At 32.3% G+C, this 72,089-nt stretch overlaps 5 protein-coding genes and 1 long non-coding RNA gene across 7 annotated transcripts; 2 read left to right on the top strand and 4 right to left on the bottom strand.

Annotated features, from left to right (window-relative positions):
• Positions 1 to 5,431: 5,431 nt before the first annotated feature.
• Positions 5,432 to 7,694, bottom strand: LOC132050931 (uncharacterized). The gene is made up of 3 exons (XR_009413529.1): positions 7,079 to 7,694; positions 6,891 to 6,938; positions 5,432 to 5,779 (listed from the first exon to the last, which is right to left on the bottom strand). It is a non-coding gene; the product is annotated as an uncharacterized LOC132050931 (long non-coding RNA).
• An 8,259-nt stretch (positions 7,695 to 15,953) lies between these two features.
• LOC132049675 (nicotinate N-methyltransferase 1) lies at positions 15,954 to 20,365 on the bottom strand. Its single transcript, XM_059440571.1, has 4 exons — positions 19,914 to 20,365; positions 18,515 to 18,936; positions 17,705 to 17,769; positions 15,954 to 16,450 (listed from the first exon to the last, which is right to left on the bottom strand). The coding sequence occupies exons 1-4, from the start codon at positions 20,213 to 20,215 to the stop codon at positions 16,151 to 16,153; spliced, it is 1,089 nt and encodes a 362-aa protein (XP_059296554.1). The 5' UTR covers positions 20,216 to 20,365; the 3' UTR covers positions 15,954 to 16,150.
• Positions 20,366 to 22,315: 1,950 nt separating this feature from the next.
• Positions 22,316 to 25,841, top strand: LOC132049673 (uncharacterized). The gene is made up of 3 exons (XM_059440570.1): positions 22,316 to 22,658; positions 24,413 to 24,743; positions 25,589 to 25,841. Exons 1-3 carry the CDS (start codon positions 22,411 to 22,413, stop codon positions 25,688 to 25,690), a joined length of 681 nt encoding a protein of 226 aa, XP_059296553.1. The 5' UTR covers positions 22,316 to 22,410; the 3' UTR covers positions 25,691 to 25,841.
• A 1,422-nt stretch (positions 25,842 to 27,263) lies between these two features.
• Positions 27,264 to 32,658, bottom strand: LOC132049672 (vacuolar protein-sorting-associated protein 37 homolog 1). Of its 2 annotated transcripts, none has more exons than XM_059440568.1 (7): positions 32,486 to 32,658; positions 31,356 to 31,580; positions 30,440 to 30,527; positions 29,765 to 29,804; positions 29,629 to 29,675; positions 29,385 to 29,505; positions 27,264 to 27,726 (listed from the first exon to the last, which is right to left on the bottom strand). In XM_059440568.1, exons 1-7 carry the CDS (start codon positions 32,497 to 32,499, stop codon positions 27,563 to 27,565), a joined length of 699 nt encoding a protein of 232 aa, XP_059296551.1. In that variant the 5' UTR covers positions 32,500 to 32,658; the 3' UTR covers positions 27,264 to 27,562. The 2 variants fall into 2 exon arrangements, with proteins under 2 accessions (XP_059296551.1, XP_059296552.1); XM_059440569.1 differs by having other exon boundaries at positions 32,394 to 32,501.
• A 12,982-nt stretch (positions 32,659 to 45,640) lies between these two features.
• LOC132049671 (protein RGF1 INDUCIBLE TRANSCRIPTION FACTOR 1-like) lies at positions 45,641 to 48,094 on the top strand. Its single transcript, XM_059440567.1, has 3 exons — positions 45,641 to 46,223; positions 46,653 to 46,871; positions 47,617 to 48,094. The coding sequence occupies exons 1-3, from the start codon at positions 46,044 to 46,046 to the stop codon at positions 47,827 to 47,829; spliced, it is 612 nt and encodes a 203-aa protein (XP_059296550.1). The 5' UTR covers positions 45,641 to 46,043; the 3' UTR covers positions 47,830 to 48,094.
• An 8,884-nt stretch (positions 48,095 to 56,978) lies between these two features.
• On the bottom strand, positions 56,979 to 64,058 carry LOC132049670 (DEAD-box ATP-dependent RNA helicase 38). The gene is made up of 8 exons (XM_059440565.1): positions 63,849 to 64,058; positions 62,565 to 62,858; positions 61,778 to 62,005; positions 61,397 to 61,462; positions 60,146 to 60,562; positions 59,960 to 60,071; positions 58,534 to 58,619; positions 56,979 to 57,396 (listed from the first exon to the last, which is right to left on the bottom strand). The coding sequence occupies exons 1-8, from the start codon at positions 64,038 to 64,040 to the stop codon at positions 57,334 to 57,336; spliced, it is 1,458 nt and encodes a 485-aa protein (XP_059296548.1). The 5' UTR covers positions 64,041 to 64,058; the 3' UTR covers positions 56,979 to 57,333.
• Between the last annotated feature and the right edge of the window lie 8,031 nt (positions 64,059 to 72,089).

Here is a 72,089-nt window from a genome sequence, read left to right as displayed (position 1 = left end):
TATTTTCACCAATTGTTGAAGAATACTACTAATTTTTGGAAGCCCCGAATGTTTCTTTCTGTGACAAATCAAATTTGGGAGCCGGGTGTTAAGACATTAACCTTTTTTTTTTTCTTTTTTTTTTGTTTAAATTCACGAACTAGATAATTATTAAAGGGAATTTTACATAAATGACTAACATTTAGGGGTTTTAAATTGGGTATAGCTACATTTTAGCTAATTACATTTCGTAGCTACAGTGCACGCTACAGTAGTTTGCTACAGTAGATTGTATTAAAATATCGGAGTGTATTCAAAATTCGGTTGAGTCATATTTCGCTGTATTCAATTTAAATTTCATTGTATTCAACTAAGTTGTATTCAATTAAGTTGTATTCAAATCAAATGTATTCAACTCAACTTTATTCATTTGTAGCTATTTTTACACTATATTCACTTTATTATATTTAAAACCGATTGTCTACAAAAAAAATATCCTTCAAAATACACCCCAAAACACAGAATTTTGGACTAAAAAAATTAATGAATACACTAAAAAACTAAATACAAGAAATAAATTTCACTCTATTCATTTGTATACACTTCAAAATTCACTGTATTCATTTGTATACAAGAAATAAAATTAACGAATACACTCAAAACTGAATACAAGAAATAAAATTCCGGCCAAATTCTGGCCAGATCTGGTTGTTTCCATCCAGTTATGACCGTCATGAGGCGGAGCTGTAAGTCGTCGTCGTCAAAAGAGAGAGAGATGACGAACAACAACAACAACCACGGCCAACAGCAACAACACAGAACTCAACAACAACAAAGTTAGCGTAGATTGGCCATCTGTTGAATACAAAAATCAACACAGATCCAAAAAATCAACACAGATCCATACAAATCCGAGAATAAGATCTTCAAATCAAACTGTAAATAAAACTTAACAATAGCAGCAATGGATGCGTGAGTTTAGAATTTTAGAGAGAGAAATAGAGGGAGATGAGAGAAGGAAGAGAGAGAGAGAGGCGGTCGTTTGATTGGGCTCCGGTAGAGCTCCGCCGAAAAAGATGACCGGCAGCGGCTCAAAATGTTAGAGAGAGAGAGAGAGAAGACGACGTGAGAGAGAGAGAGAGTGGAGAGCGTTAGAGAGAGAGGAGGAGAAGGAGGAGGTAGCTAATAAGTGTCATTAACATACAACTTTTAGCTATGAGGAGTAATTAATGTAAACTATAGCTATTAAATATAATTACTTACACTAGTTTGCCACACCATGTAGATTTCTCATTATTAAAAGTATTATTTGGTTCAGCGGATGTATTATTGTTGTATTATGTTGTTCATGTACTTGGAAAAGGAGAAAGTCTGAAAGCAAATTGAGGCTAGTCTTTTATTTATGTATTTATTTAATTCATGAACTAGTCTTCTTTTTCGTCTGTATAGAAGTGAATTTTGTATTGTTAATTAAGATGGAATGGACGGCGGTTTGCGGTGGTGGTGGTTATGAAAGCTTGTGGTGGTGCTTTGAAGGTGGAACGAATGTATAGCTGGTGTATGTTTAGTGTGTATATCTGGTGTATGGTTATCACTATATATCCTATGTATCACCCTGTATATACAATTGACATTCACACAACATACAAGTACGTACGACGACATACAACTGTGTATACCACAATATATTGTGTGTATGTTAATGTATATCACCATATTCCTGTGTATGTCACATGTATACATTGTCATGCAATGATATACAATGAAGAGAAGAAGTTATGGAAGCCATAGGAGGGAACTCCGTCGAAAAAGAGAACTCCGGTGAGAAGAAAAAAAAAAGTAACAAAACAAAGTCACAAACGTGATGCTATGATAAAAGGAATCATTATGAAGAAGTCTCAAACATTAATGCAGACACAATACTCATATTTGGGCCAGAGGCCTAATAGTACACTAACTTGATCACAAACTAACAAATAAACTAACAAACACACAACAATATTTAATTTATTACAAAACTCAGTAACTAAGAACTAATTAAGTACAGATAGGATTAACATAATCTGCCTTGCCCCTGAGATTGCTCTTCTTTTTAACAATCATTTCGTCGAGCTAGCCCGATAAGTAACTCTAAAGGGAATTGAAAATGCCAAAGGATAGAAGTTGCCCTTTCCAACCAGAAAACTAAACCACCACACCAAGAGAACTACTCAATGGCCATTTCCTTACTGTGAATTGTAATAATTCCAAGAAGGCACCATCTCCGGTGAATTAACGACCAGAACCACCTTTCCGCAGCCACCCTTTTGGCCTCAAAGTTGGTGGCAAAAGGGTGGCTTGCCCACTAGGAAAATCATGCAAAGGAAGCCTCACGTGAAAGGGGGGAGAGAGTTTGTTTGAGAAGGCTTGGCTTGGTGTTTATAAGGGTGGCCTCTTGGTTCCTTTGTCCTTGATCATGATGGCAATAAAAGAATAGTTTATGTTAAAGAATAGTTTGTGTCTTGCACTTGCAAATAAGAGATATACTCAGAATTTTGAATTTAAATGTTCTAAATTCTTAAAAAAAAAGTATATTGCTTTCTAGATAAACTAATGCCGTAGTATAAGATTTTAGCTAAAGCTTTTGAATTATGCGTAATCCGTAGTTAGAACTTTAGTTCTGTCTCTACTGACAGGGTGATAAATTTCTAAACGAACAAATTAAGTTAGTCTATAGCAGCAAATAGTTCTTCATATCAAGTCTTGTACAATCTGTATATAACTAATTGAGGTGTACCTATAATCATTTACATTAATAGTGTGTGAATTCATCATTAAGTGATAAGTATTCCTTCACCTTTAATCAGATGCCTCAGATTCGAACCTAAAAATGAATTCACCTTTAATAGGAAACGTTTTACCTCGCAAAATGAGGTTTTTCAGCATGAATAATCGAGGCCCAAAAACGAGCAAGAGACATTGAGAAACCAAATGAAAGAGTGAGGTGACTTGGGCATGTAGTGTATTGTCACTTTTGGGTAAAGTAAGACCAAAAAAGTAAGTAGGAAAAGAGAGTGAAATGGAATATTGGGATTGGAGGGGATCTTCCAAGGGATATGCCATTGGCGCCTCCACTGTTCCACATCACATTCTCATTTCTATTATACTTCCATTATTCTTTTAGCCCTTATTATTTAAATTGTCGTCACACTTAACTTTTTATAGCTAGTTTATTTATTTATTTTTTATTTAATACTTTCTCCATTTTTACTTGTCCTCTATAACAAAAATAGATTTTCATTTTTATTTGTCCAGTTTAGAAAATCATTGCATGATTTAGCATTTAGTACTATTTGCTATAATCACTTCTAATCAATGCATTTTCCAAAATATTGCACTTATTATATTCAAAAGGTAATGTAGTAACATTGTTATTCAATTTTTAGCTCCTTAATAGGCGTGTCAAATTAACACATCACAAGTAAGAATGGACGGAGGGAGTACACTAGTAAGAGCCTTATTTTATAGTACTAATTAATTTTAGAGGGCGAAACCATCATTCACGTGGCATATTTTAGAAGAATGTTAACAAATAAAAACCAATATGTGCTTTTTTCTTGCAAATTTTTTTTGAAATATTTTCCAAAACCATGTTTATTAGGTGGCAACTTAGAATAATCAATTATAACCCGAAGTTTAAGGTATTAGATCATGGGTTTTTTATGCATATTTAATTAAATCTTGCCACATTTAGCCTTAATCGAAAAGTAGGATGTACATAGAATATAGATAAAAACAAATTAAGTGGCATGTCTTGAATTTAACTTGTAGTGCTTTTTCACTTCTTTGTTGATTTTCTAATTAGCAAGCAACTCAGCCTAACCTAACATGTTGTGTTGCATTAATTTTTCGGTTTAATTATTCTATTTTCATAAAGGCAAAGTAAGATGGGGAAATATGCTGCATGCACTGCCGACCTCCCCAGAATATATTTCTAATTCAAATTGTGTTTGAGAAAATCTTTGTATCAAAGCTTTTTAAGCATATAGTATATTACCTGATCGTGATGCCAAACAAAAAGCACTTTCTCAAATATATATATATATATATATACACTTTGTTTTGAACTTGCGCCTAAATCATGGCATAAACAAACAGCAAACATATATTCAGCAATCAGCACCTTCAAAGGCATATTCAGTCATTTCTGTTATCTTTTTCTCGAATAATTTTCATGATCTCCTTTTTGCTCTCCCTTATTCTTGTGGGGCCAACAATGTTTTAACGCATATGATGCGATTTTTGTAAATGTTAAAAAGAAAAAGAAAAAGATTTTTATAAAAAAAATTGAAAATGAAAAACTTATATGAAACTCTAAAGGAAATATAAAATAAATAAAAATCAAATTTTTAATAAAAGCCATTTTTAACAGATTTCTTTTTAGAAAAATCAATTTTTCAAATTGCTTTTAAAAAAATTTGCCACGTAGGCACCACATAGAATAAGTTAAATGTCATGTGGCGTCCATGTCACTCAATTCCAACAACTAGACTTGTTTATGTGGAAATATGTTATCAATGAGGGGTATTGTTGAAACTTTACTAACGGTAGTGATATTTACCAACTCTCAGAATCTTGAGAGGGTATATTTGATTACTTTAAGTAAGAGAAAGCAACCTAATAAACTAAAGTAGAGGGGTATATTTGACCCTTTTCCCATAAAAGTATCTAGTCATTACTATAGGTGTGCATGACAAAATCAGGAAATCACCAAATTTAAATTATAGAGCAAGAACTTATTAAATAAAGCTAGTAAAATAGTCCGCGCTCCGCGCAGTCATTAAAAAAAATGTACATTCACTTCATTTTTAAAAAATACTGCGATTTATCTCGCATCTGAAATTAACTAATTCTCACAAGTAAAAAATACAAAAATAACTATTTGAAACTCCATATTTATAAAAAAGTATGTTATTTCTCTCACAATTAATTCTTTGGCATTTAACTTTGTTCTCAAAAAAAAAATTAGGTCTGTAACTTTCTCTTATTTTAAGATGTCACAAAAACATTTTAAAAAAGAAAGTTGCTACAACTTCATTCGCAAAATACTGTTTCAAACTCGTAAGATATTTAACATTTATGACACTACTAATTTTTTGGGAGTATCATTGAGAAGCCGTAATGATTGCCTAAAACTGTAGTACTTACAAAAAAAATCATCCGTGGTCGGAGACTTGTATGTCACAGTTAGAAGATTGAAATTTGGTATATCTAAATGCCTGATTTGACTTAATCTGTTTCTCAAAAGTTTGTTTCTTCTAATTAATGTTGTCGGGAACTATGAAAAATAAATATATTTCATTTTTTATATTGACTATACTGATTATTGTTAGTAGCAGATTTTTTTTCTTTTTCTTTATTTTGCTTTTTTTCTTTTATTACCTTGTTTTTCTTACTCCCTTTTCTCTTCTCTCTCACCCTAACTCCACAAAAAATTGAGCCATCATTGCCCAAATTTTAGCAGGAAGAGAAACAGTGTATATTATCATAGCATTAAAAAAAAAAAAGATAAGTTTTCGAGAATTCAATTAATTTTGGTGTTTCTATTATTACATGTAACAATTCCAAGTGCGAACCCAAATATTTGTGCAGAATCTAATCTTACTGCATTGCCACTGCTTCTGCCTCCACTGCAATCTCTTCGGCCCATTTCCTGACCGCACCATCATTTCATCTTTATTAAAGACTTAAAGTCATTGTTAATCAATTACATGTTTTTCTCAATCCTCCTCAGATGACGAAGTCCTTTTTGTAGTTTAGCCTGATCACGACAAAAATCTCTATCAATAATTTCAAATGAAAAATATGAGAGAAAGTTCTTTAACTCTTCTTTATTGCATTCAATACAATTCTCATAATTGAAGTTGAGAAATGGAATGAAAAACGTTAATCTTCCATTATCTGTTATTTTTATCGGTGAAGAGAGGCAGAATCTTCATTCCTTAATTTAATACTCCTTCTTTGCCTTAATTTAGTACTCGTTTATTACATTCAATTCAGTGTTGAAACTGAAATTGAGAATTGGAAAGGCAGAATTGAACTTGTGGGGTAGATGGATCCATGGGGTTGCAAATGAGTCATAAAAAATATCTAATAATTGAATATCAAAAAAAATTAATGTCATTGGTGATCAATAAGAGGTGTAATCTCAGTTATCCACCATAATTATATCATATTAATAGTATATAGTCCATCTTAAACAAACTCTCTACCTTTCATGGTGGGGTTAAAGTTTGCTTACACTTTACCCTCCTCGTAGCCCACTTGTGAGATTACACTGAGTTTGTTATTGTTATTAAAGTAGAAGATTAATGAATTTCTATGCTCTTAGTGCACTGACAAAATATTCCAAAATTGATCGTATAAAATATCTTAAATTTGCTTATATTTTGCTTATAAATATGATTAAAAATTCCCTCGCCACCACAAAACCAAAAAGAAGGCAAAAACTTGTCTGACATGATAAGCTTGTTTATCAAGATTTCATTAATCTTCTCCTAATTCTCATGATAATTCAATAAAACTTAATTGCTTATATCAGATATTTCAACAAAAACTTAATTAAAATGGATGTCACAAAAAGTTGACGAACAAAAAAAACAGAGGAAAATTAGCCATCACTCGACACCAAAGAGAAATACATATGCAACTCATTAACCATGTAATTCAAGCTCAACTTCTGCAAACTTCTTGCACGACTTTTTCTATATAGATTCTTAGCTAGCACTGCACCTTATATGGAATTGTTCATCTCAGAGACCAATTTATTTTTGTGAAAGTTGCATCTTTATATACTCCATTAAAGAACGATGCTACAGTATAATATATTAAGCAAAATGGTATTACGGCATAGAAAGAATGAATGATCATACGTTCATGAATGAGAGATGTCACAAAATATTCTGCCTCCACTGCAGAGACTAAATCAGAAACTCAATTAATATTCAGTACAATTCAAGTCATTCCAAAATCAGTTTAAACTCAAGAAACAAAAAGGGTAAAAAATAAAAGGCAAAAAACATAGAGTGAACTACACAAAACAAAAACTTTGAAAACTTACAACTTTAGATTTCTTCTTTTCCTTCGAACTATGGCTGCAAAAACTCACGTTTAGAGTTCCTCTATAAAAAGGATTGTTTGAAGGGATTCTTCGGTGCCATATTCTTTTTAACTGAAATGATAATGGTGGTCTTAAAGGTTGTTAAAGATAGGAAAACAAAATCAAATGGTAGTTAATATTGAGCAATTATTTTAAGAAGAGACTTTTCAATATTTTTTAATAGCACATAGGTGAAGAAAAATAGGAAAAATGTCAAAAAATTGAGAAAAAAAGATAAATACTATTGGAGGCCAAAGAGAAGTGCCACATCACCTTTTCTATGTAATATATATTGATGATTGATTGAATTAGTAACATAAGATGAAATGAAAAGGAACGTATATTTGAGTACTTATAAAAATGAGTACTGAGTGTATTTTAATTGGATTTTATTACAAACAAACTTAATTTAGCATTAAGGGGATGTTAGTGGGCTGGTTTGGTGTTAATTGGGGTCGCTACGTGGTCTGGCAGGTTCAGAATTAATTGATTCCATTTGATTTTTACATTTAATTGGGCTGTTATTGATAATACATTAATTAGTAGTAGAAATTAATCCCTAAAAATACAAAAAAATGAGGAAAATGCCAAAAAAAAAAAGGAGAAAAAAGATAAATACCTAATGAGAGCGCCATAGAGTATATGCTCCACATCACCTCGTTTACGTTTACCTTTAGCCTTTATATTATATTAGTTTTGTACTGCCAGCGATGCGCGCGAATAAAATTAAAGAATATTAATTACTCTATTAAATTGTGATTTGACTTGTTTAACATATTTGATCATATTGCTTTAACAAACCTCTAACTAACATATTAATTTCAATGCGATGTATCTACCAACTTGAACACTGAATTGACAACCTTAGCTAATAGAAAATGGCTTTAATCGAACTCCTCATCTATGTGGGGAACAATTCACGCCATTACGATGAAAATCGTCTAAGCTGCAACATGTTTTCGCGTTTCATTGGTAAAATAGGCAATGAATGTTTATGAGGTAACGAATTCAGTGTTCAAGTAATTCTTTATAAATAAACCTATCATGTAAAATCAAACGAACCACATCATTCTCTGAACCAATTTGCTTCTTAATGTAAGTGAGAACCAATTTTCACAGACAACTAAAAGTATCTTTTATTAAGAACAAATATATTACCTTCCTGGGTTCACCATTTGTAACTTTCACATTCAAGCCAAAAAAAAAAAAAAAAAGGATCTGAAAGGTTCCGAAATTAGATAAGAGATAAAAATTATGTCAGAAAAATTTAATTTTTTTAAAAAACAAACAAATCCTAATAAACTTAAACAAGATCCATCTTGTATTTCTTGATATCCATTCCCATACTCTCTAAAATAATCATATTCTCTATTCCATTAGCACTCCTTGCATTTTGTTATTAATTTTGTACATTGACCTCGTGTGGTACTATTTTTCTGAAAATTTACAACCTAACAACGATGAAAACTTTAATTTATCAACTTACCCGTTATTAAATCTCTTAGTGCTTTGCACATCAATTATAATTTTTTTTTATATAAATAAAACATTAACCAAACTTACTAACTTTAAACACTATGAATAATTCAAACCATTTCCGACAAATAATTTTATTCCTCCAAACAAACGTTGTGAAGTCAGCGTTCAACCGCCATTAGCTCTTACTTTGAATTAGCGATGTCCTTGAGAAAACGTCTCATCAACATGTGTGGTCGCGTACTCTATCAAAACCTGATGTTAAAAGGATAAAAATGAAAAAGATCAAGAAAGTCAATCATCTTTATATAATTCTTATGCAAAAGAACATATAATCAAGAAACTACACATGTGACACAAATTCAACACTGAAAATTTTAAGCAATGCATGTTTGGAGAATTGGTTGATGGCAGAAAGATAAGGATTCCGGACATTTATCATTCTTTGCTTAATAATTGCACAAATATAAATATACCGTAATTATGCATCATTATTTATTGATATCTATTATTTCATACCTTATTTATGTGCTCATCTTCTTCGTAACACCCTCTCAAATCTCTGAGTCCAAATCTCTGTTAATTAACTTCCTGTTATATCTCTTTTAGTTTTACGATTTGATTATTATTATTAACTGATTACTTAATTACTTCCACAAATGTCGGGAAGATTTTCTGGACTCATATAAGGCACTGGTTGATTTTTTCTGATAGTGAATATTGATTTCCTAATATAGATTGCTTGAAATTATTATATTATTTTCGGAAAAGGGTCAAATATACCCCTGAACTTTGGGAAATAGTTCATCAATAGCCTTCATTATACTATTAGGTCAATTATGTCCTTATCGTTATACTTTGGGTTCAAATATACCTTTCTTTTATATTTTAAGTCCAGATATACCTTTTCTCCGTCAAATTTGTCCAAGGTGGACATGAGATTTTCTGGACTCATATAAGGCACTGGTTGATTTTTCCTAATAGTGAATATTGGTTTCCTAATATAGATTGCTTGAAATTATTATATTATTTTCGGAAAAGGGTCAAATATACCCCTGAACTTTGGGAAATAGTTCATCAATAGCCTTCGTTATACTATTAGGTCAATTATGCCCTTATCGTTATATTTTGGGTTCAAATATACCCTTCTTTTATATTTTAAGTCCAAATATACCTTTTCTTTGTTAAAATTGTCCAAGGTGGACATTAGATCTGACGTGATACTAACAACTCGGTGAGATGGACATCACATGGCATGCCACCTCACCACCCCAACCCATTTACGCCTCTCTTCCCTCTTCTTCTTCCACCACTACCATCTCCTTTCCTCCAGAACCATTAGCATCACCACACCACCCAAATGATCAGGATTCCTCTTGATCATTGAACGACCTATCTGAACTGTCCATTTCTCAATAATTTCAAGAACTCCAAAAGATTTTATCTTTAATCCTCCGTATCAAAACTACAACTACAAAGGTATATACATTGCAACTCAAATCTTATACCACTTCAATAGACCTTCTGCAACTCCTCCTTGTTCGCCCCACAAAATATTCAATTCGCAGATATCATATATCACTGAACTCTTCAAAAAAGAAACAGTATTCCAACTTTTTTTTTATAGTACTTGAGCTCAAACAAGAAAATAAAGAACAAACAACCTTAAAGTTCCACGGTCTTTTCAGTTTCCCGACTTCCAACAATCTTAATCCACTGAAAATTGATAAGGGTCTGAGTAGAAGAGACAGAGGAGCGAAATTTATGTTTAGCTTTCTTTTTTTGTATCTTTTTTTAAAGACCTTAAAAAGTGGTGGTGTGGTGGTGCTAACTGTTGCAAAGGCCGTAGAAGGGAAGAGATGGTAATGGTGGAAGAAGAAGGGGGAAGAGAGAGGTAAATGGGTTGGGGTAGTGAGATGGCATACCATGTGGTGTCCACCTCACCGAATTGTTAGTGCTGCGTCATAACTCATGTCCACCTTGGATAATTTTAACGGGAAAAGGGTATATTTGGACTCAAAGTATAAAAGAAGGGTATATTTGAACCCAAAGTATAATGGTAAGGGCATAATTGACCCAATAGTATAACGAAGGGTATTAATAAACTATTTCCCAAAGTTCAGGGGTATATTTGACCCTTTTCCGTATTATACCACTAATTTTACTTCATGATTGTTAATCAATTATCACATTTGCCCTGTCATACGTGTGATATAAATTTTTTACCACTTATTTTATTTGATGATTGTCAATCAATTATTAAATAATCTAAAAGTACTAAATGATTGCAAATCATATTAATTGGATCTAAGGATCCGAATATTTCATTGGAATTCAATAACTTCTTCTTGAATTTATTCATGTAATATTATATGTTACCATTTAAAAGAGTATTATTGACGATAAATTAGATCCAATAATATCAATTAATTATATCTCTCCAATCAAATTCACTAAATTAGGTGAGTTTATTATTAATAATTACTACTACTATGTATTGATAATATCGTATGAGTATATTAGGTGAGTTCATCATCATCATCATCATTATTATTATTATTACTACTACTACTAACTACTCTACTACTATGTGTTGATAATATCGTATGAGTATATTAGGTGAGTTCATTATTATTTTTATTATTATTATTAACAATTACTATTATGTATTGATAATATCGTATGAGTATATTACGTGAGTTCGTTATTATTATTATTATTAGTAGTAGTAGTAGTAGTAGATTATTAAATTAGGTAATATTTTGAACTGCAATTAATAACTTCTTCTATAATTAATACAAATAGAATTTGTTACCAAGTGACTTGTTCATATTACGCCACCTGACTTAATATTAAGCTAGACTACCCTCCTTTTATATATATACATATAAATTATTATCATTATTATCATCATCATCATCATCATCATCATCTCTACTACTATGTGTTGATAATATCGTATGAGTATATTAGGTATTAGGTGAGTTAATTATTATTTTCATTATTATAATTAACAACTACTACTACTATGTGATGATAATATCATATGAGTATATTACATGAGTTCATTATTATTATTATTATTATTATTAGTAGTAGTAGTAGTAGTAGTAGTAGTAAATTATTAAATTAGGTAATATTTTAAACTACAATTAATAACTTCTTCTATAATTAATACAAATAGAATTTGTTGCCAAGTGACTTATTCATATTACGCCACCTGGCTTAATATTAAGCTAGACTACTCTTCTTTTATATATATAGATTAATATTATTATTAGTAGTAGTGGTGGTAGTAGTAGATTATTAAATTAGGTAATATTTTGAACTACAATTAATAACTTCTTTATAATTAATGCAAATAGAATTTGTTGCCAAGTGACTTGTTCATAATACGCCACTTGGCTTAATATTAAGCTAGACTACTCTCCTTTTATATATATTAGTATACGTACCCGCGCGATGCGCGGACAAAATTAAAAAAATACTAATCATATTAAAATGTGATTTATGTGGTAGCCAATTTAGTGTTCAAGTAACTCTTTATATTTACAAAGTATAATACTTCCCCTGACCTATCCTGCAAAATCAACGAACCACATCATACTCTGAATAGATTTTTTTTTTTTTTCCTTAATACAATTGGGAACCAATTTTTATAGACAAATAAAAGCATCATTTGTCAAGAAAAAATATATTAACCTTCCTAATTACATCAGTTGTAACTTTCACATTCAAGCCAAAAATAGGATCCGAAAGGTAACCTAAATTAAGAAAAAAGAGACAAAAATTGTCAGAGAAATATTTAAATTGTTCTAAAACAAATAGAACCTATTAAACTTAAGCAAGATCCATATTGTATTTCTAAATATCAGTTCCCATGATCTCTACAATAATCATATTCTCTATTCCATTAACACTCCTTGCATTTTCTTTATCGCTTCTGTATATTGACCTCGTGTGGTACTATTTTATCGATAAATTACAACCTAATGGTGATGATTTTTCTTAATTATTAACTTACCTTTTTTAAAGCTCTTATTGTCTTGCACGCCAGTTATTTCTTTCATCTTAATTTATGTGATACTTCTCACTTTTCGAGAGTTAATTTGACTAAATTTTGAAAGCTAAATTGAATTAGATTAACTCAATATTTTAAAATAAAAATTTATATATTTGAAAACTACATGAAAAGTATTATAAGTTGTAACTTTTATCATATTAATTTGGTGAGGAAAAAAAAAAAAGACATCTTAAAATGATGGTCAAAATTCATGCAGTTTGAATCTCAGAAAGCGAAAAGTATACATAAATTGTGACAAAGGTAGTATAAACTTTTCTATTCAAATAAAGCATTCACTAAACTCATCAACTTTCAACACTGTAAATAATTCAAATCGTTTCCGAACACCCCCGATATTAACTTACTACGTAATTCAATTTTGTTGTATAATGCTAATGCACCCCTTGTTGAGTAGTAGTAGTGATAGTAGTAGATTATTAAATTAGGTAATATTTTGAACTACAATTAATAACTTCTTTTATAATTAATGCAAATAGAATTTGCTGTCAAGTGGCTTGTTCATAATACGCCACTTGGCTTAATATTAAGTTAGACTACTCTCCTTTTATATAGATAAATAGATATAGATTGCTGCATGTAAAAGTTTAAAATAAAATCTAAAAAGAAATATCATGTGTTTACAAATTAAAGCAAGGTGAAAGTATGCACTTGACAAAGGTTTCACTTACTGGGGCCTTGGTCATATTAATTAGAGGTGATAAATTGCAGTTTCACATCAGAGCAAGCTTTGAGAAATGTTTCAAATTTGTAAAACGTTGAGCCCGCAAATTAAATGACCCAAAAAGTGACAGGAGATACCAAAATAACCTATTAAAAAAAAAAAGTTACAGAAGTACTTTTTACACACTAAATTAGTACGCAATAGGACTAAAGTGTAAATGTACACTTTAGTCCTATTGCGCTCTAAACGCAGTAATTTAGTGCGTAGTAGGGATATAAAAAAAATGGTCCCCTTCTTCTTCCCGACTGATCGGTCCCCCACACCATTTTTAAAAAACAATACGATCAACAACGACTTTCCAGTGGTCCCCATACTAAAAAAACATCATTTTCGTGTTATTTTTTAACCCGAAAGTCAATATTCAAGGCAAGGAATAAGTTTCAAAGCTTTGATTTCCGAATAAAGTGGCGTAGAACTCAATTTCAAAAACTAAAAACAACCTTCAATCTAGGTATTTCACTATGAAATCTCTATTACATTGTTAGATATATTATTATCCTAAGCATGATTGTTGTGTAATAGTTGTGGATTTCAAATAAAAAATATTACGCACTTCTTTTTTTTTTTTTGCGCAAATGGACAGCCCCTTTTTTGTTTTTGTATTTTGTTATTTTTTATTAATTAATTGTTAATTGTTTATTTGTTAATTTTTATGAATTAATTCTTAATTGTTTGTTAGCTAATTGTTTATTTGTTGATTATTTATTTTGTATTTCTTAATTGTCGTATTAGCTAATTGTTTATTTGTTAATTATTTATTAAATATTTGTTAATAGTTTCATTAGTTAATTGTTTATTTGTTAATTATTTGGTAACTATTTATTAATTATTTGCTAATTGTTTGCTAGCTAATTGTTAATTATATGATAATGAATTATTAACCTTTATATTTTTATTTGTGAAATATTTGTTAATTTAGGGTTGAACATCCTTAGTTTAGGTTTGAACTTCCTCAGTTAAACGTTAATATCCTTAATATTATATTTGTCAGTTAATTATATTTAATCCTTAGTTTAGGTTTGAACATCCTTAGTTTAAGATTTAAAATAGCACTAATATAATATTATTTTGTTAATTGTAGTTAGTATAATAATTAATTAGCAATTATTAATTCGCAAATTTAGATAGTTTATATAATTTCCCGTTCAAGTCTCAGTTAGTTAGTATAATTGGGCATCCTTAGTTTAGGATTGAACATCCTTAGTTATACTAACTAACTAATACTTTAACGGGAAATTATATTAACTATCTAAATTTGCGAATTAATAATTGTTAATTGATTATTATACTAATTACAATTAACTAACTAATATTATATTAATGCTATTTTAAATATTAAACTAAGGATGTTCAAACCTAAACTAAGGATTAAATACAATTAACTAACAAATATAATATTAAAAATATTAAGGTTTAACTAAGGATGTTCAAACCTAAACTAAGGATGTTCAATCCTAAAGTAACAAATATTTCACAAATAAAAATATAAAGATTAACAATTCATTGTCATATGATTAACAATTAGCTAGCAAAAAATTAATAAATAGTTAACAAATAATTAACAAATAAACAATTAACTAATGAAACTATTAACAAATATTAATAAATAATTAACAACTAAACAATTAGCTAATCCGACAATTAAGAAATACTAAATAAATAATCAACAAATAAACAATTAGCTAAAAAACAATTAAGAATTATTTAATTAAAAATTAACAAATAAAAAATTACCTAACAAATAATTAAAAATTAATTAATTAAAAAAATTAAAAAAATAACCAAAAAAATGGGGCAGTGGACAGCCCCATTTGCGCCCAAAAAAAAAAAAAAAAGTGAGTAATATTTTTTTCCGAAATCCGCAACTATTACAAAACAATGATGCATAGGATAATAATATATTTATAATAAAAAATTCGTAGTGAAATACCTAGATTGAAGGTTGTTTTAGTTTTTGAAATCGAGTTTTACACTGCTTTATTCCGAAATCAAAGCTTTGAAACTTGTTCGTTGCCTTAAATATACCAAGAATGTTGAATTTTGGGTTAAAAAAATAGCACGAAAATGATGTTTTTTTTTTTAATGTGGGGACCACTGGAAAGTCGTAGTTGATCGTGTTGTTTTCTAAAAATGGTGGGGGGATCGATCAGTGGGGAAGAAGGGGACCCCTTTTTTAATTCTCCTATTGCGCACTAATTTAGTGCGCGAAAGGTACTTCTGTAACACATTTTTAATGGGTTATTTTGATACCTCCTGTCACTTTTTGGGTCATTTAAGTTGCGGACTCGTAAAACATTATGGACAAATCTATATATTGCGGTATATCGAAAGAATTACAAATTTTCGATCTTTACTTAGTGAGGAACGAAAACGGGCTCATGCTACCTATGGATCGGAGTCAATAAATCGAACAAAGGATGGATTGTGCATGCAATGATCATAGATGATTCACCTAATTTTCTTTTTATTATTGTGATATACCATACACCTATTTTGGAACTTACAAACCAACCGAAGAATATAGATTCATAAATGGATTCACACACACATATATATAGCCAAATAGCAATTTCAGTTATGCTCGTGATTCTTCATACCGATAGATAAAATGCTTCAGTTATCCATTCTCATATGAGACTGAAACTGGCGTTTGATCTGTTTTACAATTGCAACTTCAAATATTTATCAAACATCTTAATGGTAGAACGACTTTTGTACTAGCTACTCGAAATTATCGTAATGTGACCATTCATTACTTTTGAAATTCAAGAATGGCAAAGAAGTGATCAATGTAAAAACCCCGGCAGTCGGCGAAACCGGCTAGTTGGCCGAGCTGCCGGTATTCCTCCTCAGTCCGGTGCCTACCTTTGGCACGGTAAATTGTCATGACAAATATGTCACCTTCAAGAAGAGCTCGAGTTCTCTTGCTATCATTAGTATGGTGAGGCAATACTGGTTCACAAGCAATCAATTTCCCCTTTTCTGGGAGAGCATTGTAGCAACTCTTCATTATTTGCACGCATTCATCATCGGTCCATGTTGTTATCACCCACTGCATATCACAATTTTTTAAAGGGTGTTACGTATGGATGTGTTTAGTACGAACAATTTATGTAAGTGACATTTCACGTTTATTGTCTCCTCCTTATCCCCAACGCCCCCATCCACATATTATTTGCTTAAATTATATATAAATGCATTTGTGATAATATATTTTACTTACTTACCGAATACCAAAAAATAAATAAGATATCGTTTTCCTTTTAGAACAACATTTTCTAAAAAAAATACTTTTTTGTGAAAAACATTATCGTTTGAACCAAACAAACCCCATATGAAAAATCTGACAGGATGGTGATTAGACAGGGGTGGTCTACAATTCGAAAACCCAATGCCAAAATTGTACGTCCATCATCAGTGTTCAAAATGATGAAGAAACAAATTTAGGTGGACCCTAACAAAATACATTATGATCATGTACGTACTATTTGAAAGCAACAACTCATTTACCTCTTTCACGTAGTTGGTCGATATCTAGGTCAATAATATAGTAGTACAGTAATTACTAGAACAGGAAAACAAACATTCTAAGTAGGCTTTTGGCCCCAGATTTCAAATATTTTTCATTTTCTTTAGAATTTGTGGAGTTGAAATTGAAGATGAATTAGTTGTGTTTGGTTATACTTGTTGCAAAGTATATTTGGAATGATGCTCAAGTTTAAATGTACTGATACAACTTCAAAAATGAAAGTGAGTTGAAAACAGTTAGGAGTATAAGTTATTTTTCAAAATTGGAAATACAACTTCAAGTTGGATTTGAAATTTTTATGGTCAAACATTGATTTTCAAATGTAGTGAAATATTATTCCGGAAGAACGTGATTAATTTTATGGCTAAACAGGTCCTAAATATTTCAAAGCAAGACAAGCCGAAGGAGTAGAAAAAACACCATGATAAATAGTATTGTACATGTGCATGGTTAACGAGTGAACACTGAGCAGGAATAAGTGATTTTTTTCAAGAAATAACTAGCAAATCAGCAGAGCGCTAGAGCTTGAAATTCCTATTAAGAACTTATCTTTCCTAGTGCATTTAATTAGTACTACTATATTTGGGAAATAAAATTCGGTAGGGGAAACAATTTTATTTCCTGAACCATATATTTCAATATCTCTATCTTCCGTTAAGAGTTCTTGCCTTTGTCTTACCAACTCTGATAACCTAACCTAATGGTCAATACTCAATTTTAAGTTGAAACAAACTATAGTTCACAATTACTCAGATTTTTAAAGAAAAAGAAAAGCACCTTCATGAAAATAGCGTCGCCCTTTGGTATGTATTTGAACATGTCACCACCAATGTGCTTTATACCTGCACGCCAAAACTTATCATATTTAGGATTTAGCCACATATTATGATTCAAGACATGAAAGAGATCCAAAGGTAACCAAAAAGTCGTAGTCACACACTCACACTCGTCCCAATTTTCCTGTTTGTCAATTAAAGGTGACAAAAAAAATAATCTGGAGTACGATTCCACAGAAATAAAATCATATTGATGGAAAAGAAAGATGAATGGTAAAGACCTATCTACATTTGTAAGGTCACGACTTAATCATTTTCGCTTAACCTCGTGATATTTTTTGGCTAGAGATTTATCCGTTTTCTCTCAGGTACATTTCTGACTTAATTAAGCAAAATTATCATATCCTATTTTGTTAAAACATCAAACATTTTGAAACAATCCGATTTGCCAAAACGACTAATATCTGTGACTTGAGGAAGTACATTTTAGATGACACTTTTTTCATTCTATTTTAAAAAGAATTGACATCTATTTTTTTTTTATATTAAGAAACTCCCCAATTTTAACATTCCTATTTTTAGTCTTGACATGTTCTTCCAAGAATTAAATGGTATGTTCATAACTTTGTTTTTAACTCTTCTTTCTTATCTTCCTATTTCCTCAGGTAAGCTTCATGCGATTAAGATAAGAGGGAAGACCTCATTTCTAGATTCATATCCAGTTATTTTATTCCTGCTTCGATGATTCAATTCGATAATAATTCAATTTTCATACTCGATCTCAATATATAAATAAAACCATATTACTTACGAGGAATTTGGGGGGCTTTTTCAACAACCTCAGGCAAATCAAAGTTGATTCCTAGTTGAATACTTGAGTGTTTCTCTAAAATCATCTTCAAGCAATCTCCACCACTTCCCCCAACGTCAACAAGCGTTTTCACCCCTTGAAATCCATCATATCCCTCTAAAATAGCTTTCATGAATGGCACGGAAACCCCAGACATTGCATTTAACATAAGGCTATTCATCTCCGAGTTTTTTCCGTAGTAATCGTAAGCTGGCTCGCCATTTGCCTTCACAAATGGCTCGGTCGATGAATCATTGACGGCCTCATGAACCATCGTCCATGCCCTCATTAGCGCGTCCTGGTGGTGCTGGAGCACGTACGAGCCATAGGATAGGCCATTCTCGTCCGTTACTAGGGTTTTGCCCACCTCAGTCAACGAATATCTGTAAACAATATTAATAACTACGCCTGATCAATTTCGAATAAGTTGGAATCGGCTACATGAATCCTCACTGAACAGTTTCCTGACTGAGATACTCATTGCAACATAAAATCAATTACATTGCTGAAACACATTGGATTTTAGAAGTACGGAGAGTTCTAAGATCTTGACTATTTGCTATAGAATTAAGCTGAACACTAACTATGGAGCACCTTTTTTAGAAATTAATTAATTAATATATATATATATATATATATATATATATATTTTTTTTTTATTATTATTATTAATTTTTTTTTTTTTTTGTTTTGTTGTGTGTGTGCGCGTGTGAAAACTGACTTCTATTATACCAAATACGTTTCTACTTTTGGATTTCGTTAGCAAGTGCCCAACACATATAAATATCTAGTGTGTGGACCAGAAGCACCACATGTATTAAGGCAAAAATTGAACCTCATACTAGAAATTCGGCTTGAATTTCCTCGATTAATTACCTAAGAAGAAGAAGATCGATAGGCTCTAACTAGTTAAACCAAAGTCGCCTAGAGCGGAAATGTTGTTTTGGTAGCTTAATTAGATGTGAGTTTAACGTTAACGGTGTATTTTACACAATTAAATCACTTAAAATTGATCGTGTATAAAAATATTCTTAGGTTCTTGGTTAATACTCCCGACACACATCTTGTGAATTTGACCTGTCCTTAGCGATATCTGCCTTTAACACTCATATTTGCTCCATCATTTAAGATATTAGGATTTTTCCCAAGCAATTGGAAGAGAAGAGAGTAGAATCAACAGTGGCGGATCTAGAACAGACACAACAAGTTTGATCAAAAAATAAAAATTGACATATGTGAAAAGCAAAACCATACCTACTGATTTTAAATCTTAAATTCGCCTCTGATAAAACGTCATCCAAAACAAAATGCTTAATTCCATGATAAATTAGTGTTAGCCTGCAAAAAAGGTTAAAAATACCTTCTTTGAGAGCCATCGTCAACTACGTGCTCCTCGAACACACCATAGCTCGTGAGCATGCGTAGAATTCGCTGAAGGTTCTCAGCGTCTCTGCCCCCTTGAGGGGGGCGGATTTTCTCGAGAATTTCAGCGGGAGAGAGTGGGATGTTTGATGCACCTTGCCAAATAGCATCAGCAACCTTGAGTTTAACAACGGCATTAAGGGACATAGGTACACTTATCATGTTAGCTAATTCCATTATAGCTAACCTTGCATTATTGTTGTTGTTGTTGTTGCTAGTTTCCCCATTTGCATTCTCCATGGTTTCTACACTTTGCTGCTTTGTTTTGGAAACTATAGGTTCTATCTTTCAATTTGCGGATATCATGTGTTTACGGTTGCTATTGGCAAGTGTTGGCCACTTTTATTGGGGTTAGTTGGGGCTTGTAAGTGTAACTTTGATGGCAACCTGTCCTTCAAATGTCCAAATTCCATTACTATTTTTTTTACTTGTGATGGTAAAGTCAGTTGCGTGTGTCTTGACTAATTCAACGCTAATTTCATAGTATTTCAGTGTCTCATAAAAAAAAAAAAAATTGACTAGTACTTTCGGTGGAATTTGAACCCGAGACGTCATGATTCACAACCCACTTTATTCATCACTATATCGCATCCTTGAGCTTTGGGTACTTTACTAATTATTACTCTATCCGTTTCACTTGATGTGACATAATTCGACATAGGAGGATCAAATTATTTAATTCTCGGTGTAAATTCGAACATAAAATGTTTAAGTCTTTTTAAATAAAATTTACATATATAAAAGTACTACTTATAAGTTACAAATTTAATTCATAATAGTTAAAAAGTATTTTAGAAAATTGTGGCAAAAAAAAAAAATCTTTCGACATAGTAATTAATTGTGTGACGCAAAGTGCAATGTAGTAGACTTCACTTGTACATTTTACGTATACGTTATAACTTTTGTGTTCTTCTTCTTTTTGTGATGACAACTTTAGGATGACTGATTGAGAGAGACGTTAGGCTAGGCCAAGGTGAAGAAGTAAATAAGACAGTCACAATCTTTCATCTTTGGCTTTGAAAAATTTTCCACCAATGGAAGGAGAAAATAAGTGGTGTCCAACCATAAAAGATAAAGCTCCAACTCTACTTTCCTATAACATTAGTTTGGTTAAGCAAGATTCTTTTATTTTGTTCTCCTATTATTAGTAAAAATGGATAGAATAAGAAACACAACCGTGCTCAACAGTTTCATTTACTCGAGCTGAAACTATATATTTTTTTTTTTTTAATTAGTCATGCACCTTGAGAAAGCTCACACGATGAAAGAGAACATCATATTGGGCCTTCAGGTGTTTTCTTCTGATCATTCACAACTGGTGAACAAAGCTCCACTCCTTTTATCTCTATTAGTTCAACATGAATTCACCAAGTCACACATGACACGTGTACCAAAAAAGAAAGAAGAATAGAAAGAAAAAGCTTAATACATTGATAACCCCTTAAACTTGTCACCGAGTTTCATTTAGACATTCGAACTAAACACATTTTACTGAAAGACCAACACATAAGAAAGTGTTTTATTAAGACTTTCGATTCAAATTTAGAAAAAAAAATTCGTGCGCATTCACAAGCGTCCATTATGCATATAAGTTAAACACCTGGAATATGACACCTCCTTTGATTATGTGCATTTTCCTGAATAAGTCGTAAAACCTCAGACCTATTTCAGTTAAGGCTGATGTGAGATAACATATTTTATGTGGTCAATTTAACTATCTAATAGACGTTTGAGAACACTTGCAAAAGTTTTTAAAAATATTTGAATCGAAAATGTGTAATTGAATTATTTTTTTATGCGTTAATGTGTTCAATTGAAACAAGCCTTAGTTCGAGTATTTAATAGAATATGTTGGAAAGTTTAAGGGCCGTCTATGAATTCAGCCAAAAGAAAAATAACTTAGCTTTATAGGGCGTTACGTAGATATATTGCAAGGCATCATTACAAGTGTTTTTGCATTTTAGCAGGCAAAAATTGGATCAGGATGAGGTCCAATTAAAACTGAGCTTCGGTAATGATCCACAGTAGGCCACGTATAACAAAAGAAACAACTTTGAGTCGGCCGCATAGAACCCAAATAAGATTGTCAAAAACAATCGGTAAGATTTCTCGAAAGTTCTGTCTTATAAGTCAAAATTTGGTTATACCTTAAGTCAAATTATGCCTTCTAAAGCAAAACTTAGTTATGCTTAAGGCATAAACTTTGCCTAAATTATGCCTTAAAGATATAACTTCTGCGAAATCTTTGCCTTGCGATTTTTTTTATTGAGATTGAGTCAGAATCCAGAATCTCAAAATGGGGACAAAAAGTAAAGACCAGGGACAAAAATTAAACAACACCCCAAAATGGGGACAATCGTGCGCATTGCCCAAAATCAAGAGGACCCGTTAAGCCCAAGCCCAATAGAGGCCACACAATCCCCCCTCTGACAGCCATGGCAGCTCGCTTTAGGAGGTCGATCGGAGCTTTATCGTCGTCGGCCACACATAAATGGACGGCCTGGATTGAAACTATCAGCCATGGCGTATTCAAGCGACGATGGGCTTCTTCTACTACTCCTCCAGAGAGTCAGTTTCCTAAGAGTAATAATAAGAAAATAAGTGATCGTCTCTCCGGTGTTATTGACGCCGTCAATGACCGTAACCTTCCTCCTGAACTTCGTGGTCAACGTGACGCCGTTAGGTCATTTCTCACATCCTCACATATTCTTTCTACCTAGAAATATATTGGAGGCAGTAAAATTGGCTAGTTCTGCAATGGTCAGTTTTGTATTAGAGATTACTTAGATGATTAGAAAGTTAGTTACACAGTTAGCATGTTAGTTATACATGACTTGAGAAATTTTTATATTTTTCGTTTGATAGGCTGTACGGTTAGGAGGCCTATCTCTAGTAAACTGCGTTCTTTATTGGATAATGAGTTGTGAACTTGTCCCAGTAAAGCAATCTATGTTTAAAGTGAGATTGCTAAGACTCTTTGAGTGTAATACTAATATCTTGAGTGTCCTAGAAAATTTATTGCATATCTTCCATAACCAAAAGGACCAACTTTTGGAGTTGGTGTTTGAATAAATACATAATGCATCGAATTGTTATTGCTGCGCTGATATGCATTGCTGCTACAGGGCTCTTAGCTTGGTGTTTCCGAATCGCAAAAGACCTAGGTTATGACATGAATCCAGATTGTCATAAATCTGAAAGTGTTTTTTCCGCTGTATTTGGGGGTTACATCGTAGTAGTTTCAATGTGATTAAGGCTTTTCAATTGATATGCTCTTACCTTATTAGGTCTTCAAGAGCTACTATTAGTATAAGCTTTGGTGTCGTAACTGTAATTACCTCTTAGTCGAAGTCACTTGAAGTTCTTTGATTTGTTTCTGAGCAATCCTTTTAGTGTGAAAGGACATTATAATCTTATGAATAATTGGAGGAACACTTGAAGTTAAAATTGTTGTTGCTTTTGAGTCGGTGATTTGAGATTGAATTTGATGATTTGTGGTTGGCATCTTTAGTTTTTGTATGAGTAAGTATCTCTTTGGAAAGCTTCCCCCCTCTAATATTTTAACGGAACTTTGTACTTGTTGTCTTAATGCTGTCACTGGTGTTTTCTGTAAATGAACGGAGCAAAGTCCTTTTTTTTTTTTTTTGGATAATTAACTGTCACATTTTATTAATCACCAAGCAACTCATTGCAAAACCAGAGCAAGATACCCATTCTGCTCATCTAAAGTAAACAAAACACCTAAGTTATACTTCCAACTAAGAACCAAAGAAACTATAGCTCACAAACATACTCAAATAGCCTTCTAGTCCCCCTTACTCTGATGCACAACAATGTTTGTATTATGTGAACCAACTCCTCCCTTCTTGTGCATTTGTTGTTGAAAACTCTTCATTCCTCTCACCCCATACTTGATATATCGCTGCTGCAAAAGCTGCATTAAGTAGCACACCCTTAGGAGCTCTAGTCCTGCTAGCCTGCAACACCCATCTCCACTCTTGTTCCCATACCAAGATAGTCCTTTTCCATTGAAGCCATTGTAAAACATCCCTCCAAACCACCATTAGAGTAGACACATTCAAACAATATGTGTTGCAAAGTTTCAGCTTGGTCACCACACAGAACACAAAGTCCATTGATAGTCATGCCCCATTGGAGCAGAATATCTTTAGTTCTCAAATTTCCCAGTAGACTCAGCCAAAGTATAAAGGTGTGTTTAGGGCAGGCTGCATTATGTCAGAAAAATGTTCTTTGAATTCATGAAAATGTGTTGCATAATTCTATAGCTTTCACTTAGTTACTATTGCTGGGTTTGGCTGGACCAATGATGAATAGTAGGATTCTGATTTATCCTGGATATTAGGAAAACAATGTTAGTGTTTTTTGCAAATTTCGTAATGGAATGCTGGCTTTTAATCTTGTATGGAATATGATCAGGTCAGAAACTGACATTATCAATGTTGTTGAACAACGAATATGGCATTCCATGGAAGAAGGGCAATTTGAGAACTTGCCAGGGAAGGGAAAACCCTTGGACCTCAGTACTAATCCTCATGCTGATCCAGCTGAAGATACCTTGTATCGGATTCTCTCCAGAAATAGATGTGCACCTGAGTGGGTTGAATTGAACAAAGAGATAAGAAACAAAGTAGCTGAGTGGAGGTCAGCACTTAAAAAGGCATGGACACGCAGTGGCTCTGTCGGTGATTCTGAATGGATCGAGGCATCCGAGTCTTTAAAGCTGCAGATCCGGGATATCAATAACAAGGTGAGCAGAGTGAGGAACTGATTTACTTTCCAATTACCTATTAGGTTGCTTTTTCCCGCTGTTCCGTGTCTGGTGAACTGCTACTGCTTTACGCCATAGTTATTATTGTTAAAGTTCTGTTCTTTATTTTCTGCGTGCACATACATGGACCTGGATTTTCCGTATTTGATGCTATTTCAGGTTTTATGCTCTGCTATGTGAGATGGTTGAACTAGGAGACTAGTATGAAAACTTTGAAAGCTTTGAATGACTAAGCTCTTAAAAGATTCACAACAGCCATGCTTTCATTTAGAAAAAGAACTCTCTGCAGCTATTTCTTTATAAATTTTTGGTCGGGAACAATATGGTTTTGATTTTGGTTGAGGGATTTCTAAATCTTTTGGGTTTGATTTTTGGAGAACAATGTACTAATTTGGATTTAGCTTGGGAATAATTGGGTTTGCAAATCAGTCGTACACTAAAGCCTAAAACTTTATTAGTCACTTTGATATAGGTGAAACTGAATAGATCAGAACTGTCTAGACATCTTTATTTGCTTCTAAACATTTTCATTCGAATGGGAAAAAGGGGAAAGGATTTTGAAGGCAAAAACAATTGTTTGGTAACTACTGACAGTGGCCCTTTGCTTTTAGTCAATAGCTGGTCCTTTGGCTGTTCTTTGTCACGGTTTTGTTTCTGAAAACCAACTTCTGTTGGTTTTTGGAGGAAATGGTTTTCAAATTGGTCTGAAAATATGTTCAGCTGGCACATGTTAGAATTATTGAGATCGAGCATAGTGTTGAGATTTAGCATTGTAAATTAGATCCATGACACATGAAGAACTAAAATATGGGCTTTGACTACAGGTTTTCCGGTACAACCTTATTGTGCCCTTTGGCCGCCAAATGTTAGGACTCAATTGGGAGAAGGAAATGAATAGATTGAAAGAAGAAAGTACAGGGAGCTGAACGTTCTCCGGGTCTCGTTGCTGGTATAGTTTATCACGTGAAAGTGGAAATTTCTATATACGAGGGTGGTCTCTTGTGTTCTTGCTTCTTGGTTTCTTCTTTTTAGTTCCTAGTCCAGTGTATTGGGAATTTGCGTTTCTCAGTTTTTTGGCTTAATATAAGTTTGTTCAAGATCTAATAACATTTCTGTTGTATCTCCACTCCAACACACCCGGAAGTTCGAAAAACTGAATAGCAAAGGTATATCGGTTATGTCTCATTGCTGCTGTGCAGTGCCGCGTCGTTTGAGATCCTTGTCCTGCTATTCGAACTCTTCTTGAACACTGAGCTTTGTAACGGGATAATCATTCTTTTTTTTATGCTACTACAATGAGAAACCCCGTAATGTATCTCAACAATCACAAATTAAAGGATGAATACGTGAAAGATAAAAAGCTTTTTTATACCAGCTTTCATAGATTGATCAATAAATTTTCAAACTGAGCTTGTTGAGACTGTCAGCATGTTTTCTCCTTTTCATCAATTTATTAAGTGCTATATATTTGAAGTAGTGTTGGGTCAGAGATGAACTTTTGGTTGTTGATCAGTGATAGAAGGAAGTCTGGGGAGGGAAAGTAGCCGGATTTTTCTGTGAAGATAAAAAGTCATATTGTTTGGTTAAGAATTTTATATAGAGAAGCACATAGTCAGTAAATGAAGAGATATTGAGTGATTAGTATCTTATTTGGTTTCGCAAACTTGATGTGTCAGGTGAGATATGCTAAGAGGAATGTTCTCAAGCCTGAAGTGGACAATGAAACACGAGTTCTAATAAAATAGCTGTGATTAACAGCGTTATCTGAGGGCAAAGTCGCGTTTTAAAGGTCCCAACATATCCACAAAATTGACTGTAAACAAAAATGTAGATGTTAAGATTGATTCACTGCAGAAATACGCATGTTAAAATAGATTAGGTGAGTAGAAATGATCACTATCAGGCAATACAGTTGTGTAGCCATGGGAAAGCTAGGTAAAGACCCTATAACAACTTTATATGTGCACCACGATTATATAAGGTGTTAGAAAAAGATAAGATAAGACTTAAAATCAAATGAATCACATGTAAATAAGATAAGACTTAAAATCAAATGAAATCAGTTGTCTTCAATGACCTGTAATCTTTCAAAATCTATTTAAGGTTTTCCAAAAACTACAGAAAATGAAAATATCCAAAAACAACAGAAAATGAAAATAAAGTATATGGGCAATGCGAACCAGTTGGGATAAAAGTAGTAATGATGGTACGCTTATATGTAAGTGTTTGTTAGCAAATTTTCTTAATCAGTTTAGAGGTGTGTAATCAACAGAATTATTCGAACATCTACTGTTAGAGCACCTGCACTTACCGGGAATAAAAATGGATTCAAATAAAGGGAAATAGATAATGAGAATTCCTAGGATTTCTCAATATTGCACATATTATCCACTGGTAGAGCTGGTAAAATGAGAAAGCTTTGCACCTGCAGTAGTTACCTCCATATGAATCAAAACGTGCTGAAAGGTTATGGTTAAAATGCAATTGTAAGACAGAATGTCACGCCTCTAAACTGAGTAGCAAAGACTAAACCATAAATCTTCCTTTTTCTAGTACATGAATTATAACACCAAATGAGGCATGAGTAAACATCGGGCATATGAAAGCATGACTATACTATAGTGGAAGGATGGCAAGTGCGACTGATATTTCTACAACATTTAATTCGATATGTCCCTCACAAAGAGTTGCAGTCAGTCTGAAATTGATCCCGAAATCACACCTGAAGAATATTTACACAGACGGTCTCAGCAAGAAGCAGCCAAAATTCTAATGTTTATACATCAATCAAGCACCAGTCAAGCAGCTAAAGATGCCTTAGCAGCAAGATGTGTGAGGGAACGTTTGTGGTAACTGGATGTCAGTTTTTTGGACTTCTGTACAAATGTTGTAAGATCAATTTCTCGATCAAGGAGCTGGCCAAGAAGGGCTTCAGATTCCTCCTCCGTTTTCTTCATGGCATCTGTATCAATAGCAACATCATGTCAATAAACTGTTATTCTTTTTCTGGCAAGTCTGATTATTTCAGTTCTCTAATCCATAAACTAGAAGAAATCAATGCTTTAACCGTCCGTTCAATATTCTAGGGCAACTTCAATTTGGTATCACAAAAATGGTAAATAATCACAACTTTTACAAAACTAAAAATGTTGTAACCAAAGTTCCTTAATTAGTACAATCCATAGTTATCGCATAATCATTTAGGTTCTGTTGTACAAAGCCGCATATGATAGACACTTCAAATTCCGCCCTTTCTCCACCCCCCCCCCCCCCACCCCGCAAAATCCCAACATAACAATGAGAAACTAAATTGAGCAGAAGCCATTAAGTTGAAATTTCCTAATTACATATAATTGCCTCATTGCATGGAATTTCTGCACTGAGCTCCTTAATGAAGGGTGGATAGAGTTGAGGTTCACTCTTAACAAAGCAAGAAGAACACTTGTACACAGTCTGATGAAAGCATTCATATGGATGGAACTTTTTCATTCGGACATAATGAAACTGGTGTAGAGCATACTAATCCAAAACAGAAATTGAATAGTCGAGCATAGTGGAAAGTGCTTGAAAGAAACTAATGTTGTTCAAGAACTTTTGAGGAAAATAAGCATATTTGTCAAGTAGGTCAAGAGGAAACCAATGAAGATTGCACTATAAAAGGTAAGCATTATGAAAAGCTGTAATTATGCAGTCGTGACATAGTAAGAGCTTGGCATAGACATTGGACTAACATCAGATCCATCATGCACCATGACCAAGACAATGAAGCAATCTCTATGGCAAGCTCTTACTATGTCTAGACCTGAAAAGTTTCTTTTGACATAAATAATTTAAGTGGTGACTCGACTCCTACTGGGCCCTTCGTTCAACTTGTTCAAGTTAGAGCGTCTTGATGCAAGTATGCTTAGAAGTATCTTATTTTCATAGTAATCTCTAAGTAGGCATTTGGACATGCGATTTCATCTCAAGAGATGAAATCAGCGTTTGGACATGCGATTTCATCTCTGATTTCATCTCATGAGATGAAATCCCAAATCATCCAAAAAGGCATGATTTGGGATTTGAAATCATGATTTCAAAAAATATAAATGTAAAATTTGACCCATACGTTTATATTTTGTAAAAAAAAGACCCATAAGTTGGTAGATATATTTATCAATCATGTTTACCAACCATAAGTTGGTGGATATATTGTTCGTACCATGTGGGAGGATTATATTAAAGAGTAGTTATATTACTATTCAAGTTCAATTTTCCTTTTTATTGAACTAAAATTTTATCAATTGATGTTGTATTTTTTAGAAAGGACTTCAAGTAGCGTATTAATTTTATTATGAACTATGATTTACTCATTTGGTAAGATTGTATAAGAATTAGGAAAATTTTGATGGTTTTCACAACTTGTGGGGTTTTTATGTTTATAAAAAAAAAACTGCAACTTAAGAAATCCAAATTGCATGTCCAAACATGATTTCATCTCACGATTTCATCTCATGAGATGAAATCATGTCCAAACGGCTCCTAATTGTACTTCAAATCATTTTACCCATGTAAAAAGTATTAAAAAATGAATCAAAAGAAAGGAAAAAGTATACAAGTTTTTGTGCTTCCATTATTTACCTTGTAGCTGATGGAGAAGTGATACAGGAGAGTACAACTTTAGAAGCTGTTCTTTTCTCCTTTCCAGCTCATGCACTTTTTCTTGAGCAGCAGCCAGTTCAGATGTGCGGATGATTCTGCACTGTGAACAACAATAAAGGAGGGTACACAGAAATTGTTCCTAAGTCAGTGCTTTGATGCTGAAATGTTAAAGAGTACTTTTTAAAATAAGTCAATGCCCTAGAAGCAATGTGAAGTATCTGACCTGATTCCTAAGCTCCCTTATCTGGGGTTCTTTTTCTAAATTCTTCCCTGCGTAAGTAGTTCATTCAAAATCTATCTGCAGATACTAGTTGATAAATCATTACCCATAATAAGGCAATAAGCAACCCATAACTTACTAGCAAGCTGCAGAGTTTCATTCCGAAGTTCATCCCTGACCTGATCAAATATGGGGAAAACAGCAAGAGTAAGATGCTTTCACAGAATTTAACATGTTACGACAAAACATTACATCAAGGTGACTATAACTGACAAAAGTTGTATTCTCACGTTGAAAATACCTTGCTAACATGCATAAGAATAAGTATACACAATTTGTCACATACATTGCCCAAGAAGAAGAGCAGAGCATACAGGAGTTAGAAAGTTTATCCAAGTTCATTTTGTAAGGAAGAAAGGAAGCAAGAAAAAGGTCATCCAACTCCAAAAATGCAAGTATTTTGATATTTGATTTGCGTGTGGCGAGATTACCAAAAATCAACGATGTGCATTGTTATGCATAAGTCTCATGAGATTGTAAGCCGCTTGACTAGATTCAATACATTGAGCCATCATGAATGCATAATCTCACACAAACAGAACAGCTAAATTCAGTTATATGCCATCTGTAAATTGATTCCTTACTACCAGAAACTGAACCTCACTTGATCATTGATTCAAGTTGCTACAAGCACAATATCATATTTGAAGAAAATGAGAATAAATCAGATCCATGGTGTATGCTTGACTATAAAAGGAAACAAGGAATAGCAAGATGGACCGAGCAGAACGAAATAAGTAATATTATTACTTACATTATTCTGAGTCTTGACAGCCTCAAGTGAGAGTAAGAAGTTGCGATAAGCATCCTTGTCAGAAAGAAGCTTCTTTAGCTCATCAACACTGAACAAATGACAAGAATACATATTTGAAAATCAGAAACATAAAATTGCAAAAAGAAGAATGAAGAAAAAGGCTAAGCTCTTCACTTAATTGCTTAATCACCAGAAGAAGTACCTGTACTTCTATTTCTTTTTTCCAATCCGAAGCACAAAAATACAGATAATCAAGTCATGAAGCATTTGGCAAAAGATACTTCATAGAGTCGAAACCATATTTACAGATATAAATTATTTGTCTGTCTCAAGACATGCGCAAATGGTACCTTAAAGGGTGCCTTTAAATGCTTCCTTGGATACCAATGATCAAAAAGAAAATATATATGCTCTTTCATGTACCAGAAAGATACCTCTGAATATGAACCGAACCACGAAGATCTATTTCAGATATAAAAGTTATATCTTGATTATAATTCATTGGTAGTTCCCTACCAGCCACAAACTTATATCCAGCAGAGTTTTTACTGTATGCACTTCAGTTCATTACACAATTTGGTGTTTCATAATGCCCCATAAGATAAGAAAGCAGAATTCATCAACATTCAGAAAGCTTGATTCCTATCACGTAGTTGTATCACTACCATTATATAGATTATAGACTTTTCAGGAGGTTTATGCACATTAGTGTATCAAAATCATAAACCTATATTGAATCTTATCGTAGATGGTGACATGAAACCACTCTTGATAACCAGATAGGAAAAAGTAGAGGGAATCCCAGCAAGTTCAGAATCTAATTCTGGTCAAAACAAAGACTACAATAACTGCAACGTAACTAATGATACATTTCTTTAGAGGTGTAATTGCGGGCATCTATCAACTAAATTATTACCTCTTATTTTTTAAAGCAGCAATGATACCAGCAGCCTCTGCAGGGGAAACATGGGACAAAGAGCTTGGCCTGTTTGTCGGACTCTGAACATTCAAGCTGTTAGAAGAGCTTGAACTAGGGGTTGCAGGTCGGGAAGAGCTGGGTGAGCTGACTGCAGAAGACGAATACCATGAAGCATTATTAGCTTCTTGAGGACTTGGCTGAGCCTGTTGCTCTTCGACACCCCTGTAGGAAAGAAAATTTTAACAATATATGTATTGTTAAAGCATGAAGTGGAACAGGTACGACTCATATAGCTGACACCAACTAATTTGGGATTGACGGGCATAAGTGATTGATTGATTGATTGATTGAGATATGTGTGCCAAAGTCTTAAAGATAATTCAGATTAGAAGTTAGTTTTGTATATTCTACTTAACAGTACAACATGCCACAATAGCGTTCTATACATATAAACAAGCTATGCTATAATCACACTGCCAAATGAAATTACATGTATATCAATGGTGAATCTAACAAAGGGTTAGGGTCCAACTATTTGTGTGTATGAAAAACAAGTACCGATAGAGTTAGATATACATCTCAGAATCTACTCTCTCTACTCGAACAACCGAATCCGAATCTAAATCCTGGATCCAGAGGTGGATGCAGCGTTCTAACATCGAGTTCATCTGAACCCAATAATTTCGACACGAAACACAAATTGCAACAAATAGTATACAATAACTCATAATTTTTTGAAAAAAACACAATCAGTTCAATGCTAAAAAACTTTAAAAAAGGTGGAACCTACAGAATTTAAATCCTGGATTCGGCTCTGCCTGGACCCACATATGGTGGATAGTGATAGTACAACACAAAATGGAATAGCAAAAGGGAATTCAAAACATAGAGTATTTAATAGTCACTAAAATATTAATTGCAGATTCTTCAAAATTAACCAAGAATTAGCACAAATAACAATAATAATAAAAAATAAAAAGGAAAAACTGCAGATATCTATTAGCGAAAATTAAAAGAGGACATAGCTTATATTACATGTATAACTTAGAATAAAATGAAAATTCAACAACGAAACGCGATCATTCGATGTAGAAGTGAAAAATGGATAAATCTGAAAGTACGATTACCAAAATTTGAACATAAGTTGCGTACGAGACGTATGAAGCAAGCTATGCGTTTTATGATCGAATTAAACACGGTATTGCTTTTCAATTAACTGATTTCCTTTCAGACTTCAAAGAAAGAGCTACTCATTTTCCTTTCTATTTTCTAATATTGTTTTTTTTTTTTTTTATAGTTATATTTCCTTAGTTTGATTATAATATAATATACTAATATTTTATATTTATAGTAGTGCTCCGATCCCCCGTCTCTAAAGAGTTTAGCATGCGTTTGGCCATGAAAATCAAATATTTTTCATTTTATTTGGTATTTTGGAGTTGGAGTTAGAGTTATGTTTGGCTATAGTTTTTGCAAATAGTGTTTTTTCATTGAAATTTACTTGTTTTAATTGTGAAAAAAATGAAAAAGAAGTTTTTCTTGTTTTTCAAATTCGAAATACAACTTTAAGTTGTATTTGAAATTTTCATAGCCAAATACTAATATTTGAAAAAAGTGAAAAAAACTCCCGAAAAAAATGAATAATTCATATGGCCAAACGGGTCCTTAATATAGTTTTTGTAAAGAATAATTTGTTGTCTGAATGTATTAAAAGTAAAAAAAAAAAAAAAAAAAAAAAAAAAAGTGAAAACAAACTTTTTTGGTATTTTTCAAATTCCAATTACAACTTCAAAGTTTATTTGGAATTTTCATAGCCAAACATTGATTTCCAAATAAAATGAAAACATTTTCGAAAAAAAAGTGATAAAATTTCATGGCCAAATGGGTCCTTAGTTTTGACTGGACACGGAGTTTAAGAAATAAAAGGAGATTTTTGAAATTTGTGATCTTAAAGACTTAAATAAAAGATGGATGTAGTCTTTTAAATCTTGAGGTCCTAAACTTGCCTTGTGATTGAAAAACTTACTAAATATAGAAGAAAAAAAAAATTTGAAAAGAAAAGTAGGACACTTAAATTGAGACGGAGAGATTAATATTATTAAGAATAAAGTAAAAATTAAATTTAGAAGAATTTCAAATTCAAAAGTGTGTCATTTGTTTTTAGAGTTTAAGTTTAATATATTAACAGTATAAAAATGTGTGTACATAATTATGTTACTTAAAAGATAATTATATATAAATTTATTTAATAACATTTAATGATAATTTATGATAAATAATATGTTATAACATATTAAACTAGGGATAAAGCATAGAAATACATCAAAATTATGATGAAATCGTCACTTACACACCTAAATTATGCAAGATCCTATTATTCGATCTCTAAATTTATCTTTTTTGTATTGTCTACCCTCGACTAGTTATCTGATAAAATACATAAGTTAAAACAACTTAATGCATATGCGGCTTCCTAAATTTGCCCCTTTTTTTTTCATTTTGGCACCTCAACTAAGTGTTGTTCCTATTGAACCCCTGAACTCGTCCTCAAGTATGTCTATCAAACACAATCCGAGTTACATAGTATTTCATCTTCAATGTAGCAACATGTTCATATATAGTCTAATTTAATTATGCTATCTTTTAATTAAGATTAGCAACAATTGAGAGGGGAAAAAAGAGTAGCTATTAATTAAGCTAGCAATGTAAGAGCAGAATCGACACACCCATGACCTAAAGAATAGCTTACCACATGTCTAAAATATTACTCCACCTTCATTTTCCCAATTTAATTTCTGCTTCCAATAAAAATCAAATTTAAGGAGTTTGATAGACACACTTGAGGACGAGTTCAGGGGTTCAATAGAAACAATACTTAGTTGAGGTGCCAAAATGGAAAAAAGAGGCAAGTTTAGGGAGCCGCACATGCATTAAGCCTAAAACATATTATGTGCATACATGAGCATATACTAAACAAGAAAAGAAGAGTCTTTATATCTTATTTGATTTGATTCTTCCAAATTCAAATCGACTTGACCTTAATTATCATCTCTCATGTTGACCTTATATTGCTCACATCTTCTTCTTTTTAAAATCATTTTTCTCAATCATTATTTGACCTTTATCAAAAGACCACTGGCTCAAACTGTTCTCATCGAGACTTCAAACAACACGGCTCTTTTTGGAACCAAAAAAAGAAAGAAAAAGGAAGCACATGCGATTAAAATTTTGTAAAAGTGGTGACAATTTCCTCAAAATTTGTGATGATGTCTCGCTAACTTCGTGGAGTATAAAAAACCATCTTTAATCGTGTATATATTTTTTTCTGGAAGCATTACAGTTGGTAAAAATTTGGTGAACCGATTTGTCAATTTTTTCATATAACTGATTTACTGTACATCATCAATGTTCTTTCGAATATATATCACGTGTGAGAAATAACTTTAATGAGTGAAATGCTTTCTGTTATGTATCTTTTCATGAACTATCCTTTTAATTGAGCTATGAATGAAACATTATCTATATCTATATCTATAATTCTATATATCTATTTTAAAAGCATGAATATAAATATTAGTTGACCAAAATATCCTTTAAATATTGAACGACTTTTTACCCTTTTAAGTTAAAAATTTTTCTAGAAAATAATATCAAATTGGGCAAAATTGTAATATTAACTTTTTTCCACACTATTTAGGACTTCGAACCCAGCTGAAAAACTATCATATTAGTTTTTACTAAATATCATGGACTTTAATTTTCAGTAAAGAATTGTTATTTCACTATAATTGTGAAACTATAATCCTAAATATCTACACTAAATAAACAACAGATAACATGCCTATGCTATATAGGATGTTCCAAAAGCAACAGAAATTTAGATCTTTCATTAAATTAATAGTTAACATACTTTGGTGCCTAATAATTACAAAGTATAAAATAAATTTGATGTTCTTTATATTTAATCTTTGGATAACCATGTTTTTGATGACACTATAACGAAGAAAATAACTAATAAACATCTGATTTAGAGCGCTATGTTATTTTGTTTAATCACATAGAATTGTATGAATTTTTTGATTCAATAAAATAGATCAAAGTTTATAATATTTGTCAAATAACTAGGCATAAATTATTGTTTACTTTTATTTAGTTATTTGTGTTAGGGGGAGGGATAATTACAAAATCGACTCTCACTAATCACCACATGCTGAAGAACGAACTACCCTCCAACACCTATACTTTAATTTTATTTTATATTCTTGGTAAATTTACTTAGTAAATTGTACAATAACATGCAAAACATATATGATTTTAAGATTCTTTCACTTCTAGATATCAAGAAACTACTAAATCAGCTTTCACGTGAACCTCAGAAGACACTTTTTTGGGTAAAACGTAAAACTAATAGAACTGTGAGAACATGAAATATCTACACTATCAAGAACAGAGATAACGTTGTTATCATCTTGAAATCTAAACAAAAGATGGACAAATTAATTATAATGGGAATCAGTAGTGGATTGATTTTATATATTAACGGAAGTTGTAACGTAATTAAAAGTAATATTATCCAAAAAAAAATTGTAATAATGATAGGGACACGTTCGTAGATAAAGCATCTAATATATCTCTTTTTTCTTGTTATTCGACTTTTGTATTCACAGAATGGGCATCATACACTACTTCTCATTGAGAAATTTCTCTCCCTAAAAAGTTTATGATAGATAATGTGGAACAATGACTTCTTTTATAGAAATACTTAGGCATATTTTTTCCTACATGAATTAACAAAAAAATTGAATCCCCATAATCGAGGAACCGAATATCGCGCGGACAGCAAAAAACCAACTAAAACATGTGTTTTTAAAAAAGAACTAGGGTAGCAGTGAACCTAAATTTGAGGAATGATTTTGATTCTATTTTTCCAATTATTAGACTATATTTCAATAGGTAAGTGGTTCTAGATTACCTCATATGCTTGATGCTAAAAAATATAATAAGAATAGTATACTAAAGTAAAATATTTATTTCAAGACAACGAGTATAGTAAATATTGGATAAAAGTATAATCTCGAAGATTTAATCAATATTTAGGTTATGATTTTTATTAACTAATAATTAATAGATATTACTAAATTAGAATACATTAATATTTGATAAAACAGTTGTTTCCATTTATATTTATAGATAACAAATGAATTTCTTATTTGTTGTTCTATTCAAGTACTTAGCTTAATATAAAAATAATACAATTTACAGGCACTTCAGTCATAGATGACAGATGCGTAAATTTCATTAGTAGACATTTAACTTCGGGTTTATCACATAAAAGCCCAAATATATATGATTGTTGACCCAAATATCTTTCAAATATTGAACAACTTTTATGCCTAAAGCTAAATATTTCATTCATGAAGTAATTTAAAGTTGGATATAACTAGATTATTGGACATAAAATTCTTTTAGGATATAATTCTAAATGGTTTTGGATGACAAGACTAATAACATAATTCTAATTCTTCTTGGACAGAAATAAGTAAATACAACAAGAACGCTATGAAATGTCTACTACTTCTATATATTACAGTAAGAGTTTCATCGTTATTTTTTCATCAATACTACACAAGAAAGTCAAGACTGATTAACGGGTCCTTTTAGAGGTAATTTGCATATTTTCCTATCATTTTTTTTTAAACAGGACTATCTAACAGCTAAAAGAAATTAAAGATACAGTCATTTTTTATACATGTTGTGGGATTCCTCCAAATATTCATTGATTGTTGCAGAGTAGGTGACATCTTTTTGCAGTGAAAGCTGAGGCGATTAATCGTATTTTGTTATGTGTTTTGCATGAAATTAATGATTTAATGAAAATCGGATATATTCGTGCAAAGCACGAACATAGTTATAAAAGTGTGAATATAAATGTTGGTTGACCAAAATATCCTTCAAATATTGAACGACTTTTATGCCCTTTAAGATTAGATTAATTCTTTTAAACTTTTTTATCTAAGGATAAAATTGTAATATTTATTTTCTATGTCATACTAATTCCAGTTAGATTATACCAGTGGATGAAGGGTCCGCGTACACTTCTAATTCGACGGTAACCATGCCCATGAAGGCATCAACATTACCAAGTCTATGATAATATTCGATGACCTGCTGATTTCCCAACTTTCTAGCAAGAACACTTGAAGACTATATAAAAGAGTTTTCCAAGATCTCATAAACTTGATGGCAATACGATGTCAGTTTGTTTGAAACTAGCAACAAATTATCCCACGGTTATAATAGGCTTCACATTTTTCAAAGATTAGAGGCTGACAATTGAAACATTTAAGTTGATATACTATGTAGTCCCCAATATCTTCAAGTCTTTTCTAACCCAAACAATAGTAAGCTGTAAATTAATTCCCTCAAGTTTTCTCAAGGCATGTTTGTACATTACTTTTTATATTTTGTATTCTCTCCGCTTCAATTTGTTTGTTTTACTTTCGTTTTTAGTCATTTAAAAATAATGTCTTTTTTCCCTTTTTGGCAACTCTTCAAAATTAAACCAACTTTTCACATGGCATGTTTAAGACCACAAAATTAAAAGGCATTTTGGTACATTCAACATATCTTTAATTTAAGACCACAAGATTCAAAAGTTTTTTTTACTTTCTTAAACTTCGTGCCAAGTCTAAACCAGACAAACAAATTAAATCAGATAGAGTTAATAGTTGTTGAATATTTACACAAGATGAGCCTAAGATAAGCCAAACAGTCAATAAGGATTGTTATAGTTAATTCCAATTTGCTTAATATTGGTTGAATATTAACACAAGATGAGCCTAAGATAAGCCAAACAATCAATAAGGGTTGTTATCGTTAATTTCAATTTGCTTAAAATTGAAGAACAGTTATTATGTTTTCTCACCAGTGTAAATCTAAATTCATTTATTTTCATAAAGTTTTGGGGTTCTTGTAAATTAATAGGAGCAAATTGTAATATGTCCAGTGTGTATTCAACATAGGGGGTGTTTTCTTCTAAGGTTGCTATTGCTAAAAGTGTTACTCCAGTAGCTATTCGATAAAACTATAAGGGGTCGTTTGGTAGAAGGTATAAGCTGAGATATCCCAGCACTAATTTTTATATCATATTTGGTAGAAGGTATAAATTTATCCTGGGATAAATTTATACCTTGTACCAAACATGAATAAAAATTGAGTCTTTGTGATATCGCTTATACCTTCTTATCCCACTTATGCTGGGATTATTTTATACCATCTTTTAGATGGTATAAAATAATCCCAATAGATGGGATAAATTAGTCCCGGGATTATAATTCCGGGATAATTTCGACTATCTACCAAACGACCCCTAACATTAAAAACTTTGCCAATCAGTAGGATGAGTTTGCATCGGATTCCAATTCTAATCCCAATCACGTTGATGTCAAATCAAAGTCTAATCACTGCATAAACTTTAACATGCACTAACCGTAAGTATGAAGTTCTCTAATTGGTCGTTTTGTACATGGACAGAATTATCCCCATATTATAATTCTGGGATTATAATTTTGGGATAAATTTATCCCATATAAAAGATGATATAAAATAATCCTAAGATTAATGGGATTGAGTGGGATATCTCATCTTTAAGTATGAGCTTCATTTTATACATTTTTTAGTAGAAGGTTCAAATTTATCCCAATACCAAACATGATATAAAATTAATTCCAAAATTAGTCTTTTGGGATATCCCACCTTATACCGTGTACCAAACGACCCCTAACAAATTAGATGTCGGACAAATGCATTACTTAATCGTAGATCCACGTACTGTAAGAATTCGTAAGCCAAAAATCAAGTCACTTATTTTGAGAGTCAATTAGAATGTAATATCAAAAATTGAAGAGACCTATAATATTTACAAATCTTTCAAATAATAGGCTCCAATTAATAAAGGCTTTGATAGCAAAAAAATACGTTAGTTACATTCAGAGTTCAAATTAGAATCTAATATGAAAATTTAAGAGACCTAAACTACTTACAAACTTTCCTAATACTATTATTTTAGGAATTGGATTATTCAGAAAAAATGAGAACATCAATTTCAAAACTCTATTAAGTAGATAAAATCCAATACTATAGTAATAATATTTTTGTAACTCATAAAAAAAAAATCTACATAATTACAAATAGTATTTTTTTTTTAACTATGATTGAGATTGATTGGGAATAACGTGCAACTGCACGTTTATAGAGACTAGTAAAATCGTCAATATTTCTTTGAAAAACAAGGTATGTTGTTTTATTTTTGTTTAGTAATAACTGTATTAATCATGGAGGTCCAATATATATTATGTAATTCAGAATAGCAACAATCGTTACTTCATCTCAATTTTAATCAAGCTGGAGTCTGGCTATCCGAATTTTCATTATCCATGTGACCACTTTAACTTAAGTTCATCATATAAAACAAAAGTAAAAATAAAGATAACTAAAAAAATTCGATATCTTCTACTAATTTAAAAATTTGTAGCAACAATAAAAGATTTATAGAATATATTCGACCTAAACATATACTCCTCTGTCTCAATTTGTGGCACACTTTTTTTTTAACATGTCCTAACTTTATGAAATGATTTACAACCACACAAATATTTAAGGTTTATTTTGGACCACAAATTTCAAAAGTCTTCCTTTATTTCTTAAACTCCGTGACTAGTTAAATAGTGTCACATAAATTGAGAGGGAAGGAGTAATAAACTAAAATTTGATCTCGACTAATTAGCATCGCTTATTAGTAATTTAAATTAAAAGTATCTTACTTTTGGAAGGAAAGAAGAGTATTTTAATATTCATGATAAAGCTACTTTGCAATTCAGGAGCGTAATTGTCGCTTTGGATAACAATTTTCTTTTAGTTTATAGTCTTTTCATGAAGTACGTCGTCCCAATTTTGTGCAAGTTTCCTCTTTATTTTCCCAATGCAAATTCATTTTTTCTTTTTTTGTTTAACAGCGACTAGTGAAAGAAGAAAGATTACCTAACCAATAAATTATTCATTTGTTGCTAAGGAAATAAAATAAGAAACATGATGAAAACAAGAAAGAAGTAATTAGATACGTTTTTGTTTTCACTTATAAGACAGCAAGGTCTCTTTTCATTTTCTTTTTTCTCTTTTGTGAAAGGAATTTGCATGGTGATGGGGTGGAGATAGATAACGAGTGATGGTTCATTGTGATTGCTCTTTCAAAAAACAAAAAAAAAAAAAAAAAGAGAGAGAGAGAGAGAGAGATCGTTTTTATTTTTATTTTTTTTATTTTTGGGAGAATTGACCGGATGATAATCACATTTTGCAGACTCAAAATAAAAAGGGATTTTAATGAGTTACAACTCAATTGTCTGTTTTTATTCTCTTTTATCTTCAAGGTCAATAATATGTTTCTTTTATATATTAAGTACGTGTTGAATGAGTGATAGTACATAAAAGACAGGCAAAGTTACAATTTCGAATCAATTGGCCTTGCACTTCTGTACATTATTTACCTTTTAGTTTTATGTTTTCTATAATAGATTTTTATTTTTACATATAAGACATCTGAACATAATACACAAAAGATTTTTGAAGTATAATTTTCTTTCGATTGAAATTATAAAGAACTGTTTCACTCATTTCCTCAGCAATTTCCCATTAGACGTATACAATTGAGACATTAGAATTTGTTAAAAAAATTAATACTCCCTCTGTTTCAATTTGTTTGAACCTATTTCCTTTTTAATCCGTGCCAAAATGAATGACCTCTTTCCTAATTTGGAAACAAATTCACTTTATGAATGATTTACAGCCACACAAATTTTCAAAGCTTATTTTGAACCATAAATTTTAAAAGTCTTCCCTCTTTTTTAAATATCATATTTAGTTAAATGGATTCATATAAATTGAAACAGAGGGAGTATATTCGTTGTATGCAATATCGTACTATAATTAAGTGACAAACAAAAATGGATTCCCACATTTTCCTCAAATTTCCTACTTTTTCTCAGTCTTGACCTTCAACTTAGGCGTTGATTGAAGTTTGAACTATGAAATCAACAATGTAAGAAACTAAAAAGAAACTGTCAAGTGTCAAATCATGTTGACTTAAAAAAGAAATCCCCAACATAAATTTAGGTGCCGTTTGGCCATAAATATAAAAAATAAATTCATTTTTTTGGGAATTTTTGAAGTTGAAGTTGGAGTTGTGTTTGGCCATAATTTTTGAAATTGTAATTTTTGGTGAACTGTACTTGTAAAAAAGTGAATTTTTTTTTTTTGAAAAACAAGTTTTTTGAGTTTTTGAGGGAAAAGTGAATATTTTTTGAAAAAAAGTGAATTTTTTTGGCCATAAATACAACTTAAAGTTGTATTCAGAATATTTATGGCCAAACGCCCAAAAGTGAAAAAAATGAAAAAAAATTCCGAAAAAAAGTGAATAATTTTTATGGCCAAACGGCACCGTAGTTGAAGTGGCTCATAATTTGCTGGTTTATAGCTTGTTTGGCCAAGCTTATTTTTCCCCCAAAAGTACTTATTTTTTCAATAAGTACTTATTTGAAAAAAAGTGAGGTGTTTGGCCAAGCTTTTAGGAGAAAATAAGTGCTTTTTGGGAGTAGCAGAAGCAGTTTTTCAGAAGCTAAAAAAAACAGCTTTTGCCTAAAAGCACTTTTTTGAAAAGTACTTTTGAGAAAAATACAAATAGAAGCATTTTTTAAAAGCTAGGCCAAACATTAATTGTTGCTCAAAAGTGCTTTTTAAATTAATTGTCCAAACACAAACTGTTTTTCGCTAAAAGTGCTTTTTTGAAAAGTACTTTAAAAAAAAAAGTACTTTTTAAAATAAGTTCGATTTTGTGTTTCTACCAAACAAGTGATTAGTACATTCACAATCTTTCACACTTATCTAGTTATCATTAAATTTTATTTATTTAACGGAAAAGGACCTAAAGTACCCTTGAACTATTAGAATTGATACAAAAATATCCTCCATCCACCTTTGAGCCCCCAATACCCTTGCAGTTAACCTATTGGCTTTACTTTGCCCTTATTTTAACAGACCATTTCATTTATTACGTGGCAGCCTCTCATTGAATAGTTATATAATTAACTAAAACTAATTAATTCTCAACTCATTTAACCCGATCCACCAACTAAACCCTGACCCACCCCAAATAAATCCCTAACAAACCAAATTGGAAAACCCTCTAACTCATTTCATTACAAATCAAAATAAGGAAAAATTAACTCGCATTAAGTGTTTAAATGGAAAAAAAAATCTAATCTTAAGTTTTTATTGAGCATATTTGTGTTGAAATTTAGTTGAATACTGCAAAATAAAAAATAAAAAAAATACTTGTTTAATCTCATGAAACCTTCATAAAACTTAGACATTCATTGATGACCATTGACCTCAATTTGAAAATTTAATTTCGAGATTTGTTGGCAATTTGAACTTGGTATGTTGGAATTTGGTTCTTAAGCTCAAGTGTGATTGAGTATACTTGGAAAAAAAAATCATTAAGGAAGTGAAATAAAGCCGCCATTGAAGGAGCTTTTCGATTAATTTTCTAAATTTGTAAATTTGGGTGTTTAAATCAATTGGGTGATACTATTTTTAAAGTTGGTAGCATGAATAACCATCGAATTAGGGCTTAGAACCTGAAGAAAGAAGCAAAAAACTCCATGGAAGTCATTAATGAAGCTTGAAGCTTCAAGTTAGAAGATGACATGGTGGTGGTAGAGATTTTCTCACACGGGCAGGGTCAAAATATGGGTCATGGATGGATTTTTTTTTTTAATTTGGGAAGGGTTTAAATTTGGGCCAATCAAATCTGGCCACGTAATAAAAAATATTTAATTATTTTATTTTAACGTGACCTTTAAAAATATGGGCAAAATAGACCCAATAGGTTTACGACAGGGATATTTGGGGGCTCAAAGGTGGATTGAGGACATTTTTGTACCAATTCTAATAGTTCAAGGGCATTTTATGCCCTTTTTCGTTTATTTAAACGCTTGAACTATAGCTTGTTCAAATTGAACATCTGAACACATGACAAAGTGTTTCTGCTAGACACTTTCAACTGAAATTTTAGAAAAACATTTGTACATGTTTTCAAATGTCCATTAGGTAGTTAAATTAATCATATAAATAATGTCTTTTTTTTTTTAAATTATACACATCAGCTCAATTGGCACGTATGAAGTTCTGCGACTCATTAATGTTAATGCATACAATTCAAGTAGGTGACATATTTTAAGTGGTTAACTTATCTACTTAATGAGTACTTGAGAACACACACAAAAGTTTTTCTAAAATATAAAGTGAAAGTTTCTAAAAATATTTTATCACATGTTCAAATACTCAATTGAAATAGTAATTTGAATGTCTAAACAAAATTTGCTAGCAAGTTAAAAGAAAGTTTTTGCTACTGAAAAAGGTAGATATATAAATTATAGGCTGTAAGAAAAGATTTATGTTTTTAATTATCTCGTCAACCTCCGAATGGTAACTTCCAAATTAAATTATGAGAGTAATAATTAATCTGTTTTTTTTCTTTTCGAAATGTTGTCAGGTATCCTCATTATAATCCGATTATATTCGGATTCGCATCGCGTAAGGCTCCATTTGGGGAAAGGCTCCTACTCGTCGATTTTTCACACCCGCAAATAACCCGAAACGATTAAAGAAGGAAGCGGTAAAAATCAACCCCATCCGCCGCATCACATGGTTTAATCTATATTTAATTATGTAGCCTACGAGCGTGCTTATATATATTGAATTAAAATATGTGCATATCATAATCTTTTTTATTCTAAGGATCCATATTAAATAAATATTACATAATTGTGTGGGAGAATTATCTCTAGCAACGAAGTTCCATAAGCTGCTCAAAGACGGCAGCTCTGTGCAGCTGTTCTTTTTTGTTTTGTATTTTATTTTTATATTACTCACTTTCTAATCCCTGAAATTTCAATTTTTTTTCCTAAACAGAACTTTGAAAAAGTATACTTTTATTTAATTTATGGTTAGTTAAGTAATTAAGTACGGTTGAAAGTGATAGGTGAAATAATAAAAACAAACCTAAACTGCTTCTATACATTTCTATTTCAATTTATAACTTAATCTTGAAAAAATAATATGAGCTCTTTCTTATATTTTATTAGCTTATTTCCTAGGAATCTTAATTAACAAAGTAATAGATTTGAAGATGGGTAAAGAAATATGTATTTTTTGGTTCAATTTGAATTGACTATGTAGGTTCAGAGTTTTGTGCTTCAATCGGTTGTTACCTTTTAAATAATCATATTACACCCGTTGAAGCATCCTTCAACCACTGAGATATTCGCGAGAATTTCCAATAATTCTAATATTTGTCACTTAATAACCATACACTTATTAAACTGGTAATGTGTTTCTAGAATCAATAGACTATATTTATTTGAGAGAGGTTTTGATTTGGGGATAGCCGATTATATTCGAGAAAAGTAATCAACATTTCTATTCAAGAATATATATTAAGTCAAGGATGGAAATTTAATCATTCATAGAAACTTGTACTTTATTTTTCATGTATAACTATTTAATCAAAACCGTACAGTACATTGCTTGATTTAGACATGCAAATACACGTGCCGAAAAATTAAATTTATATAAATACTAAATATAAATAATGTTTTTATCGAATTTCAACCTTCCCCCTACATTCATCTTTAATTTTAATATTCATGCTGCCAAAACTTATGAATTAAAGTAGCCATACTCAAGACACTACAAATCTTAAGGACAAAAAATGCTACTTCCACAGTCCCATTTTATACGGCACTCTTTCTTTTTAGTCAGTTCAAAAAAAAGAATGATATATTTTTATATTCTACTTAATGAAATGATTTACAATCATACAAATACTCAAAACTTGTTTTAGATCACAAGTTCTATAGATCTTCACATATTCATTAAACTCAGTGCTCAATCAAACGCCCTCGTATAAAATGGGACCGAGGGAGTAATAACTGAGAAAATAAAGGGCATTCTAGGAACTTCAAAGGTCACATTAACACTCATTCTCATCTCGACGTAATTTGCAACAAGAAACCATACCATAGGACCCACATCAACCACCACTAAAAACTCGACACGTGTAAATCTGTATAAAAACAAAATCCAAACGACGTCGTTTAGTGACCAGCTGTTTTGCTTAGACGTAGCCTAACGGCCGACCTTTCTGCCTACATAGAGACGCAAAGAACATCCAAAGTTAGCGTAAGCGCCTAACTCACACATACGCTTTCTCTCTTCGCCTTTTTTTTTTTCCCATCATCCAACGGTTGAAAATCAATCTCAGCCACCTCATCTTTTGTCAACCGTCAGATCTACTTTCATTAATAAAATCGTTCTCCTTTGTTTTTATTGTTGAAATTTAAGTTGCTGTTAGTTTAGGTTAGGCCTTCCCTTCTTCCCTTTCCAACCCCACTTCCTAACAATCCTCTCTTTCTCTCTCTAAATTTTCTCTCTCTAGTTCTTGATTCTTCAACCATCATTACAAGAATCCAAGTAACTTTTTGACAACTTATTCACATTGGCTTATTATTCGCGCTGGTTGAATAAGGTCTTAGTCTGTATAGACATTTTAAGTCGATAGTCGAAGATTTGATGACAATGCTGGTTCCACCGTGGCTAGAGCCTCTATTAAACACGGCTTTTTTCTCAATATGCCGGACGCACGGTGATGCGGCACGTAGTGAATGTAATATGTACTGCTTGGACTGCAATGACAATGCTTTTTGCTTCTATTGCCGCTCATCCAAACATAAAGACCATCAAGTCATTCAGGTAATGATCCGACTAATCTGAATTCGTACAAAAGAAAGTTCACTACATAGTAATTTTTGGTATCTAAAACCTTCGCATTATGAGTATCATCATGATCCAGGGTCGGAGCCGCAATGATAGTTACAGGCTCGGTAAAACTCGATAACTGTGACTCAAACTATGTGTCTATTCAAAATTCAGTAAATAAAAAAAAATTATGGTCCAAAATTCATAAACTAAAAAATCTAATTCCACCTATGTGATAATCTTGTCTTGATTATTGGAATGTATCTTTTCTTACATAGTAAGTAACTATCCTTGGGTTTCATTTTTACCTAGAAAAAAGAAAGTAGGTATGTGGTTTTGACATTTTCTTTTTCACCACATGTGGTTGAAATTTGTAATGTGTGTGTATCTTTTTTTCTTTTTTTCTTGCATTGGATGAAATAGATAAGGAGATCTTCATATCATGATGTGGTAAGAGTCTCAGAGATTCAGAAGGTATTGGATATAAGTGGAGTGCAGACATATGTAATCAACAGTGCAAGAGTTTTGTTTCTAAATGAAAGGCCACAACCAAAGAGTAGTGGCAAAGCAAGTTCTCACGTTTGTGAAATATGTGGAAGAAGCCTTTTGGACACTTTTCGTTTCTGTTCTCTCGGATGTAAGGTAAATTACTAATTATTTAGTTAAAATTAATCTCTTAATTTTGTTATTATTCTCGATTACTTCATTTTATCTAGCTATTTTGGCAATGGCATTGCATTGCATTATTCATACACCATGATTTATGATTCATGTCCCACATATTTCACATCTTGATTACCATCCTTGATTGTAACTCCCTACCAAAGAATATATCACTCCACCGTCCTCACATCATAAGTTCACAACTCAAAAACATGTAGCCTTGGATTGTTATAAAACATATTGAAAAGATGAAGCTACGTTTATTGAGGGGTTCAATTGAATCTGGTTCGTCTTGTTTATATATAAAATATTGAATTTACTTATAAGGAAATTTGTAGTATAGTAGTAAAATTGGTTTAAGAATATTGTTTTAAGTCGTATGTTCGAATTCCGGTATACCAGCCAATTCTTTCATCGTTCTATATCTCTTGATCAAAATCTCTTATTCCGCTACTGATTACCAGAGTAGCCACATGGAGAGCTAGGGAGGTATAAATAGATACCCATCCCATCCTTTTCAAGAATAACCAATTAACCAATTTTTTTAATGCTATTATTACATTTTCTTTTTCGGGCACACAAGGCATACATTGTATATAGTGGTTCATCAATCATCACCATTATAGGCCAATTTAATCTTCCCATTGAAGTTATGATGAAGTAATCTTGAAAGATGAGTTGTATACATTTTGGGACTATATATCATTTGTTTTTAATGACTTAGCTTGTAGGAATAAAGAGGAATGGAGATGCAAGCTTTATCTTAGATGCCAAGAATGAAGTAGCATTGCAAAGAGGTGAAGGCATATCATCAAGAGGAGGAAATCAATTGCGTGAAGGCTTAGAACATGACATATACCCACCCACCCCACCTCCACCCCCTTCAAATGCTAGAAGAAGAAAGGGCATTCCTCATAGAGCACCCCTTGGTTCTTAACATAATAATTAACCAAAATAATAATTTAACTACCCTTTAAAAAATATCTTTATACAACTCATTATTGTAGAGGTCACATAAGGGGGGTTGTAAAGGTTGATGAAGTTTCCTTTTGAGGATGGTGTGGTCTTTGAAAAGAAGAAGAAAAAAAATTCTCTTGTAGGAGAAAGCAATAATGCACAATTTGTTATATTAGAAAGTTGGAAGATTGTACATTGTAATCAATTAATTAATTAAGAAATTAAAAGGCAAAGTGTTTGTTGGAGTTCGTTTTATAGTTTTCATTGGTCCACCAGCCCACATGGGCCGTTTACATAAAGGAAGAACCTTTTACTTTGTTTAATGCATGCAAATCAACTTTCTTATCATTCTACCTAGTTTGGTTTCTTGATACTTGATAGTAATATTTTGTGGAAATAGCATCCACCGATTACATTTCGGTCTTGTTTTCAAAAACTAATTATTGTCCTAGAGTTTTATATTCCACAGGTAGTTCAATTATAAAATTTAAAACTGCGGGATATAGTGACTATTTTTTAATTTCAGGAACTGAAAAATGAATATTTATGAATCTTTTCCTAATATTCTACTTAATTAATATTTGGGTTTCTTTCTTTTGGTCATTTACCTTGTGATTGTTTGTTTGAAAGCTATGTTTTGAACATAAAGATTTTCCTAATATAATACGTGGAGCCGAATTATTAGGCAAACTGCTACAAATTAAAGGGTGATGGATTTACAATGTGATGTGATGATCCCATCCAATAATGTCGAATCAGTCGGTTTGGTTGGTATTGAATTTGCTAATTATTTCTCCTTCTTTCTTTTGGTAATCATAATGAATTAATTTTGAGGTTGACATTTAATCCACAATATATGGAAAAGATTCAAATTCATGTGCAAGTAGGGTAGAGAAGCATCTTGTATCTCTTTGCTTGATTAAGCAAAAAGAAAAGGAAAAAAAAATTAAAGATTGGACTACATAACGTAAAAGGCCATTGTGATTCATGTACTAAAGTACATATCATATAGACTAGGGGTAAAATCTTAGCCGCAGATGATGTTTATATCACATAAAAAAAATATGGCTTTATTGACAAATTTCTTACTTAGTCATGATCAAGTAATATATATTTCTCAATTTAATTTTATTTGCTAATTAAGGTTAATTTTTTTAATTTAGCGTAAACATCAAGATTAAATACTTACAAGTTATAATCACAATACTTACAAGTTATAATCACAACGCACTTCCTTTTAGTTTAGGATAGTTTTGTTTAGGGTCTGTTTATATGAAGGAAAAAGTAAGTTAATTCCGTGGCAACCGAATACCAAAAACATGTTTCCATTGAAAAGGGAAATGACTTTCTTCGATTATGTTTTTCTCTTATAATCCATTTTAAGTAGTTTCTAAATTTTAGAGAGTATGTATTGGATATTTCTTCTGAAAAGTATTCTCTGTCATAACAAACACGCCCTTTAGTGCAATTAATTTTTGTACTTTTGACGTGGAAAATGGGGTAAGGATTGAGCCTTTGAGCTTAGGGAGAAACTAGTAGTACTTTTTTTTTTTTTTCTCCGGAGCTTTGGGACCTATCACTAACATAGTATCTTTTATTGTATATCCTCCTTCATATTACTTGGAGGATCCCGCCATGAAAATGGGGAGAAAGTGGACAACTAAGACTAGGGATATAGCCTTTGTTAGAAATATTATATTTACGCCAACGATGCATATATATATATATATATATATATATATATATATATATATAGCAACATTTCTTTCCATTTTTGTTTGGATGATCGACTTCATTTTAATTAATAAATGAAATTATTCGCCGATAAAATGTAAATTAAGAAAATGATGTTTAGATATTTATAAGCTATATAAAATTTCTACAAGTAATTTTTTTGTGGTTTCAAAGTGCTGGCCGGAAATTTTAGTGAAACCGACCAACAAATAATTCCCAATTGCATATCAAGATGATTGGATCATGCTCCACTTCATTTCATTTCTGATTTCTCTCCATTTTTTTCAAGTTCTAGCTTAGATTAGAGAAACATGATATATGTTAAAATTAATGGCTATAATTTAATTGACTAAAATGAAGCTCTAACTATGATTTAGATAATTAATAACTTGTCCACAAATAAATTTATTAGAACTTTTCTCTCTTCCTATAGTTTTCCCGCAGTTTTACCCCATCATTTTTTGTTTTGTTTTCCTTAAATCTCAATGTGCTCACGGACTTAATCAATCTCCTGTAGAATAATCTTTAGGAAAAATGGCTTATGGTCCCAATTAATCACTTTTTAAATCGCTCACTGGTAATCAGAACAGACTTGTCTTTTTCTTTCAATCTTTTTTTTGGCTGTATTTTCTTGCTAAAACAAATTATTATAAGACACTGGGATTTAAGGAAAACAAAGAAAAAATGCAAATAGAAGTTGTAACTGCAAGGGTTTATATTAAGTACAGGGTAAGAGAAAGAAAAGAAAACGATGGTTAGGGCTTCATTTTAGTCAATTAAATCATAATCATTATTTTTAACCTCTGTCATGTGTCTCTAATCTAAGCTAGAACTGGAGGAAAATGGAGAGAATGAAAATGGAGAAGAGCTAGATCCAAGATGATTAATATTGAGGAGGATTAAAGTCTCTAACAACAACCATTATAAGGCCACTGCACCTAAAATGCTGATTCAATTTATTCTCTAGTGTGCCTCAAAATGGCACTTTGTTTCATTTTACACAAGGGACGAAGTCTACAAATGTCGTGCCATTGATCCTCTTGATCTGGACCTCTCCTTTGCTACATTTGATGTCAAACCAAATACCCAACACAGCTAATGTAATTAAGTAAAAAATAGCTACTATGGTTAGAAGCCTAGAAACGATAATTATTTATGTAAGTTATCCTTTACCCGATCGTTAGGGTCATGAGTTTTGGTTAAAACCAAAACCAAAGCGAAAATTTAACCAAACCGAATAAAAAAAACCGACATTTGGTTTGGTTTGGTTTGGTTTGGTTTTAAATTTGAAAACCGATAATATTTGGTTTGGTTATGGTTATAGTAAAAAATAACCGAATAAATAACCGAACCAAACCGATAATTATATACATAAAATTTATAATTATTTATATGTATAATATTAACTTTTCATAAATAATTAAAGATATTTTATACCTTTTAATTATTAATTTAATTTTGGTTTACTTATTTTTAAGCATGTCTTAAAAGCGTATGTCCGAAGCCCAACAATCCAGTTTCAACTACAATAAGTCGTGGCAAGGGTAAAAAGTAAAAATACTATCTCTTTTCATTTTATATACCCGTGAAGCGTATATTTCTCAATATGCGTGGTTCGCCCTGCGTCGTGGAGTGAAAAAAAACATAAGAATTTGAAGAATGTAGAAGAATATTTGAATTATCACGGCTAATCCATAAATTGAAAAAACCAAACCGAACCAAACCGACAATAACCAAGCCGGTGGTTATTATTTTACTTGGTTTGGTTATGGTTTTAGACGTTTTTAAAGCATTAAATTGGTTTGGTTATGGTTTTAACCAATAACCGACCCAAACCGAACCATGAACACCCCTACCTGTCAGTGACTCTTTTTCACTTTACACACAGAATGTATTGTGGAGGCCAAAATCGGTATGGGCCTGGCCCATACATAAGATCTGTTCGTAAAAGTTAGATGGAATGACCAGTTTCTGGACGTGGTGCAGTATGAGTTTGTAGCCACAAATTCGAAAAAGAAATAGGGAAATAGTCACACTTTAATGCGAAAATAAAATTCGGGAAAAATTACTTTACTTAAAACACAGAAGAATTTATAGAAAACATGGAAGAATTTATAAATTTTTGAACCCCGTGAAGAGCTCTTTGGTCTTGAATTTATAAAGGTTTGAATCCGTACTTAGTTTTGAAGCTCCAGCAAATTTTTGAATGTATAAATCCTTCTTTGGTTTTAAACCTCCAATAGATATTTGAACCCCATGAATCATTACTTGAGTTTCAACTTACTATGCTATTTTCCAATTCCTCAATGTTCGTGATTTTGCCAGCCAGTATTACTACGAAATTATAAACTTGCTACATTACCTTTCATTCTAAGCATGTTTCCGAGCTACAATGATCATTCATACATGAATTCACTATATTAAAAAAAGAAGCTAATATCAACACGTCATAATGATATTCCTAAATCTACCCATGCTATCAACTTGTAGGAATTGGAAAATTGCTTATTGGCAAGTTCTAAACTGAACCAACGTGGAGCAGCAACGATTTGGCGAAATCTGGTGCCAAATTAGAACTCTTTCGAATGATGCTAGAGTTTCACTTGTAAAAGTTCGAAACCCCATCATACTGTCTTTGGAATTTCACCAATAAGGACTTTTTGAATTCCAACACGTTTTGCTCGAGTTCTCCTTGCCAAAGCTTCTAACTGCAGCACTGTTGGCTGGAGTTGTTCCGTATTTTAGTTGGAAGTATTTTTATCCAAAAAAAAGGTTTAAATCAAAAGAACTAAATGTTAGTAATTTTTTTTAAAATGGTGGCTTATATTAATTAATAGATAGCACTATTAAAAATGCTCTTTGCCAATATTTCCCGATATGGCAAGTATCAGGTCCAATGCCTTAGCCCTTATGGAATCTTACCTCAAACATAATATGACTGGTTGTTATATATAATGACCTCAACAATTTCAAATGTTATAGTGTGTATACGAGACAATGAGCCAATATTCATTAACAAAGAAATATTATACATGAAGAATTAATCCATTTTGGGAAGCCTACTGATTCAGAGGTCATGCAATTTTTACGCAACGGAGTTTGTAGATGGACATGTTAAAATTCATTAAGTTTGGTTTGTGACAGCCTCGAAAATCCAAGGGCAAGGGGGAAGGAGTAAATATCTAAAACTAATTCAGTTCCTAGTCTATCATCAATTTATTGAACATATTTCTAGCACCAGAAAGCTACTATTTGATAAAGAACTGAGAGAGAATGAATAATTTTTTATATATAATTATGGTGTCCGGATCAACTTGCACGCACCTTGACTAATTTCACGGGATGTTACCTCCATCAGCATAGATACCGAGTAACTTTGTTCACCATGACTTAAACAAATCAGGAAAAACTCACTTAATTAGTATATTTGCCTCCGATGAGATTTGAACCCGGTCAGTAGGGAATAATTTGACTTCCTTTTCCCCTACCAAGTCGTGACAAAGATCTCAATAATTTGGTTGATTTGCTCCATAATGATGAATCACCTTCGTGATTATTGTAATAATTGTGATCCATAGACAATGATCTCCTCAACCCTGCAACTAATAATCTTCTTTGTGATGATGATATTGTTCTCCTCTCTTTAGACACTACCAACGATACACAATGTCGAAGCATCCCATGAGATTGTACTTGTGATGAAGAAGAAGAACAATTTTCACGATCGATGACTCCATTTTCTCCATTTAAATTAATTTCCGACAGTAGATCCAATAAATACATGACATGTGTTTCTGCATCTGTTATTGGAGCACGGCAAACGGGACAACTAGCGTGCTCCACGAACCACTTATCGACACATGGCACGTGAAAAACGTGCCGGCAATTAGGCAACAAACGGACCAATTCTTGATCCTCCAATTCGCCTAAACAAACAGCACACTCGTTTTGATCTACACGAAATAGACTTTTTTTATGGATTGAATTATAAGCTATGATAGGGATTTTTTCCAAAATCTTTTTGTCTACTCCTTTGGGTAATTGAGGCTCGGGGATTGCCCTTAGAAGATTAGTGTCTATGGTTTGTTGTGTATTTCTCCTAATAGGGCAATATTTGGTTAAGATCAAGTGGTATATTACTAATGCTAAAGCTGAGGCTAATATGCCTATCATGGAGATAAGTAGAGGGGCATAAAAAGATGTTGAAGCAGTTGACACTTGAGGTTCTTTTGTGGTTTCCATGGTGATTTAATTTGTGATGAAAGACTATAATTTGGTTGTGATATTGTTAAGGGTGTCTGTATTTAAGGAGAGGGTGAGAAGATCTACATAAGAATGGAAGTTGAACTAGTTTATAGTAATGTTAGTTGAGGATACCTTAATTTCTTCTAGATAACAATTGATAGAGTAACTAGTAAACTAGTAAAAATAAGGGTGTGTTTGGTAGGCAGAAATGTTATGAATGTTCTCCGATTTTTTCATATTTGTGGTAAAAAAAATTTGGAAAAATGAAAAGAAAAATAAACATGTTCCTTAAAAAATTAGAAATATCGATACGCTAATGGAAGTAGGGAATTAACCAAGTTTCATAAGTGACATTATATAGCTTGCATTCCTCCAATCCTGTAACACACCCCATCCCACCCCCACCCCCATAGCCCTACCTCTACACCCCCCACATCATAGTGTTTCGCGATTATACATAAATGTTTTTGAAATAATATTTCTTGCTTGCTTACGTACGCACCAACATCAGAAAATAAATAAGAAAATCACTTATTTCTAAGGAAATATTTTCCGCGATTAAACATTTTCCTTCCTACCAAACACACTTTTAAGTTTGTCTTTTTTGGTTTTGCCACCTCCGTTGTTGGAGAATGTTGTCACTAACAAAGCTGAACGCGTTCTCGAACAATAAAACCCAAAAAAATGGATAAACTAAACTATATATGTTGAATAGTTCAACTTAACTCTAAGGATTTATTTAATTTGCAAGTAGTATTAGTAATGTCCTCTGAGTATTTAGAATATATTTTGTATGCAACAATATTCAATAGTAGCAATTTTTTTGTGTGGTTTCTTTTAGTAGTCCACTCTACCAATTTCTATATTTTAAATAATATGCAGAGTAGGGCAACATAATCGAGATACGGATGTTTTAAAAAAAGAATATCATCCTCTATTATTGAAATATGAACCTTTATAAGTTTAAAAATGAAGCCACGCGTTATCATTTATTTATCAAAATAAATAGATAGTGCCAGAACTGCAGATGTGAAGCTACAATATATCATCTAACAATTAATTTTTTGATCACCCCTACCATTCCTCACGAGAAGTGATCAAGATAGGAAGAGGAAAATCCTAGCCACAAATTTTAGGTAATTTTTAGGCGGGGGATAGTTGGAAAATATTTCCAATAAAATGGGATTACTTTTAATTATATATTCTTGGCCATGACGTTTCAGTAGGTCCATGGAAGATGTGAAGGATCCAAAGATGTGGTGGATTTGCAACGAGTGGAATTTAAATGTACTACTCCCCCATCCCAATTTATGTGATACACATTTCTTTTTAGTCTGTTAAAAAAAAATGATACATTTACTTATTTGGCAATAATTTAACGTTAAACTTTACTTTTTACGCTTAACGAGGTGATTTATAAGCATACAAATATTTTTAGCTTGTTTTAGATCACAAAATTTAAAAGTCTTCCTTTATTTTTAAATTCCGTGCCCAGTCAAACTATATCACATAAATTAGGACGGAGGGACTAATAAAATCGGGGAAAGAAAATAGGGATGCGGCTATAGTGGAGATGGATGTCTGTATGAGAACAAAAAGGAAGAGTTTGTTGTAAGAATTATTATGCATATAAATATTAGAGTATTATATCTGATGTAACAAGAATTTCAGTGGGTGCTATCGCCCCTTTGATTTGTCCTTTCTGGATGTTTCCTACTTGTTGGTCGGTTGATACTGATGTATTGTGGTTGTACGTTTTATAGAGACTGGATTAGCATTAAAAAAACTTTACTGTTAGACATCTACATCTCAAATTGTAGCTCGAACATGACACACTCAAACTGAACGTTAGATTATAAATTGACTAGCTTAAAGTTGGATGACCTACTTAAAACCCTTTCTGGATTGAATCTTAGGTGAGAATCCACACTTCTTACTTTGCTAGCCTCTATCATTCTCCTTGCAATAATGTTAAAAAAAAAAAAAAAAAAGTTAATTTACATAAATTACTACGCCGTCCGTCCAATTTATGTGACACATTTCGCTTTTCAAGAGTCAATTTGAGTAAATTTTGAAGTTAAATTGGATTAGATTAACTCAAAATTTTAAGATTAAAACTTATATATTTAAAAACTACATGAAAAGTACTATAGGTTGCAATTTTTCTCATATCAATTTGGTGAAAAAATACATCTCAAAATGTAAGTCAAAGTTTGCGCAGTTTGAATCTCGAAAAATAAAAAGTATCACTTAGACTGAGTGAGGATGTTATATATTATTTTTATCGGGTGCACTTGTTTATTCTTCATTTCTCTCATTTATTTGTTCTTTAAAGATATTGGATCTGACTGAAAAGATAAGAGATCCGGCTAAGCTTGTTACATATCTGGCCGGGAAAAAAATGAACCCTAAGACAAGTGCGAGTTCAAATAGAAAAAGAGAAAAAGGTGATATTTTAAAATAAAATATCTACTTAAGATTCAGAACCTTAGCCGCGCTATCATATCATATGCTTTGCTTTTATATTGTTTTCGCTATCATTTAAGTACTTATACTAACACATGGGTGCAAAAGTTTGTGATTTAGTTTTTAACGCAGCAAGTAGGGAAAAACAATTCTTAATTGTTGATACCAAAAATAAAGTAGTTATGCAGAGGTTTTTCCTATCATTGAAGTCAGAAGTTTAGGTGTGAGACCGAGCCTTCCCAAAGAGAAAGAAGAAAAGTACTCAGTTTCGTTGGAAAAACCATTTCACTGGCTAGGAATTAGAAGAAAAAAAAAAAAAAAACTTCTAGATCAATATCAATAAAAAGTAGGTTCTAGGGTAAGTGAATTTTATTTGACTAGAGCTAAAGCAATGTGCTAAGAATCTAGAAAAGAAGGTTGAAGGTTGGAACAAATGTATAACAAGAATTCTAAACTAGTCCCCTTCCTCTCTTTCTTCAAAGACAGGTACACATCACAGGAAACCTCCTCCCCCCCTCCCAAAAAAAAAAAATACAGAAGTGTGAGACGCAAGACTTCTACCTAGAAGCAAACTAATCTCTTTGCTACTTTCAAATGAATAATAACAATGTCATCGATATTCCAATCTGAAAAGCATCCACTGCTATAACACTAAAAATGGTAAGTGAACCTGAGAGCAATCAATTCGAATGATGATAATAGCAACTTCTGCTTTTCAGGAGCACCCTAGTCCTCTTCTGTGTCAACAGTACAAAACCATTGTACTCTGTTTTACATGCATAAATTCGTAGAAGAGAAAAATAGAAACAACTTTACCAAGACAAGGAAGAAAAACCAGACGCAGACAAGACCAAATCACTATAAACAAGCCATCATTTACAGTCTATTGCTGATGCCGCTTTAATGAAATTTACACTGTCAAAAAAGGGAGTTCTTGAAAGTGGGGCTAATGAGGCAACAACTCAATCAAATATGATCAATGGAGTGCATCCACCTCGTGAGACCCGCTAACTAACAAAGGCAGCGGATTCTACTCAGCTTACAGCAAGCCAGCTTTCTTCAGAGCGTTCTCAAAATCTTCATCGCTCTTATATGAGGTAATCTGCATAATGAACATGAAACAATTAACTTGAGTCTAATGTTACCCATGGATAATACCAATTTGAACTAAAACAACCATATAATTTAAGTAGAATGCACCAATTCCCCCGCCACTAAAAGCTCAATTATGTTGGCATTCTACTGTAAAGAAAAATCACCTCTGAAGTCTATCATATCTCATAAGTAATCTATATATTTTCTCAGAAAGCACTTCTATAACTCTGAACTCGATGCCATAAGAATGTTGTTGTGACACAATGGCTCATTACAAGTCATGAGAAGCCATGGTCGTTATAAAATGCGACCCAGCTTATATGATTGAATGATCCTAAAATCCAATCCATGGAACCAAATTCTAAATTACCAAATAATCAGGAAAGACTAATACAGATTGGCATTTTTGTAATACACAACAAATAGCATAGTGATTGACCACTATTTTGACCAGAGTACTAATATACTGTCTTGTTTATATGCAGATAACAACGATGTTATATCATATATACAATTCTATTTAAAAAGAAAATAGGGCCACCCGCGCCCCACCCCAACCCGGATCAACAAAGATACTCTTTTAACTCCTTACAGAAAGGAACTATGCCTTCTTTTATCTGAAATAGTTTCTCTTTTCTTTTGTGAGAAATTGCCAGGTTATTTTTCTGCGACTAGCATACACTACAAATGTTGCACTCGACCAATAATGCTGAATGCTTTGTTCATCTGATCCTTCTCTTGAATTGCATCTGTATTAACATTTCACTTGGAATTGTATCATACTGGTATAACAGTAGTTTATACTATAGTCTATAGTGAGAATTTGCACCCCACCAATCCCCACAAACCCACACAAAGTGAAGAAATTCTAAAGAGGTGGGTTTTTCCTATCTCTTGAATTAACTGGTGGTAATAAACTTTAAACTAATTCAGTCCACAAATTGCCAACCCTGTTTATAGTTAATCATGCTACTATGTTTCCAGCCATAGTATAGAAGACCATGCACATGAACAGAAGCAAAGATATGCTAAGTCACCCTGTATGCACGTATGACCTAATCCTAAAAAGATTGTAGGTACGATCCTAAACCTCAGAAACAAAAGCAAAGCACAAAATGCAGCAATGTAAACAGCAGATACATGCCTCAGTCACTTGATGGTTGAAATGGTTCTCAATCTTTGACATTATCATGTTGTCTCGGTCACCGCACAGCAAGTTGAATACGGCACCTGTTCCACACAAGAGGGAAGTCATATTACACCACATTGCATAAACTACATAACATTTATATATAGCTCATTTCAGGCATACTACATCATGAAAGGAATTAGCACAAATTTGTCACTTATTTCGTAAGCCTCCATCTTATCTGTTCTCTCTTGATTAATTTTCCTACAGGCAACAAATACATATCAAGTCATACGGATAACAATTAGGCAGGGTTTGCGCATTGCATCATCCATTTTGTTCCTCATCCCCTAATGAAACAAGAAAACTACTGTACTAGGTTGCTATCTTGTCAAGTGGTCTCTCTATTTAAATAAGTTACTGACACTCCCTTTCAGATGCTAAAGCTTAGCCTTTCAGTGCCAGGAGACACCATAGCCATTGGCTACTGTGGGAGAAAGCATTTGTTTTGCAATGTCGATCTATTGCAGTTCATCACGTTAAGAAGGTTATTAATTTCATGGATAGCCGATAATCTTCAATTACAGGGAACCAATGCTGCTTCCATGTCACCTGCAAACACCTTACTTTTGCACCAATTTATACACTTGCAAGTCCAGCATTTATTTTGCTTGTCACTAAGAGTGCAGATCTTGTCAGTTATGGTCTATTCACTGTGCTTGGAACGGTGTCACTGATTTGTCTCATCTCTACGATCCTACTGATGTTAAGCACTAGAATTTTGAATGGAAAATTCTAGAGCTATTAGCAAACATACTTTTATTCTCAAGCAGAAAAGACAAAAAGAAGTACATATTGTTAGACACTAAATACTTGTCTTCACGTCGCCATGGGTTTTCTTCGCAAGTACATACAAAATGAGTCTTTTTAATTTGAAAGCTAGAAAATTTTCATACTAACAAAAGCAGTCTAGAAATTTTCAGAATAAATATTTTGAAGTGCTTTTGCCCTACATATCTTTGTGTTCTTAAGGGGATCTCATCGCGATGAGCTCCTAAAATATTACAACTTTTCAATTGATTCTTAAGACTAAAGTCCCTTTTCAAGATGAAAGTTCTCAGAACTTTCAGGCTAAATATACATCCATTGGTAATTTATTGATATGTTATTGTGTTCAAGTTTATTTCGTTCATTTCTTCATCTTCTTATATATCACATATAGAATTTAATGCTCGAGAAATGCACCAAACACTTTACACTCTTTTATGACGGACGCTATGCAACTCTCTTTTGCTAATAATAAATACTACTTTGTAATATCATTTTATCATAGTAACAAAACATATATGAATAATGCAAGTGATATACAGAGTGATAAATAAGCAGAGTGAGACTTGACACTAGCAGGGAAGTATGCAAAAAGAAGGTGGCAACATATTACCTTTGCGGCCAAAACGCCCTGCTCTACCAATCCGATGCAAGTAGACCTCATGATCTGGCTCGGATGGACTCTCATGTCTCACAGGGAGATCATAATTAACCACCAAATTAACCTACAGACAGATTGTAAAACAAATTTGTAAAGCATATATGACTGGCAACTGGAAAGCCTCAAATCTAAAGTTACCTGTGATTGGTCAAACCCACGAGCAAGAAGATCAGTTGATATAAGAACTAGTGTCAATCCTTCTTTGAACTCCTTGATTATTTTGTCTCTGTCTTCTTGCTTAAGAGCACCTTGAATTGTTGTCACTTCATAGCCATAGTCAACCAATGATTTATGCAACATACTTGCACTGTTTCTTGAACGAACGAATATGATTGTCTGCCCCACCTTCTGTCCCAGTTCGAGTATTTTGTCTTTAATCACCACGACTTTTGAAAGTTCATCCGGACACTGCACTTTATATTGCTTCACTGATTCCAGTGAAAGTTCTTCTTTCTTCACAAACATTTGGTTGTAATCTTTAACGAAAAGATCTCTAACAATTTTTGTCACAAATGCTTTGACATTTTCCCCAAACGTTGCAGAAAACAGAAGCACCTGCAAATTGAGAGGATGAAAAAGAAAAGTTCATCATCAATTTTTTTCCTGAAAAATCGTCCAATGGGGGAAGCTTATCAGGAAGAATGTATAAACAATAATTCAGCACAGACCCATTCGCAGCCCTCATCCCCATCCTTTCTTGCCTAAAATAAACTCAGGTGTTAGCCAGCTCCATGAATTGCACCTTAATTTAAGCCTCAGACTATAGGCAGTACTCACTAAATGAGAACGGTGAAGATTTAGATATTTCTTGATATTCTACCCCTACTCCCTATACCATATGCATAAATATAGAAGGAAACATGCAGCAGCCGCTATTCCCTCTTTTTTTTTTTTTTTTTTTTTTTTTGGAAACTGGTACTATTAAAGCCACTTGCTTCTCTTTATTGTTTTGCAGCTGCTAGTGCTATGTGTATTGTCAGTTGTACTTCAAAGCAAACTTAATTGGTCAGTTTTGAACACTGAACCTGGCAAATGCTCCATGAAGGACAAACCTATTAGTTGGGGAAATGTTCTATTCATGTTAGCACTTATACTTTGCGTCCTACACTTTTCTAGGAGTTGTTTATCCTTCCAGAGACTACAGAAAATATAAATAACTTTTACTACTTGTTATATTTCTTTTTATTTTATATAGTACCTGAGATGAGTATTTTATATTTACAATTTGATTTGTGATTCTGCAATATGCCGCTCTATGGCTCAACCATTTGCGAGAATCGTCTTTGCATGTGATCTCTGAAGTTTTTCAGACTATTATTACAAACTAAGCAATTCATAGCAGCAAAATACCTCAAATTTAAAAAGCACAAAGGCCAAGCTTTAACCAACCTGGCAGTCAGCGCTGGCTTTAACGATTGCCTTCATTATCCTTACGGAATCATCCTGAAAACCACTCTGTGCAAACACACACACACACACAAAAAAAAAAAAAAAAAAAAAGACACCATCAACAAGCAATCAGATGCTGAACATTGATAAAAGGACAAAGCACAAATTCTTAACATTTAGAGCAAAATCCCTAAAGATGAAGATTGTAAACTAGATAATTAGCTCATTACGCTCAACACTACCGTCCACTAAGAAACCGAAGGCAAGACCAACAAACACAACATGAGAAGTGATTTAAATAATTTAAAAAATACATGCCTAACAATAAACATCAACAAAAGGGGAAAAACCAAAGGGAAGTGAGGATAGAGAATCAATTACCTCTGCCAACATATGGTCCGCTTCATCAAATACGAGAATTTTCATGCAACTCATCCCCAGTTTCCTTGCTGTTACCCACTTGTTTATGGTTCCAGGTGTGCCAATTACTACTTGGGCAGTAATAGGTGGGCGTTTTGAAATGGGCATATAGTTGGCAGCATCTGGTGGGATACCTAACTCTGATGTTATCCCAGTGTACTTCCCCATCTTCAATAGCACTTCCATATTCTGCAGCATTTTCCACCATTAACCAAATCTTCTCAAGTTTTTTTGTTTCTTGAATGATGAAGAAACTTCTTAAGTTTTTCTTTGAAATGTAAAAACATTAAAAAGGCAATGTAGGTAAAGTTTATAAACAAAGATACGTAGTGAACCGCGTACCTTTCTTTAAAAAAATAGATATCTAGTGAAGCAGATAGTGAACTAAAACACATGCATAATCTGACACACACAATGTTGCAAAACACTTTCTATTCGACTAAAAATTTGATGCATTAAAAATTGAAGTAATTGATCCTGCAATAAAGATTAATTCTCCAATGCCAACATTATTATTGCACCCAAAGATGTGCCTAGGTCAATGAAGTTAGGTTAAAGATCTAGGGAGACTGCCAACAAAAAGGGCAACTTGATTTCTTTCCATTTGCCTAAGCCTTAGTGGGCAGATAATGCTTTACCAGTAAAAAGATCCAGGTGTGCGCGCACTATGAAAACCATTACACCACCATTATTCAGAACACAAAAATTAAGAACAACAAAAAAGGTACTACCAGCATTTATATCAGACCTGAATAGCCAATTCTCTGGTTGGGCAAATACAGAGAGCTTGAGGGGCAGCAAGTTTTGGATCAATTCGACTCAACATCCCAAGCACAAAGCAAGTAGTTTTACCAGAACCATTATGAGCCTGAGCAATTAGATTCTTGTATGGCGGCGTAAGAATCATAGGCAAACTAATCTCTTGAATTTTGCTAGGACGCTCAAACTGCATCTCTACATATAATCCCTTCAACAGCTCCGGAGATAAGTTCAAATCCTCAAATCTCTTCGCTGATTTGTACCGAGTGTCGCCAGATGTAACCTACATAAAAAAATCAGCTTAGCGATTTTTACAAAAATATACAACCCAGCATAATATATTACACCTACAACAGTGCATAACACACGATATACAACGTTACACAAACATTATACAAGAAGCACCATATTTCTAGAATCAAGAACTTGTGTCTTCAAAATCTGTTTTTCTGGTGTGAGAGGAATCTGCTAGACAATATGGATCAGTAAATGGATTTTTTGGATTCACTTGGGAACTCCGTAACTAGATCTTATCGTAGGGATAGATGTTTTTGTACTTTTGTGTATCTTCTCGGTACTTTTTATTAATAAAACTCTTGTAATTTTCCCTTTGATTAAACCCTAATTGAACTACAAGTATATAACAAAATCAGCTTATTAAAAAAAACAGGGCTCAAATCTCTTGGCTGATTTGTACAAGATGTAACCTATAAATTCATTGATTAAAAATCCTAATTTAGCTAAAAGGTGTTTAGACGCAAATATGGACTAAATCAGGTGTTTATACACAGTATGGGCTACCTTGGGCAAATATTTTTAATAATAGACATAAAGCATAATTTTCCCTTGATTTTAAACCCTAATTTAGCTACAAGTATAACAAAATCAGCTTATAAATCCCTAATTTTAGCTACAAGTATATAACAACATCAGCTTATTAAACCCTAACTTAGCTACAAGTACAACAAAATCATCTTATTAAACCCTAATTTTAGCTACAAGTATATAAAAAAATCAGCTTATTAAACCCTAACTTAGCTACAAGTACAACAAAATCAGCTTATTCAAAAAAAAAAAAAAAAAAATTAGGGCTCAAATCTCTTGGCTGATTTATACAAGACGTAACCTATAATTCATTAATTAAAAACCCTAATTTATCTACAAACAACAACAACATATTCAGTGTAGTCCCTGATTTAGCTACAAGTATAAAACAAAATCAGCTAATTAGAAGAAAAAACAAAAAGATTTAGAGTGAGGGAAAAAGCGTTACGGCTTCTATGGATAAATCTTCAGGTTCAGTGAGAGTTGAATTGACTGTTTTGGACTCATCTATTTGTAGAGATCCAATTTTGACTTCTTCTTCTTCTTCATTAGATTGCTCCTCGGCTTGATCGATCTCATCAGCTTGGTCTGCCCAACTTTTGGTTTCCTTTGGTGGGTTTGTTGAAGAACTGTCAGCCATTATTGGAATTGACAAAAGAAAGAATGAAATGAGTTGGAAAGTGAAGGCAAAACAGGGAGATGGAAATATATATAGAGAGAAAGGAACGGTGCTTATGAAATAAGCGATTATTTTACTTGCTCTTTAATAGCTGAATATTTTATGGCGGTTGATGTTTATTAGTTCTCCACCTAGTATAAATGGTCCTTAATTTATGAAAATGAATATTTTAATCCTTATTAATATCATGTAATCTGGAATAGTCTTTAATGTAATGTATGATGGTTGGATTATTTTAGTCCTACATGTAGTTTAAATGGTCTTTAATATATGAAAAAAGTGATTATTTTAGTCTTTTATTAATATCACGTAATTAAAATAGTCTTTAATTTATGAGGGTTGAACTATTTTAGTCCCTCATGTAGTCTAAATGGTCCTTCATTTATTAAAAAAGTGATTATTTTTGTCCTTTCTAAATATTTAGTAATTAAAATAGTCTTTAATGTATGAATAAAATGATATATATATTCCTTTGTAAATATTTAGTAACTGAAATAGTATTTAATGTATGAAAAAGAAAATGATTATATTAGTTTTAAACTTTAAGAGTAACTAAAAGGATATGTTAAGTTTAATCAACAACTCACGTGAGGGAAGCAAAAGTTATCCTTTCTGTCCCGCCATATACGCGTGTGCACTTGAAATAATGGAGCATAAATCTTTCTTGCTTTCTTTATAACGTAGTTTTCGTTCTTACAGCAGACACAATTAAATTATGGTCCCAAAGACAAAACATACGTTGATTATTGGTACAATGATTTTCATTAAAAGTAGCAAAAGTAAATCTTTCTTCTCATCATATAAGATTTAATTTAATTTGGTTATGGTTGAAAGGTTTCACTTCCATTTTTTATGTTTTTATACAGCAAATTTGAGTTGCTAGTTAAACTTAACATGTTTTTTACTTGCACCGTTACTTTTAAGGTTTAGAACTAATATGATTATATTTTTCATATGTTAACGACTATTTCGGTTATGTGGTATATATATGAAGGACCACAATGATCATTTTTTCATACATTAAGGACTATTTCGATCATGTAATATATATGGAGGACTAAAATGATCACTTTTTCATACATTAAAGATCATTTCGACTACGTGATATATATGAAAGACTAAAATAGTCCAACTCACATACATTAATGATCAATTTGATCATTTTCTGGGTAAATATATACTAGTGACAATTCAGCATAGGCCCAAACCTACACTAGAATTGCATAAATTTTGCTATCTTAATTTGTAACGTTATGTATATCTTAATTGAAACGGTCTCCATAATTTTCTGACAAGAAAGGCTTCTTTTAGAAAGATCAAATTTACCGGGCTATGTACGTAATGATTCTTAATTTTGTTTAATGAATTAAATATCGTCATTACCACAAAAAAAAAAAAAAATAGATTAGGCTATGAAAGCAGAAGATATAGTGTTTTTCTTATTATAGACTTTCATTTTTTACTTTCAACTGAGGCAAATGTAGTTGATAATTTATGAGTCCAGAAATTATGCGTAGAATTCTTTTTTTTTTTTTTCTTTCTTCTTCTAGTTTTGTTCACATCTTAGATCTATAAATTAACTTATCCATACAGGAGCCGAATGAAACCAAAATTTCATGTTCGGTTTTGAATTAGAGACGTTGAAAATAATGAATCGATGTCGACTATAACCCCTAGCCTTCGAAGCTAAAGATGCGGGTTCACTATTTGAATTCGATAGAACTATCACATATCATCTAAATAAGTTTTTTCTTACGCATTTTTTAATATTCCTTTTAAATATTTTGAATTGTCAATTATTGTAACTTATAGTATTTTTTATGTAATTTCCAAATATATGAATTTTATTCAAAATTTTAAAGATGCCATATCTGAATCTACGGTAAAGACTAAAAGATTTGATTCTTGAATTCAAACGATATCACATAAATGTAACGGAAGAAGTAATTCTTTTTAGCAATCTCTTTCCTCTATGGTAGCGCTGGACATCTCGTGGAAGAAATGACCTACATACTGATCTCTTATGGGAGAATTTATTTATTTGATGTATACAAGAATTTTCGTGCTCATCAAAAATTGTCGGTATAGTTATCATATGCTTTAACCTCGTACGAAATCAAACATTCTCAAAATTCACCAAAGTTACTATTCAAAATAATTAAATTTGATGGTTGAAAAAAAAAACGAAGATAATAATAACACAATGAGCTAGTTAATCTTTTCAATTCGTCACAGTAAGGTAGATATTTTTTTAAAATATATGTGATTTTAATTATTTTTTTTTGTTGTTTTGTTTTTACCAATGTACATGGAATTCACAAACGGAGCACGAGATATATGTGCGGCACACTAGATGCATTTGATATATACTGTAAATATTGTTGACTATCGTCTTTCTCCAAAACATAAAGAAGTAAGAGATAATTAGTATATTTCAAGTTTTTGTTAATCAAGATTTTGAATAGCAAAGCATTTTTCACCTAAACATCAAGCTGAATCATTTGTAACTAGGCATCATAATTCACTCTAATCGATGGTAATATGATGATTCGATGGTGATCGGATGTGCTTACTCCGGATGCTTTCCTGGGTAAGTTTGGGAACCCACAGAGGAGAACTAGATTCTCCTCCTTTGCGCTAATCCTATGATTACAAGTAAAATCAGTAATTATGTAGAAGGGTCGGACTGCCTCAAAATCTAGTCAAATTTATTTATTCACAACAATTTTAATTTTATCCAGTGGGCAAGGAAAAACGAGTCCTCAAAGGTATACTTGCGTTGGACATGTTTGCTTAAGTTACAATCTGACAAGAATTTTCATATCATGAATCCTTAAAAAGAATACAAGGTTAAGTTCACAATCACCCCACAAGTGTGTATAATCCTACAGAAGGTTTAACTTAAGACTACATCCACTCCACTAACTGATGCTTCTATATACATCATGAGCTCCTCTGGTGAAGGGCTTTTCTTGTTGTAACATATGGTGCATAAGTTTTCTGCTAATCAGCTCCAAAGTAAGAAAGAAGAGCATTGGCTCTAGAATATAACTGATCCAAGGGCGCACTGCTCCAGCCTTGCCAGAGTTTACAGACACATTTACCAGTGATGAACCTACAATAAACGTATTTTGTAAGTGAATAACATTAGAATTTTCTGTCGATAGAGAATTGCTAGTGTGTATATATTCTCTAAGCAACAAGATAGTATGGTGATAATGTTGGAATACAGGCATACGCAGCGGAAGCAAACATCCAAGATCATATTCTTACATGTAAACTAGACAAACATAATCAAATACGAGATTGTAACACTAACCTTTTGAAGCTGTTGCACAAGTCTTCAATAGCGTCCGTGCTCTCTCGGGGTCACGATCTTCTTGTGTATCTAACTTATGAACGTAATACTTGAGTGGCAAGTATTCGGCTAAACAATAATAATATACTTAGGGTTGAATGGCTTTCTTTATATACACACGTTTTTAAGGTAAACCCTAGCCAAAAACGTGTAGCCCTTTCCTAACCCACCAAGGATATTATTTTTCCTTTTATTTTCCTTGTTCTAGAATATTCGAGCACGGCGGGGACCTACGATTTAATAACGAGGCTTCCTATTGTGGTATTAATTCTTAATATGAATGAATTAATCCTACCACGATAAATTACAATTTATTCCACTAGAAAAGCGTAATTGCACTCTCTCGTTTAATTTCGAAATCATTCATTAAAAACTTATTTAACTCCCCATGTTAAGATTACGGATACCAATCAATTAAATTAAATTATCGACAATTTAATTCGTTGATTAATTGAATCTTATATTTGCTTAACTTACATCGTGTGACGGATACAAAATTCGCGGAAGTTTTTTCATGAGACTTATAAGCATCCATAAAGGGGGGTATCATCGATCTCAAAGTCGAAGACATGGATTCTATCAACTAATTATTATTTCACAAATGTAATTTGCCATTATCCAATTCACCTAGTGAATACATAGACCCGCAATTGAGTCGTACCTTTTAATAAATCAAAATAATGAACAAATCACATTGATCATAATAATTATATCAAGATTAAGAGTATAAGTACATTTAATGAACTAGAGAATTTGTTTTATATATTCGACAAAAACACTTATCTCTCTTGGTCCGTTCAATACATACAAAATGTCTTAGCGAGAAGACGAAACTATCCGTTCCCATAATGAAGATACATTATATTAATCTTGGGCTACAATCATACAAAATGGCTTTGTCCAATTTCCATCTTAGATTGTGAACATAAATTTTATACTTATAAGAACCGACGATTTAATCTTCCGTGTATAAGCTAAACTCTACACACTAAATCATCTACTATATAATTAAAGGACACACATACTGGTACATGATCTATTTAATTCTTTATTAAACAATGAATAAATAATTGGTCTATAATAAATACTATATCCAAACACATGGTTAATAATATATATCCTAACAATCTCCCACTTAGACTTTTAACGATGACAATTGTTAGAATATACCATGTCTAAACACATGGTTAATGGTATATACCCCAACAGATAATAGCAATGTCAAGAATCAAATCTAAAAAATGTTACAATCATGATCTGCCAATTCAATTCTTTGCTGAGCCAAGTCGTAGACAATAATCTATCTTTAAAAACAAGATCTGAGCAATAAGAGAAAGTTATGTGAGTGCCAACAATGAACTATCAGAAAATATATAAGGCATTTTCAACCCATAAATAATTAAGTTTCACAGAGGAGGACACTCGTTTCATTATTTACAGCTATAAGAAAGACCATCACAAAACTAGGATTATACAAAAGGCTGCTAGAAAATGCTTGAACTGCAAAATGCTGTTCTGATTTGTCAGTATCTCCAAGGATGTACATTTTAGGAATAACTTAGGTATATTAGGACATTACCTGCACTTGCAATTTTTTTTCTTTCTATAAATTAAATTATCAAGAATAAGGGATTGCTTGGTCTCAATCGTGATTTTGTTGTATGATTACCCCTCTTGTTTCAGTTTTTTCACCATGCTGGCGGTACAACTGTAAGATGTTAGGCAGAAAGCCTAGAGTTCTTACCTTTAGATTCAGTTTACATTTATCTGGGCCGATTTGTTGAACTTGATTGCCCCATAATGTGTTGTGAATACTAATGTGCACCAAGGTGTTAATAGTATTCTTGAAATAACTGAATAGTTTTGTTACTACTCTTTTTTACAGGTTTTCTACAACATACTCATCTGTCAATGAACAATTTCAATAGGCATTTCTTATTTTTACTGGGCAACATTGGCATTGTATAAATCTTGAAAGACTACGAAACAAAAATGAGGTTAGGAGGGGGCACCATTTTTCAAAGTCAGTTTGTCTTTCAATATAGAATATCGACAACTAACTTGGTAATTATCTTGTATAGTGTAGTTCCATAGCTATGTGTTGAGAGAGTATGATACATCAGTGTAACTGATCAGCTCTAAAATAAGTAAAAGAATAACATTAGCTAAATAATATAATTGATCCAAGGCACACTGCTTCATACTTGCCGGAGCTTACAGACACATTTACCAGTGATGAACCTACAATAAAAGTATTTTGTAAGTGAATAACATAGGAATTTTCTGTTGCTACAAAATTGCTTTTTTTTTTTGTGTGTGTGTGTGTGTATATATATATAGCAACGTCCTGGGCAACAAGGCAGTTTAGAGATAATAGGAACGTCCAAAATCTAATCTTAAAAAATGGTACTTACAATCATGATCTGCCCATTCAATTCTTTGCCGAGCCAAGTTATAGATAATGATCTTATATTTAAGAACAAGATCTAAGCAACAAGAGAAAGAGATGCGAGTGCTTTTTAAGAGATATATTTTTAAAATATATATGTGGTTTTAAAATATTTTTACTAATTGGCATGAGATGCACGTGTGACGCACGGGATGCACGTGAGGCACACGAGATGCACAAACAACGCATGAGATGCACTTGGTATATGATGTAGATGTTATTGACCATTATCTTTCTCTGAAACATAAAGAAGTAAGGGATAATCAGTATATTTCAAGTTTTTACTAATCAAGATTTTGATTTAGTCAGCAACCATTCTTCACCTAAACATCAAGTTGGATCATTTGTAACTAGGCATTATGATCCACTCCAGTCAAAAGGTAATGTGATGCTTCAACGGTGAGTTGATGTGCAAAAATACTTCATTAATTTTTTTTTTATTTTTTTTATTTTTTTATTTTTTGTAGGGAAAGTGAGTAAAGTTGAGTTGTCTCATACACGCTTTAGTATTTCTACTTGAAGATATCATTTGACAAAATATTTTTTCCTGTGTGGAGAAATTAGTTGACATAATGCTTCAAACATTTTGTATTCCAAAGTACGTTTTGTTCTTTCACAGTTCTATGTCTACGTGACTTATTCTTTTATTTTCTGTTTTTTCCTATGTTGATATCTTTTAACCCCAGTGCATGTATTTGCTTCTCAACAAAAGCTAATATCTTGATTCGAAATCTCAACTTTCAGTTGGACAGAGGAATTTTATGGAATTTTCAGATTTGGTCAATTGAGTCTTTCAGCAATATCTCAACTTTCTTCACATGGAGTTTCTCCGAAAGTGTTTTCACATTGGTTAGAATGAGAGAGCAATGGTGGAGATACACTAGGTCTTGGTGAGATGTTGAATCCGAACATGACCTATATTCCCCTTTTTCCATCAAAGTATGTATTATTTTTAATTACCATATGATAAACTTTTTTGTTCTAGATTAAGATGTTATTAAGATGTTTCTTTTCTCCACTTTTACAGGAGTCATTAGACTGTGTATCTGTAGAGCATAATCATCAAAGGGCAAATTTTGCCTATTGATCCAACAGCTTTTGCGACCTCTGGTGATCGAGGAAATATTGTTGATCCTGGTATAACTTTAATTTATTTTCTCGTAGATGATGGATAACAACCATATATGCAGCGGAAGCAAACAACTAAGATCAAACTCTTACATGTAAACTAGACAAACATAATCAAACACGAGATGGAATACTAACCTTTTGAAGCTATTAGACAAATCTTCAACAACAGCTGTGCTCTCCAGGTCTGCGATCTTCTGCTGTGTATCCTGAATTTCTGTGAACGAAATACTTAAGCGGCAAGTATTACAACTAGAGAATGAATATCACTTAGGGCTAAATGGCCTTGTTTATACATACACATTTTTAGGGTAAAACCCTAGCCAAAAATATGTGGCACTTTCCTTGCCCATCAAGGATACAGTCAAACCTCTCTATAATTGCCATTAGTTATAACAACATTTCACTATAACGACCTGATTTTCTCCGGAACCGATTTTTCATGTTATATTTTACTTCTCTATAATAGCATTCTGCCTATAACATCAATGACATCCGTTATAGCGGTACACTCTTTGTAAAATTATATCTCTATAACAGTCATACTTAAATAGCGTGTAATAATATTTTGTAAGAAATATATTATGTGACAACAAAACTGTCGATGAAGAGCCTTAACCTACTGCTACTTGGAGATAGAAGAGTCAAATGTTAAGCACTTAGACGACCTTCAAGGGAAAGCCATTGAATTTCCTTTTCTTTGAAAGTTTGGACAAATTTTTTTATTAGTTGAAGCGTTATATTATCACTAAGAGACTAGAATTTACGGCTTGACCTACAATTATAAAGTTCTTACGTCAAACTTAAAATATTTAAACTCTCAATTAATAAAATGTGTATGTTCCATATATTTTAATTCTTTATCTGTGTGGTACAACTAGTTATGAATTTAGCAGTAATTTATTTGTCTTTTCAATTTTTAATTTATGAGATATGAAAATCAATTGAGATTTTAAAATTTACTAGTATATTGTTTTCGTTTATAACATAAAAAGTACAAAAGTTAATTGTTTGCGTACTTTTATTTATAACAGCTAAATGAGATCTAAATATCGAATGCCAGTATAAATGCACA

This window comes from Lycium ferocissimum, chromosome 3 (genome assembly GCF_029784015.1).
Source record: "Lycium ferocissimum isolate CSIRO_LF1 chromosome 3, AGI_CSIRO_Lferr_CH_V1, whole genome shotgun sequence".
Taxonomy (NCBI): Eukaryota; Viridiplantae; Streptophyta; class Magnoliopsida; order Solanales; family Solanaceae; genus Lycium; species Lycium ferocissimum.
Note: the sequence above shows the minus strand (reverse complement) of the source record. Positions and strands in the feature narration are given on the sequence as shown.

What these genes read in the sequence shown, in the direction of transcription:
- LOC132049671 (XM_059440567.1), top strand. Translation starts at nt 46,044, where the DNA reads ATGACAATGCTGGTTCCACCGTGGCTAGAGCCTCTATTAAACACGGCT. An exon ending in AAGACCATCAAGTCATTCAG is followed by an intron (nt 46,224 to 46,652) that starts GTAATGATCCGA and finishes TGGATGAAATAG; the next exon opens with ATAAGGAGATCTTCATATCA. An exon ending in TCTGTTCTCTCGGATGTAAG is followed by an intron (nt 46,872 to 47,616) that starts GTAAATTACTAA and finishes TTAATGACTTAG; the next exon opens with CTTGTAGGAATAAAGAGGAA.
- LOC132049675 (XM_059440571.1), bottom strand. Translation starts at nt 20,215, where the DNA reads ATGGAGAATGCAAATGGGGAAACTAGCAACAACAACAACAACAATAAT. An exon ending in AAAAGCCCCCCAAATTCCTC is followed by an intron (nt 17,770 to 18,514) that starts GTAAGTAATATG and finishes TTTGGCGTGCAG; the next exon opens with GTATAAAGCACATTGGTGGT. An exon ending in GCGACGCTATTTTCATGAAG is followed by an intron (nt 16,451 to 17,704) that starts GTGCTTTTCTTT and finishes TGTGATATGCAG; the next exon opens with TGGGTGATAACAACATGGAC.
- LOC132049673 (XM_059440570.1), top strand. Translation starts at nt 22,411, where the DNA reads ATGGCAGCTCGCTTTAGGAGGTCGATCGGAGCTTTATCGTCGTCGGCC. An exon ending in GGTCAACGTGACGCCGTTAG is followed by an intron (nt 22,659 to 24,412) that starts GTCATTTCTCAC and finishes GAATATGATCAG; the next exon opens with GTCAGAAACTGACATTATCA. An exon ending in TCCGGGATATCAATAACAAG is followed by an intron (nt 24,744 to 25,588) that starts GTGAGCAGAGTG and finishes CTTTGACTACAG; the next exon opens with GTTTTCCGGTACAACCTTAT.
- LOC132049672 (XM_059440568.1), bottom strand. An exon ending in TGAAACTCTGCAGCTTGCTA is followed by an intron (nt 29,676 to 29,764) that starts GTAAGTTATGGG and finishes CTACTTACGCAG; the next exon opens with GGAAGAATTTAGAAAAAGAA. An exon ending in ACTTCTCCATCAGCTACAAG is followed by an intron (nt 27,727 to 29,384) that starts GTAAATAATGGA and finishes CTATTGATACAG; the next exon opens with ATGCCATGAAGAAAACGGAG.
- LOC132049670 (XM_059440565.1), bottom strand. Translation starts at nt 64,040, where the DNA reads ATGGCTGACAGTTCTTCAACAAACCCACCAAAGGAAACCAAAAGTTGG. An exon ending in AAGCCAGCGCTGACTGCCAG is followed by an intron (nt 60,563 to 61,396) that starts GTTGGTTAAAGC and finishes CTCAATTTGCAG; the next exon opens with GTGCTTCTGTTTTCTGCAAC. An exon ending in TCAACCATCAAGTGACTGAG is followed by an intron (nt 57,397 to 58,533) that starts GCATGTATCTGC and finishes TTCATTATGCAG; the next exon opens with ATTACCTCATATAAGAGCGA.